At 31.5% G+C, this 72089-nt stretch overlaps 5 protein-coding genes across 7 annotated transcripts in view; 1 reads left to right on the top strand and 4 right to left on the bottom strand.

The window, feature by feature from the left end:
• Window positions 1-4806: 4806 nt before the first annotated feature.
• Window positions 4807-9176, bottom strand: LOC25491341 (acyl-protein thioesterase 2). Its single transcript, XM_013599233.3, has 9 exons — window positions 9058-9176; window positions 8597-8714; window positions 7992-8028; window positions 7704-7773; window positions 7475-7579; window positions 6908-7058; window positions 6597-6679; window positions 5632-5725; window positions 4807-5297 (listed from the first exon to the last, which is right to left on the bottom strand). Exons 1-9 carry the CDS (start codon window positions 9086-9088, stop codon window positions 5135-5137), a joined length of 852 nt encoding a protein of 283 aa, XP_013454687.1. The 5' UTR covers window positions 9089-9176; the 3' UTR covers window positions 4807-5134.
• A 5178-nt stretch (window positions 9177-14354) lies between these two features.
• Window positions 14355-17718, top strand: LOC25491342 (probable inactive nicotinamidase At3g16190). 3 transcript variants are annotated; one of them, XR_005645944.1, is made up of 6 exons: window positions 14355-14516; window positions 14610-14723; window positions 15984-16218; window positions 16525-16641; window positions 17143-17307; window positions 17390-17529. XR_005645944.1 is itself a non-coding variant. In XM_013599236.3 (5 exons), exons 1-5 carry the CDS (start codon window positions 14469-14471, stop codon window positions 17461-17463), a joined length of 588 nt encoding a protein of 195 aa, XP_013454690.1. In that variant the 5' UTR covers window positions 14356-14468; the 3' UTR covers window positions 17464-17718. The 3 variants fall into 3 exon arrangements, 1 of the variants encoding a protein (XP_013454690.1); XR_005645945.1 differs by having other exon boundaries at window positions 14610-14717; XM_013599236.3 differs by lacking the exon at window positions 17143-17307 and having other exon boundaries at window positions 14356-14516; window positions 17390-17718.
• Window positions 17719-19009: 1291 nt separating this feature from the next.
• Window positions 19010-24133, bottom strand: LOC25491343 (cytochrome c oxidase subunit 5b-1, mitochondrial). The gene is made up of 6 exons (XM_013599237.3): window positions 23834-24133; window positions 23652-23746; window positions 22639-22689; window positions 20371-20437; window positions 20165-20244; window positions 19010-19389 (listed from the first exon to the last, which is right to left on the bottom strand). The coding sequence occupies exons 1-6, from the start codon at window positions 23946-23948 to the stop codon at window positions 19327-19329; spliced, it is 471 nt and encodes a 156-aa protein (XP_013454691.1). The 5' UTR covers window positions 23949-24133; the 3' UTR covers window positions 19010-19326.
• Window positions 24134-32368: 8235 nt separating this feature from the next.
• LOC25491344 ((6-4)DNA photolyase) lies at window positions 32369-37837 on the bottom strand. Its single transcript, XM_013599240.3, has 14 exons — window positions 37409-37837; window positions 36444-36515; window positions 36239-36319; window positions 35902-36072; window positions 35767-35835; window positions 35471-35557; window positions 35248-35346; window positions 35078-35161; window positions 34655-34741; window positions 34430-34501; window positions 34228-34341; window positions 34031-34118; window positions 33841-33936; window positions 32369-32848 (listed from the first exon to the last, which is right to left on the bottom strand). The coding sequence occupies exons 1-14, from the start codon at window positions 37733-37735 to the stop codon at window positions 32667-32669; spliced, it is 1629 nt and encodes a 542-aa protein (XP_013454694.1). The 5' UTR covers window positions 37736-37837; the 3' UTR covers window positions 32369-32666.
• A 31011-nt stretch (window positions 37838-68848) lies between these two features.
• LOC25491348 (uncharacterized) overlaps window positions 68849-72089 on the bottom strand; it is a 5431-nt gene continuing 2190 nt past the window's right edge. Inside the window, exons 3-7 of the mRNA XM_013599244.3 lie at window positions 71348-72067; window positions 70817-70945; window positions 70252-70455; window positions 69586-69786; window positions 68849-69239 (exon numbers count right to left, since the gene is read on the bottom strand). Of these exons, the coding sequence (XP_013454698.1) occupies window positions 69117-69239; window positions 69586-69786; window positions 70252-70455; window positions 70817-70945; window positions 71348-72067 (1377 nt within the window). The 3' untranslated portion in view covers window positions 68849-69116. The remainder of the gene's footprint in view (window positions 69240-69585; window positions 69787-70251; window positions 70456-70816; window positions 70946-71347; window positions 72068-72089) is intronic.

A 72089-nucleotide genomic window follows, 5' to 3' on the forward strand; every position in this document is an offset into this window, starting at 1 on the left:
AACTTCACCAGATAGTTTATTACTCCACAAGTTCACAATTTCCAAGTTCTTCCAACTATGTGGAATTGATCCTGAGAAGGAGTTGTAAGACAAATCAACTTCAAGTGCCATTGGTGATATGTTTGGGAGTCCTCCTGTAAAATTATTGTGGTCCATCCTTATTATGTCACCCATTAGAGTTAGATTTGATATGTCTTCGGTTATTGAATTGTATGATAAACAAACAAAAGGTATTCCTTCTATAAGTCTTGAGAACTTATTTCTATCTACGGAGGAAATTCCTGAGCTCGATAAGTCGAGAAATTGCAATGATTTTTGTGTACATATCCAAGATGGAAAGTTTGGACCTTGAGTTGTATTTTTCAATGAAAGTTCGGAGAGTTGAAAAGGAGGAACCCAATTCAAATCAAATTGGAATACACAAGTTGAACTACTCACGTCTAGTGAATCTAAACTAGAGAGTTTGGAAAAAGTTAAATTTGAAATTTCACCAGAAAAATGATTAGTGCCAATAAGTAAGGACTTTAAGGATGAGAGGTTTCCTAGAGTTGAAGGAATGAAACCGCTTAACATGTTCATGGAAAGATCAAGGTATTGAATATATGCTAGTTGGCCTATTTCATCTTGAATTGGTCCTTGTAGTTGGTTATTAGAAAGATAAAGTTGTCTCAAATTTCGAAGCTTTAACAAGCTAGAAGGTATCTCACCATGTATATTGCTATATGAAAGGTCAAGATAGTTGATGTGTTTGGTGAGATTAAAAAACCCATTTGGTAAAGGAGAGGTGAAGTTGTTCCAAGAAAGTTCAAGAGTTATAAGTGAAGACAAATTCAAATATGCAATAGACGGGTTGATCATGAAGTTGCTTAGTTTACAAAAAGACAATTGTACTTCTAATAGTGAAGGAAGTGTATTCACTATTTGAAGCCAATTGGTTTCTTTATGAAGATCAATACCGCTGAGGTTGAGATATTTCAAAGAAGAAAGTGGAGAAAGCCAATTAAGATTATCTATGTGAGGAGGACCATCACCCGAATATCCACTAGAAGATATATCAAGGTATATAAGGTTAGATGCATGTGTGATGTTGTGTTGAACGGGTGGAATAGTTATCACATGAAAATAATGCTGTCTTAAATCCAAGAGAAGAAGATTTAATTCATATGGGAGTATTAATTGTTAAGAGATTCCAGTTGGGGTCTGGTTGTTAGAGAAATGGAATAGTCCAAAACTGCAAGACTTTGAAAAGGCATAGAAGACTTGGAACTATAGAATAATTTTTTTATTTTTTTTTGATAAAACTATAGAATTTCTTTGAATCTATGTTTTAAGCTTCGTGCTAAATTATCTTGAACTTATTATAATTGGTAAAATGTTTAATTTATACTCCATTCATATTTTCCTTATATTATGTGACACAATTGACTCTATCACGTATGTTAGTGTACAATTTTGATCTTAAATATTTTTAAAAATCTATTAAAAAAATTGATATTTTAAAACTATTCACGAAACAAATCCAACATTTTATATATTACAATTTATCTTTGTATATTAATAGAAAAATATGGTCAAAATATATTATGTGAATAGTGCATTTTTTTATATTAGGTTATTTAAAATGAGAGAGGGGAGGGAGTAGTATTTTGTGGACAACAATTTTGTTATTTTGTGGAATTTAATAATTTCTTTGAACTTCGTGTTTTAAACTTGCTAAACTTGCTGTGAATATACGCTGCAGAAATTAAAATGAAGCAAAACATCTGCGTGTATGATGATAGATCAAAGATTTTTATGGGAAAAATTCAAATTAAAATGAAATAGAATTATTTATTGCACAGATTTGGAAAAGCTAAATTTACACTTTGTCATTCAAAATTAACTAACCAATACAAATTGAGTATGATAGAAGTTTTTGGACTAACCACGAGAAAATAAACAGCTTCTACATGAAATTTGTTCCAAAGAAAGAAAACAAAGTTGCAGAAACATGTTAACTTCACCACTGTAGTAACAAAATTAATTATTTTAAAGGTTAATATGTATTTATCCCTGTAATTTAGGCGAGTTCCGGTTTATTCCCCTGTAAAAAAAAAGTTTCGATTCCAACCCTGTAAAATAAGATTCTTTGATTTTAGCCCTGACCTATATGACTATGCAGAATTGCTGACGTGGCGAGCTGATGTGGCATGTTGACTGTGTATATATGATTATATGGCGTGATGACTGTATTATTTTTTATTTTTATTTTTTAAAGGGTACACGTGGCATTTGTATTTTTTTTAAAATAAAAATAAAAAAATAAATTCCGGAAAATTATTAAAAATAAAAAATAATTAAAATGAAAAAACAATTATGAAAAAATATAGAAAATTTAATAAAAAAAATCTAGAAAATTTAAGAAAAAAATCACGAAAATAAAAAAAAAATCTGGAAAAAGTTAAAAAAAATAAAAAATTCTGGATTAAATTAAAATTATAAAAAATCTAAAATATAATATTATATAGTTATTTTGATTATGAAAATTTATTTCTAGAATTTTATTTATTCGAAAATATAATGTAGATGAATAACAAGATACAATGAATTTTGATTGACAGCGGTATATAAGTCATGTTATACTATTGAATAACAAGCCCTTAATTCTATTTTTCATGATCTATTGTTATGTTTTTTTAATTATTGAAATATTTTCCAATATTTTTATTTTTGTATAAAAAATAAAAAAAAAAACAAACTTTTTAATTTCGAAAGAAAAATCTGAACTTTTTTTTTAAAAAAATAAAATGTATTTTCTTATTATATTCATGAATTTCGAAATATATTAAGTTCCTGAATTTTTCAGAAATATAAATTTTTTGAAATATATTTTTTTTCTCATATTTTTACTTTTTCCAGATTTTTTATTATTTTTTAAAATTTTCTAGAACTTTTTAAATTTTTATTAATTTTTCCAAAAAATTTTCATTATTTTTCATTTTACCAGATTCTTTTTCATTTTTATTAAAATTTTCCAGAATTTTTTTAATCATATTTTTTATTTTAATTAATTTTTTTTATTTTTCAGAATATTTTTCATTTGTATTAATTTTTCTATAATTTATTTAATTTTTTTATGTTTTTTTTCGTTTTTTTTAAAATCACAAATGCCACATGTAACCTTTAAAAAAATAAAAATTATACAGTCAGCGTCCATTACACATGTGTCAGGTTTTAAAAAAAATTAAAATTAAAATAATTACACAGTGGCGTGCCACATCAGCGTCTGGATGAGATCAGAGGTGTTTTGTGGAGAATCTTAATATTATAGGGGTGTTTTGTGAAGAATCTTCATATTATAGGGTTAGAATCTAAACTTTTATTTTTACAAAGGTGTAAACTGGAACTCGCCCAAATTACAGAGGTGTAAAGACATATTAACTCTTATTTTAATTAGTTTTAATTTTAAAAATAGTAGAATACCAAAAAGCTTAACCTTGGTGGCTTTACCTTTAACTTTAAGCAGCCTAGTCGCTAAAAACATTTGTTAGTAGTTGAGTCACATATGTTGCTCATTTTAGTGTTATTATTATATATTTCCTCCATCGTCCCTGTATTAAAATAGCTCCAAAAATTAGGACTTGAAAAAATGAGACGAAGACTTACTAAGACTTTTGAGGTAAGAGACTTGGACTTTTTGAAGTAAGTGATAAGAAATTTGTGGACACTAAAAAATTTAACAATTTCAGCTTCATACATAGAAGTTTCAAGGTGTGTGTTCACATGGACACTAATAAGGTTTTTGAAATAAAATTCTGAATTTTTTTCGATTTTTTTAATTTCTAAAAATTAATTTTTAGAATTTTTAAATTGTTGGAAGATAGTGTGAAGAAAAATCTAATGTTGAGAGAGCATGTTAAGAATATGTTCTTCACTTAATCTAATCATTGAATCCAACTTTTCCATGGTGGGAAAGGATTAACCTTTCCCATGTGAAATGCCACCAAGTTTCAATGCAAGAAGAGTTGTCCTTTTCATACAAATTTGATAGAGATTTATTATGACACATTTTAGAAAGTTAGGGCGATTCAAATAGAACGTTAGTTACATCCGACTGTAAATGGATATTACAAGTTTGTTCAACCAGTCCCCTAAAGAAAATTGGTTCAACTAGTAGTTAATTTTACATTAAAATCAAAATTTTGAACGTCATTATTCGGTATTTTGGTCGGTGGAATTGGTCCTCCAAATTTTTCGATTCTTTAGTCGGATGCCACCCACATCCATGCCACTTACATGGGTTGTATAAATGGATCTCACGTAATACTTTATATTATTTCATACTTTCCAATTATTTAAATCATTTAACTATATTTTTTAAATATCGATACCACTCTTACAATGATCCTAAATTCCATATTTATAAAAAATGGTTGTGATTATACAATGTCGTATGATTATACATTTTATATATTTTTGGATACTTTAACATAATTGTTGTGATTATGTTATAAAAATGGTTGTGATTGACATGACAACCCATGCCGATCCAAATGGTGTTGTGATCGTTAAAAATAATAGCTCGAAACAAAAAGACTTTGTAAAAGTAATAAAGACTTATATTTATAGAATTTCTCTGAACCTCAACATTTTAAAATTTTTGTCTTGAACCGGCCATGACTGATTGATTCAAGTGGGAGTATGATTGTTTAGTGACTTTCTTGCAAACTTGGCACATTGATAGAAAGAAGAAAAAATGGGAAATATCCAAATAAAGATATTGAAATTGAATTAGGGACAAATATATTTAGTTATGTTTGATATCATGGTGGATGTGTCAGCGATCCACCGTGATACCAAACCTACTCTTAAATATTTATTTTTCAATATGACAAAACTTCCATACAATCGATTTTCTTAATAGATCATACGACATAGATTCTCTACCTATGTGGTGGAAAATACACCCAACCATTTTATCTATCATTCTCATATGAGTATAACTCACTATATCTTTATTTTTCTGGATCACTTTCTCACTTTTCTCTCATGAAAAAAGTCTGAAGTCAACAAAATGCATGAGATTCAAAGTCACTATAAAATTCATTTTCACCATATTACATTATGTTTCTATGAACCATTCCATGATATCTAGCTACTTGTGTTGATGTCCTTCTCTACCTTCCTTGTTTTTGTTCCGCATGTCTTCTACAACATGACTTGATGCCATATTATTTGAGGGTCCCCCAAGCCCCAGGCATGAGCCAAGCCAATTGGAGACTTCAGCCATCTCTCTAGGAACTGTATAATGACCAAGCCTACACAAAATAACAAGCCAAAAAGTGAAACAATTGCTTTAACTAATGTTTTAAAAATTAGACCGAACTGATCAACAAATCAATTTGTCGGTCGGTTCAAATCTAATGGTTTAATGGTTGAACTACAGTTGTTTCAACCAATTTTTTTTTTAAGTTTCTATTTTGTTTTAGTTTTTTATTTATCATCTAGTTTAATCGTGGTTGAATCAATTGAACCATGATTCAGAGATTTCATTGATTTGATCTCAAGTATGATTTTTACAACACTACTTTATTATTTCATAGTTGAGTTAATTCTACTAAAAAATTATAATTTTTTTAAAAAACGGCTTACCCCTCATAGGATTTGAATGTTATATATTGAAACCCCGCTGAGCACAAGGATTGGGCTGACTTCTCTCCATATTTGTAGAGGACTACATCATCACCTGAAAAAAATGAATTTTAGATGTTAACTTAAATAAACTAGGCTAAACTGCACTTTTCGACTTTTCGCCATCTTAGTTTCAAAATGTTGCGATTTTGGTCCCCTATTAAAAAAATAAAAATTTAGCCGCTTTTGTTCCAAAATGGATGAGAAGACGCCACGTGTCCCAAAAAATGGGCCATAATCGCAACTTTTTGTAAAGATAAGGGGTCAAAAAGCATATTTCCCATATGTTAGGGGTCAAAAGATCATATTTCCCTATTCATGGAGTCATATTTTACATTTTTTTTTAATAGGGGACCAAAATCGCAACATTTTAAAATTTAAGAGATGAAAAGTGCAGTTTAGCCAATAAACTACTGCTATGCTTTCTGATCACATAAATAAATCACCATTTGAGCATTCAATGCAAATCATAGTAGTATGCACATAAGCTTATTAGGTTAATCAAGCAGAAGCTTATTGATAGAAGCAAAAGATATCTATATATGTAAATTCATTATGAAGTGGTAAAAAGAAATTTTAAACACCATTATCCTGTTGAAGAACTTTTGTGACTGATGGGAATTAAAATTTAATAAAATGTCAACAGAAATATTCAGAAATTCCTTAATCCATGCTTTGAGTCTAATGTAGTAAAAAAAAAACACAAACATGAACACAAAACTGAACTGACACGTAAACATCTATAATAATTTAAGAAAACATAAAGGAGTGAATATAAACATTTGTATCGATGTTATGTGTGTCTGACACACGTTGGACAACAAACATTCCTTCAATTTGAATTGTTAGTGCTATAATAATTTATAACCAAACTCCTACTCAAATAAAAAACTAAATGTCACATATTAAGATGTATAGTGACATACTAATTCCATGGCTCAGAAAAACTGGTAATGAAGCAGCTCTCCTTCTTGCTTCATGTGATAATTCTATCTTGCTCTTTAAGCTCCTACATTAACATCAATTGCAAACCATAGTGTCAATCATTAGAGTTTAGTATGTGACCACATGTTGACAACCAAAGATATAATAATGTGTACTAATGATCATTTTACAACTATACTCGAAGGTGTTTGAACAACGTCCTTAAATTACAAGATCAAACTCGTATCACCTGACGTATACTTCATGAACATAGATAACCAAACATCGCTTGAACAATAATATCGATATATACCTTGATCCCGGAAGCCATCCACTTAGTCCAATAACTGCTCTTAAGTTGAGAGTGTAGGGGAGGCCATTTCCATACCTTCCCATAGCAAAACAAGTTGCAGAATATAGAGCTGTTGCAGCACCCATACTGAAGCCTCCAATCCCAACTTTCACTATACCACAACAAAAATGATATTTTAGTGTCTAGAAAAATATCAATCACAAGTATCAAATTAATGTGCTTAAATGTAAACTTAGATAAATGAAATCTTTATATTATTGGGTTAATTAAGTAAATGGTCCTATAAATATTCAGAATTTTGTTTTTAATCCATACAGAATAAAATCATACTTTTTAATCCCTGTGACATTTTTCTTAAGCATTTTAGAAACCAAAAATGTTGACGGAAAATTTTTACATGGACTAAAAATGTTGGTAGAAAATTTTACGGTGACTAAAAATGCTGATGGAAAATTTTATAAGGACTAAAAAGTACGATATTATTTTATAGGAATTAAAAATGAAATTATAAATATTTATAGGGACTATTTACTTAATTAACCATATATTATTTAGCTTTGAAAGTACCATCAGCTGGCTCGGTTGACAACAAATTTGCAATATGTGCTGCTGAGGCATCTAAACCCTCCCAATCATCTGGACCATCATCTGATAGTTCTCCCATATCAAACCCTGATCATTGTTAAATAGCAAAATATAAGGCTATAATATACACTTAAATGTACATATTTAACAGTTACACAATTCTGATTTAATAAGGAAAAAAACTAAGAGAACAAGAGGGATTTAACATTACATGCAGTGCAAGAAAAGCGACCAAGTATAGCTACAGGGCGGGTAGGAGCAGTTGGACAAATCCATTTTATCTGCATCATATAACATCATAAGGTTATTATCGAAATACTATAGAGCTACGCACGGACACAGGCACACATGTAGATACTGGTAATAATTTGATAAAATTGAAACGATTGAATGTAATCACATGTGTTGATGTTGTTTCATATCGAACACTAACATGTGTCTTACACGACGATCCTTCAATTTCAAGTATGGATGCTAAAAGGTGAGAATGCAAACTTACATTTGGAAGTGGAAGTGATTCAAGGAGCTGATATGAGCTGCAAAAATAAAACCAAGCTTAAATTTTTTATTATGTGTGTTTCATAGATTAGAATATAAATGAAGATAACAAACATCAATTAGGAAAACACATATTTTCTTGATAAAAATCAATAGATTAAAATGACCTTACTCAATGGTAATTTTTGTGACTATTAATTTTTTTTCTATTCATATAATTATTCTTCTGTCAATTTAAAAGGCATGTCAAGTACTGTACTAAAAAAAAGTCATGTCAAGTTACTCAATTTAGTAGAAAAACTAAGTTATAATGTGGTCCCTTAGTCCAGAATCTTAGTAGATACTCTTCCAAATCAAGCTTTCCAAAAAAATAACAACTTTTTCCAACAGAATTTATCCCAAATAGAATCTCAATAGAAGGAAATAAGATAGACAAGGTGTAGGCCATGACCATATTAACCACATTTTACTGCAATATAAAAGTTTACAGCGTAACGGCCTTAAAAACAATCGTGACTGCAACGGCGTTTTAAAACTATGTCGACAGTGTTATAAAAAAAAAATGAGACATATGATATAACTGTATTGAAAAGATGGTATCCATACCTCAAACCATTATCACCAAGACCATGCAGCCAAACTATAGTTGCTTGATGTTTTCCTTTAGGCCTCACTACATGTGTCTTACCAAACTCCAAATTAGTTCTTCTAGCAGTTCCACTACCTTCAAAGGGCATATAAAGTATAAAAATAGTTGATATTACAAAACATAGTAAGAAAGGTAATGTAATCAAGGTTTGTGACTATGATTGTGGTCGCGACATCAATGATTTTAACGTCTCTATGACCGCATTTCGGCTGCATCAGTTGTATTTGAATATAATTTTTCACAATATCAAAGATTGTAACGGTGGTGCCACAATTTAAAATGTTGACGATAAAATCGATAATCCTCCAAATTGGCCAAGGAATTTATCATTGATGACACATAAAAATGATGCATGGATTATAAAATTGAATTTTCAAGAAAGGAAAATTTCTTGCACGTAATATGAAGAAAAACTAACCAGACCCCAATTGATAACATGCATGGTTCATTTTGCTGTTACAAATTAAACTTCTCAAAGCAACCTCAAACCTATTGAAGACAATCAGGTGACTATAGGAAGAGGTTTTGTAATGAAGAAAATGTAGAATGGTGAAGGCTATTTATACACAAATGAGTAAGGTGGAGTTGGAATAAAATAAATATTTGTTTGGTATGCCTCATTGTTGGAATAATATACAGTATACATCGATCGTAAACTGGATCGTAGTATTTACAAGTTGCATTATTTAAACCCTAAGTTTAAATAATGCAAAGTTATGGTAAATACTCTACTATCGAAGACATAAGCACAATTGACCGAAGTTCATAATCAAATTACTTTTGGACCGAAGTTACTATTTTAACGATATGTGTGCAATTTTATATACGTGTAGTGTTCACATCACACCAGCTATAAGGTGTGCTTAGAACCGCCTAAGAGAAAGAAAATCCATTAAAAGGAGATGCATAGATAAACAAAAGCATGAAACCTTTTTTTGGGGCAGAGAGAATCAAAGCAGATCAAAGCACATTCATCCATTCCTAAGGACTCACATATAGTAGAGAATCTATGCTTGTGGGCAGTGGCTATAAAATAAAGATAAATAGCAACAACAAATGAAGAATATTGCTCAAAACAATAAAGAGTATAAAATCATGCTTGTAACTATCACAGTTGTTTATCAAATCCTTCTTGATTGATAGATGGATACCCTCAAGCTATATAGTTTTTTCATTTATCTTTTTCTTTACTTTTTTTTTTACTTCAAAAAAATCAACAAATCAACCAGGGTTGGATCTAACGAAAGAGATCAGTCTCCACAATATCGTGAACAAATATATGAATCCTAGCATAGTAGAAAAAAGTGTCCGCATTTAGTATCTGATCGTGCGTTAAACACGATTACTTCCCATGGAGCATATGAGAAATCATAAAAGAAAAAGTAAATCATCAAAAAATATTTATATTGGAAAAGGAACATGAACTTTTAGGTACTATTTTCCTTCCCCTACTTTCTAGTTCTTATATATAATAACTAAAAGCTCAGTAACTTTGATCTTAAATTAGAAGTGACGAGAAAAAGCACCTAGGTCTTTTACTATAAGTAACCTTCCCTCTCACTTGCTTTCTTGTTTGCCACTTGAAGAAAAGTTTTGTTTTTTTTTCATTGTTTATAGTCATTCATGAGAAACAGCACAAGTTCAAAGCACACACAAAATTAAATAACTCTAAACATATTTAACTGCAAAATAACATCATAGATTCTTCATTTATTATAAACACAAACATAGTACCTTCTTAAAGAAGAAGGAACCTTAAGAAGCATCAGATAATATGCAAGGCCATTGTTTGCAAAATCTCAATTCTAAATTATTAGTAGATGTTTGCTTGTCTTTTTTATTGGTCTAGTAGAAAATAATTTAGGGCGCATTTGAAAGAGCTTACTTACTTACAACTTTTATGAGTTTATCTTATGATCTAAATAAGGAAAATGCTAACTTATGCCTCAAGATAAGGATCTAAAAATAGAATTAAAAATTAAATATTGCATTGAAGAGATAACTTTTTAAGCTTTAAGATTCTAAATGCACAATTTCCAAAATTTAATTTCTATATTTAATTTTTTTATCTTGTGCCTTTAGGGCATAAGTTAGCAAAACCCTATAAATAAATATAATTGTAACTTTTTGAAACAACTTATAAATATAGTAGTTTAATACATCAAACATTGAGTTAAGCTTCAAAATATTTGCAAGTACACTACCTCACCAACAAGCTCGCAATTGTACCACGCGGCTAGGGATGGCAATTGGACCCAGATCCAATGGATACCCACAAAAAATATCCACAATGGGTAGGGTAAAAACCCGCTTTTATGGATCTGGACACGGGTACGGGTAATACCCACAAAATTAAATGGGTACGGGCACGGGTAAGGGTACTATATTACCCAGACCCGCAACCCGCATATACATATTTATATAATATATCATAAATTATTATTATTATTTTTTTATGTATAATTAATTAATTTATTTAGCTATTTCAGCTTAAACCTAAACTTAAACCAAACAACTGCTTAATACAATAACAACTCCATTATGCCGGTGTATAATTTTTTAGGGATATTTTGGATGTTTTCTATTTGACTAAATACCACGATTCATATTATTTTATGAGTTAATTTTAAAAAATTGGGATCGTAGTTTTATTTCATTTGTGATATTTTTTTTTTCATAGTTAAAGTGCGGGTAATGGATGCGGGTATGGGCACTGAGGTACCCATAGGGTATGGGGAAGGGGACTAAAGTTGTTGCCCACGAGGGTACGGGCACGGGTACGGGTATTTTTTATAAATGCGGATATGGGGACGGGCACTGTAGTACCCTACCCATTGGGTACCCATTGCCATCCCTACACGCGGTGGTCCAATTGCTCCAAGCACATTCCGGCCACCTAAGTTAAAAAATAACTAATTCATAAACACTTTTATGATAAACACTTCATAAGTACTTTTTTTTTAACAATTAAACTTAATAAGTACTTAATTACAACGTTCACCCCAATGCACCTTGAGTTGACTCCAATTTCTCTTGACTCTTAAGTCTTAATCTTGTTCTTTTGCAAAACTCCAACTTGATATTTGGTTTAATTAAAACTAGCCAATTATATTTATATCAACGGTTAAACTATAACTGGGTCCGGGTCAACCAATCTAAGCTATGACTTTAACCTCAAAATGTCAAAAAAACATCTAAAGAATTCAATTTTTTTCAAGCAACAAGTGGTTAGAAATTCACTTTTAAGATTAATGATGAGTCTGAACCTTAATTCTTACATATATTATGCGAATTAAGATATACTCGTGGGGACAATTCAATCAGTGGCGGATCCAGAATTTTTGTATAGTGAGGGTCAAATTTAACCTAAATTACACTAGAAGTCATTTAAGTTTGAGGTTTATTACAAATAAGTTTTTTAAATTATTTTCTTCACACATAAGTTCTTTAACTCTTCAACTGTTTGCACCGTTACCTCTTCCATTAAAAAAAGTTGAGGTGGATCTTAAGTGTTGACGTGGCAGATCCACATCAACAGGAAAAAATAATATTTTTGGTTCATGTGATATTTGTAAAATGATACCTTCTTGTATGAAAACATTACAAGTAAAAAAATAGACAGGAAAAAATAATAGTAAAAAAATAAATAATAGTAATCTTGTATAAAAACATTACAAGTAATAAAACAACACACTTGTAAATATCGATCTAAAAGATATTTATTTTATACCTTTGTACCTAATTTTTTTATACCTTAAAAAGAAATCACTCCCTCCTTGTAACTTCAATTTGAAAGAAAGTGACTAGTCTCCTTTATCGTTATTCATTAGATTAGATGAAAGGTGATGTGTGAACCTTTGAACCTATTCTATTCTTATGCCAATTACTTAATTTGGGTTTTGATTATTACTTATGCTTAATTGCTTAGGGTTTATAAGGGAGCAGAAATGACTAAAGTCCAAAAGCACATATAATAAATCTTAAAAAGAATTTAGAATATTTAGTTGTCATTTCGATTATAATTCTCAGTGCTGAGCCTTTCTTTCATTTTGTTTTGTTCCTAAGTTATTCAGATTCAAGACACATGAAATCCAAATTTTAGATCATAGAGAGAGAGTCCCCTTATTTACAACTTTTATTGTCCAACTTTAATTAATAATAAAAGTATATTTTAAATCATTTCAATCTATTAAGTTACTTACAAACATAAGACTAAAGAACTTACACCTATTTATTTTTTAGAAGAAGTATTTTAGCAAAATGTATAGGATAACAATTTTTTAGTTATAACTTATTAAAAGACTTTAAAAAATAAGTCGATTTAGGTTAACAATCTCTAAATAATATAATTTTTCATAAATTTTTGTTATGTAAATATCTCTTATGTGTCCTGACTTTTTGTTTATCTTATATTTATTTTTTGATTTTATTTGATTGCAATATAGTAAATTAGGAAAGACATTTCATTATATATTTGGAGATATTTTGATGATATATATTATTTGATAAAATTACATAATTCGTCTATTAACTTAATTTTATGTAATATTTTCATCCTTTAATTATTATTTTTTCCGATTTAATCTTCTATGTTATTAAACGTCAACACCGTTATCCTTTTTTTTAAGAAAAAAGACCCATATCTTCATCATATAAACTTAGAAATCCAGATTTTATTTACATAAATTCAAAAACCCCAAAATTCATTTTTCTACGTAACTTTAATCATCTTTCTTCCACTCATAAAAAAAATCAAACATAACCAAAACTAAAAAACAACCATATTCAAATTCCAACTCGGTACTCAAATAAAAGAAACTGAAGAAGAAAAGGTGAAAATCATTTTATGTTGTTGGAGTGTTAGGTTGATTGATGAGAGAAAAACTAAAAAAGATGAAGTTTTGATGAAATTCTGTGTTTTTTTTTTTATTAAGTTGTGAGTTTTATGATGATTTTTGTGGGTTTTTGATGAGTTTTTTTTTTTTTTTGGCTTTTTAATGAAAAAATTAACGAAGTTGACACTTTATAACTATAACATAAAAGACTATACCAAGAAAAAAAATTGATAAATAACAAAAATATTATTTGGAATAAAGTTAAAAGATGAATCGTGTAATTTTGCATATATATATATATATATATATATATATATATATTAAACGATTAATGAATTATATTAAACGATAAATTGTTTGGAAAAAATTCGATTTTTAGGTGAAATAATTTTTAATAAGACTTAACAGTTAACTTAACTTAACTCTCAATCAATCCAGTTTACCACAAGCTCCTTCCCATGAGAATAGGAGAATTAAGGCCAAACTAATTTATGATTTTTATCTTGCATACAATCAAGTTATATTTATTTAAATATTTTTTGGATTATTCTTGTCGTCCCTTAACTTAATTTCAATTAACGATTTTTTATTTATCTCATTTTTTATGTCATTTTAATCAATTTACATATGAATTTTCAAAATTCTAATATATGATTTTATTTGGTTACGAGCTCTTAGTATTCAAATACATAATCCTTCGTTTATGTTTTGATATAAATTTTAAATTTGATGTTTGAAAATCAATATACAAACGTATATAAAAGACAAAATTGACGTGAAGAGAAAGAATAAAAAACACAAAATGTTGTCTGAAATTATGTTAAACAGGTATGTACGTTTTCCATAATTTGTCTATATATTCAAAAATATATATATTTCTGGTGTTTTAACTTTTTTTAGATAATAGATAATGAAAGAAAAATGAGCATTCATGAGAAACCTTAAATATAATATTTCTCTAATCTATCTCTTCTTGTGCCTTTAAGAATTAAGAATGACAGAGAATTGGAATCACACTGCTCTTCTTGTAATCGACATGCAGGTAGCTGTTTATTATGCTCTGTCTCTTTACTTATGATGTTTTATTTTTTATTTTTGTAGAAATTAAGGATTCTGTTTCTGGGTTTGTTTGCAGAAAGATTTTATAAAAGATGAGAGTCCTGTAAATGTAAAAGGAGGGAAAGATGTTGTCCCAAATGTGATCAAGGCTGTGGAAATTGCTAGACAGCGTGGAATTCTCATTGTTTGGGTAATTACTGTTAACTTCCTTCCTTTTTCTTTGTTTTGGGATTTACCTAAGTATGTTGTTTAGTTGTCGTGTGAGTGATTTAGTCTCACATCGACTACGGATGAATGAGTTCGATGTTGGATTTACCTATATTCCCAATGCTATAAGGTTTTGCGTGGATATGTGGTGTCAAAGTTCTTGGCGTGTTCAATCATTAGCCGTGTTGTTGCTCCCGACACTCCCCAAGACTTCGAAACATATGTACACATCACTATTAATGGATCTCACTTCTCCAAAGTGAACAATTCACTTTAGTGTATAAAATGAGTATAATCCAGGACAGGTCAGGACAGAACAATTCACGTTTGATTTGCTAAAAAATGAAGGACAGGACAGAACAACTCTAGTTGTCCAGTGTTTGATTTGTAAAACTCTTTTAGGTACAGGACAAACTGGAGGCAAGGGACAGGACAAAAACTCATATTTTTGTCCCTCACCAAACCACATCACAACTTTTTGTCCACGTACAAGTTGTCTAAAATACCAAAATAGCATTTTGTCCCTCAAAAATCGTATAAAACAAAAAATTACTCAATGTCATAAAAAATTTGTCCTGTGCTGTTCTGCCTTGTGCTATATTGTTCTGTCCAGTACTTGCTGTTTTGCAAACCAAACACACCCAATAGCACAAACACATCAGATTGAAGGCATGGCGGTGTCATGTGTATAAAATAGACTGTAAAGTGAGTATTATAAGCAATTGACTATGCACATGTATAACAAATCATTAAACGGTTGAAATATTAACCTCTCTACTCAATACTCAATTTAGAGGAGCGAAATTCAATATTAATGGTATTATAGTTGTGAGTAATCAAATTTTATGTAAATATTCTGCTAGCAAAGGTGTTTAAAAGTATATAAATTAAGCCTGATTCATTCACTTGTTTGTGTATTTTAGGTTTCATTAGATTTTTTCTAAGCATGTATTCAAACACATTTTTGTAAGGGTTTTAGTTATTAATAGGTGTCTTGTGTACCTAAAAATACCTATGTACTAGTGCATTCATAAATCAAGTCAATAAATCTAAGCAAGTGATATTTCTAAAGAAAGTTTGATTGTTCTCTACTTTATTTCATCCAAAAGGATGTAATTGTCGTTAACCACATCAATTTGATGCCACAACCACATTAGGACATGATTGAGGACTTCATCAGTTGCAGATATTCAACAAAGTAGTTCTGTAATTGCTGAATTGTGTTTCTTTCAAATTGTCTCAGGTAGTACGCGAACACGATCCCTTGGGAAGAGATGTTGAACTCTTTCGTCGGCATCTATATGCAGAAGGGAAAGTTGGTCCGACCTCAAAAGGAACTGAAGGTGCAGAATTAGTTAATGGACTCGTTATTAAAGAAGGGGATTATAAAGTTGTGAAGACAAGGTTTAGTGCATTCTTTTCTACACACCTTCATTCATTCCTTCAAGGAGCAGGAGTCAATAGTCTGGTGGTCACTGGTGAGTAAACAGTTCTAATGTATAATATGAGCTTACAGTTTTATGTTTATGTACGTATGGATCGACTTATTTGAGCTTATCTATTTACATAAACACTTATGCGACTCTTTGTGAAGGCTTATAAAAACATTTTATGACATATTCATAAACTCTCCATGACAACTTATTAAAATAGCTTATATAAAAACAATTTTATTTTATTTTTTTGTTATAGAAAAACTTATACATAAGCACGTACGATAAGCGCTTATGCTATAAGTTCTTAATTAAGTTGTTTATCTTAACAATATAGAACTTTGTTTGTAGGTGTTCAAACTCCAAACTGTATCCGGCAAACTGTCTTTGACGCTGTAGCATTGGATTATCAACCTGTTACTGTTCTTGTTGATGCTACAGCAGCAGCCACACCTGATATTCATCTTGGTATGTATTATCAACTTTAAGTGTTGCATTTGATGGAACTTTATTTGGATAATCATCTTAAAAAGACTCTGTCATACATGTTAATAGTAAGTAATGGTTAAATTTTTTGTGTTGTCTTTCGATAGAGTATCTGTTAGATCCAAATTCCAAATATGTCCAAGAAATTGTTTAGAGAGATATATAGGTCTCTGATCTATGTAAATTTGTGTTACCATTAGTTCGGCATATGATTACTAGAGTTTGTCCGTTTTATGAAATCGTACTAGTATTAGAAATTTGGAGATTAAAAAGTTCAAAGTCTCACATTGGACAGTGATACGACATAAGTAGTGATCCTCACTCTTTTTAGCTGGTTTTGCATGGTTAAGTCAGGTATAATCCAAATTCTAAGATGGTTCATTATTATGTATGAGAGGAGTGTAGTATAATGTCAGGTATAATCCAAATCTGGATAATGTAGTATAATGCCATACACATGTGTTGACATGTTTGCATGTTTAGGACAATATTGTTGTAAAGAGCAAAGACAAAATTTCTTGCCAAGTTTTAACCAAATCCTGAATTTACATGGTTACACTGGCGACTTAAGATGATGTGTACACTGCACTTCTTTAAATTCAATTATATTGTGGCTGTGTTCCGATACTCGAGCTTCCCTCAAGGCAGGTAGATTTTGCTGCTTTATAAACTAATTTCATGATCAAAGTTGATTACAGTCTAATGATGACTGATATTTGGGTGGTTTCAGCCAATGTGTTAGACATGAAAAATATAGGAGTTGCAACCCCTACATTACAAGAATGGAGCGAATCCAAAGCTTGATCTGTTAACTCTTTGCATCATGTGGTGTTCAATTTCAAGGTTCAAAGGCGTTGATATCTTTTGGATAGCTGCTAAATGGTAAATCGAAATAAATTATGTATACTAAGTTACTTGGTCGTCATGCCGTGAAATAATATATTCAAATATGCATTATTTGTATGTAACACTGTAAGTGTGTATCTCTATATTTATCTTATTTGTTACGCAAAAATCAAAGGGGAAATTGCACTCATCTCCCTTTGAGATTTCATTGAATTTCACAAAACATTCCCTCTAGTTTTAAACTCAACACTTTTCTCCCTTGAGGTTAACACTGTTAGTCAAATAACGTTAAATATGTTATTGTTTTGGGATTCCCTTTCTGCGAATTTCAACCACGTCCTTACTTCCTTCTTTTTCACGAAAGCAACAAACATGCACTGGAATTGGAGGGTGGGAGCGTGTGTTTTCTCATAGAGGACAAACGACATTAAACAAAAGAACAAAACCTCAAGGGAGATGAGTGTAATTTTCCTAAAATCAAATGCCACAGACACTATTTAACATCAAAATTTTGATATAAAAAATCGTTTCTCTACTTGGTAATGTACAAGAACTGTATACACATCCAACAACTTAATTTTGTCTCGTGTCTGAAATTACAAGTATACTTTGCTTTGCAAAAAAATCGAAGTCAAGTGTGAGCACCATGAATCATGATAAGCTTGTTATGAATGTCTTTGTTGACCTTGAGATTGCTCATGAGACGAGCAGTCCCCGTTATCAAATATTCACAAGTTACACAATGATTAGAAAAAAATATATGAATGGAACCTGCATTTTGTTGTCCAGCCCCATATTCTTTATGAGGAATGATATGTGAACAACTAAATTATACAACCAACAACTTACTTGCTATTTTTAATACTCCATCCGTTTCAAAATGAGTGTCGCTTTAGCCAATTGCACACATATTAAGGAATTGAATAAAGTAGTCAAATGTCATAACAATTTTACCAAATTATCCTAATCAACTATTGGTGTGTTTTTCATTAAAGAAAAAATAATACTTTGGAAGTAGTATAACATAGTATTAACTGAAGGGTACTGTTGAAAAGAAAAAGTTATTATTGCATTGGAAACTGAAAATGACATTCATTTTGAATTTTTTTTTTTTTGCTAAAACGACACTCATTTTGAAACAGAGGGAGTAATATTTTGCTTGATTTCGATTTATGTGCTCCTCACAAAGTTAAAGGTTGTTGCATTGGTTGTCCAATTTTAAATGTACAAATAACATAGCTCTTTTTGTATTTATATACGATATCTAATACATTGTCAACTTTTAGATGTTCAAATAACACCTCATAATTAGCCTTTCATATGTAAAAACTTTCAGATATGCTAAGGAGTTAAATGTGATTCATAATGAAACACATTTAACTACATAAAATGTGATTCATAAAAAAAGCAGAGGAAAAAATAAAACACCATTTAACTACATAAAATGAGGTAGCTAAGGATGGCAAGGAATCCTTCTTGCCATTTCACTTTTCCTTTTGAACAATTTCCAAACAATTTTAATAACTTTATTTTTCATTTCACTCCCAGATCATTTTTAAAAGTACAACCTTAGTAGTTTCGATCAATTATTTCATGACGCGTGAAACATAATTTGACAGAATCCATGGCTCAGGCAATTGAGCATCATATCGTACTTAAAAATAATCACAGAAACTATTGTCATAAGCTGCAAATTGTAACAGAAAGTAACATCAAAAACAAACATAGGCCTCATGATTTAGAAAGGCCAGAGGGTATGCTAAACAAAACAATGTCTCCATCCTCCAGAATTTATTCCGGAAGGACAATTGAAGGATGCAATTAGTGATGATGATCAGGATCGCCGTGCCCATAAGGTGATCCACCAGGTCCTACCACTTCGAGCTGTTCCGCAAATAAACAAATTGTTAGTTAGCATCATATTGTACATAGTTGTTTGACTATCCAAAAACGATCCAAATAATTAACCAGAATTTAATAAATGTTTGTCCTGACTGTCATGATTCATTCATGAAAAACAAGACACATACAACAGTTTAAACTAACCTATGCACTCTTACTATTTAAATGACCTGCAACCGATAAAATTTTGTTGCCTGTTTGACTTTTCATTTACTTTGATGAGGTTGAAATAAAAGTTCAAGAGAACTTAAGCCAATATATGGGCTCTGAATGGCGACCGATGTCAAACAATGTTTTTAAAAGATTGAAAGGCTCTTACAACCACATTAACTTAATTATCACACCACCTTATAAATATAGAAATTATCCTACAGGCTACAGAAAACAGCTAAGAACACCAGAACCATGCAACAACATGATACAATCATACTTAATAGTCAAGGCATCAAGATTACGAAATATTTAAAGCTAAAGGAGCTACATCTTGTAGGAGAAGCCTTATTATGTGCAATCAATAAAAAGCAAAAGCCCTATGTCAAAAAAAAAAAAAAAAAAACAAGCAATAGTCCTTGACAACTAATGTGTGGACGTGCAAGGACAAAGTACGGTAATTTTCAATTACGGGTGTGCATATCTTGGAATTCAACTCCACACTTGTCTACGTAACAGTACAAGATATACTAAATGATTCTACTAAACTTACCAAATAATACTGCAATAACAGTAAAAGGTTTACTAAACCCCACTACCAACTTACCACAAAATACTGTGCACACACGGGACATTCATGAGGTTTGTCTTTCTCCAGCCAAAACCAGACAACATCATGCTCATCCTCTGCAATCAAAACAATTTGTTCACCTCCTCAACGCTATAACCAAATTCTAGCATTTTTCATCACCTCCAGAAGAAGTTTGCATGCAAGAATACATTAAGAGAAACAAAGAATACTCTGGAACTCACCGCCTTCACCACCTGGGCATCCAACTATCCTTTTATCGTAGTAAGATTTAACAACAGCAGGTGCTTCCTATGAACCAAAACAAACGATTAAAGTAGATAGATGAAACATATTCAAAACCATTATCTACTAATAATACAGCAATGTAAATCGGAATCAATCGTTTGTAGAGAGAGAAAGAAACATAAATACTAAGATAAGGTCAAATGAAAAACAAAAATGGAAATGTTTAGAAGCTAAGTATGCCATTTTGGTAGGGTAAAGGATAATAAAGGTTTAGACAATCTCAGAACCAATGATATGACTCAAAGGCATTGGATCCTTGTTATGAGAGGTGAGTCCCCTTGATTGGTTTTCTAGCCTAATGCTTATTTTTTATATTTCACAACTAAACATGAACGTTTACCACCGTGACAGCAATTGACTGACAATTTACCACCATTACCATATAAAAGTTGTCAATCTTTTTTACATTTTACAGGGATAACTTTAGGTTGACTGGCAATGCTTCTAAGGAGGATCATAATCTTATCCCTAAATTCAAAATTTATGCACATATATATTCATTGATCACAACATCCTTTCCCTTAATTATTTCCATTTTGTTGGACACTTAGTTTCTATCAATTCAAGAAAACAAATCAGTAACTGTTGTAGTGACTTAACAGGTAGCAGTTGTTCAAAAGTTACTAACTGAATTTAGGAAGAATCATTGGACCAAGTATAAATGATGAAATATATCCATTGTTGTTTTCAGGCTTCCTAGCTGCTATTTAGTACACTAAAGCGTATAAATATAATGAAGCATAAATAAATATACCAACATTATAAATAAATATGTTACAGGTTTTTGAAATTTCAGTCAAGGGTGCATCAAAATAGAAAAATATATGAACATCTTGACAAACAATTAAAAACTACAGCTAATAAAATTACATTCATTTGGGTTTTGGTTGCTGAGGGACCAATATCTTAATAAGTGAAAAGTGGAAACTAAAAGGACTAATTCTTAATTAAAAATATGGACCAGTACCTCAATATGTGAAAATTACAGAAACCAATTCTTATTGGAAAATAGGGACCAATATTACCTTAATGAACAGAAATGATAGGGAACTAAAATCCAAATAATTGAAAAAACTACCAAGGACCAACACCTCAATATGCGAAAACTACAGGGGGGCCAGCTTTTAAGGGACAATTGCGACCAAAACCTTACCAAATAGAAACTACAGGGACTACTACAATCCAAATAAGTGAAAAATATAGGAACCAATAATTTCATGGTAGGAACTAAGAGTCAAAACCCAACTGAGTGAATGAAAATACAGGGACACATATTGCAATAAAAATAATGGAGACCGATTTAATGGGTTAATAGAGACTAAAATCTTATGAAAACCGAGGATTATAATCTAGTGAACCATATGGTTAATACCAATAGCTTTTGAAGCTACTGGCCTCCAATATGTAATTTTCACTTTAAGCAACATAAACACTATCTGTATCAAGACTTCCATACGCCAGTTTCACATTAAAATGCTTGGTCATACTAACATCAAAACAACAAAATACCAGCAGCAATTACAACAGGTTCGCTCTAGATATTAAGAGAACCATGAAACAACGGATTACATGTTTTCCTTACTTTCAATATATAAAAAAAAATATTAACTTTTGCACAAGGACAAAACCAGAACAGGAGATGCAATAAAGATAAAAGAGGAGTCTCCTCCTCAAAGTCTCAGGTTCGATTCTCTCCGGTGCCAATTTGGGTGGGCTAGTTTAGCTTCTTCCAAAAAAAGACAAAAGAGGAGTGGTACCAACACTTTCGTCACAGTTGACTAAAATTCACGATGGCTCCATGAACTTATGTTGGACACAAAAATTTAAACCAATAACAGGAGTGTTGGTAGTGCTTCTCATTGTTCTCAAAATAAAATAAAGAACATCATTCTATTCAACATAGACTACATTAAAAGAAAAAGATTTCTACACACAATGCTATGTAATTCTTTTAATTTCCTCTCACAGAACATAAATTAGCTCCATAGCACCAACATTTCAGATTGAACTGAAGTCATGTCTGGTATAAAAAACGTGTCGGTGCCAACACATGTAGTTACATTCAATCAGTTCCATTTCACAAATTCTCACTAGTGTGTTCATCATGTCAGTGTTGTATTTGGTGTCTATGCTTCATAGGAAATTAAGCATGATCATAAATACTAAATACAACTAGAAAAGATAAACAATAAAGTAACACTAACCTTAGTGCCGAAAGGACCTTCAGGATGGTCAATTTCAAGAATATCCCTACCCTAACAAAAATAAACACACATGTGAAAATAAAAAACATAACCGCCCTTCAAATGCAAAAAAAAAAGCCAACTATACATCAAAATTTCAGCCTATATACAAAGAATGACACTCAATCAAGAGCTTTTTCTTCGGTATTTTGATTATAAGTTTTATATGAACACAAAGTAAGCTAACTTTAAAAAAGAAAAGAGAATTCCTACTTTTTACCCCAATAAAAATTAAATACATGTTTTTTTAATTTAAAAATTAAAGTGATTCTAAAAACTTAGAATTGATATGTTTCGAAATTCTTTATTAGAATTGGTTTTGCCTTTAGGATTTATTCTAACTTGAAGGCTAAGCCATTGTTTGGAATTACGAATGACAGGACACCTAACACACATTCAGACTGAAGCAAGAATATCTAGCTTCCTAAAAGTCCAATTGAAGTGGCATCAGGATGCGAGAACTCAATTCCAAATGCCAAACCAAACGAGTTCTAAGATTTGTAGCTCTTGACTCTAAACATAATTTTTACACTCAAACTTATTGCTCAACTAACTTTTGTCATAAACATAGGTCCCATTTGTAAAAAAAGAACTTAATATGCAGCTTATAGCATAAGCACTTGTCATGATATGCACTTATGTATAAGCAATTTTTATGAAAAAAGATAAAATAAAGTTAAACTATATTTTGCATAAGTTATTAGTTGTTTTCATAAGATATCATAGAGAGCTTATGAACATGTCATAAGCTCTTTGACTCTTTCCACAAATTAAATTATAAGTTACTTGAATTAGCTTATCAAAAACTGATTAAGCTCATTAAAATAAGTTATAAGCTGGTGTAAAAATGACAATTACCAAACAAACAGGTCTTTCTTAATCATCTTAATAAGCTAATTTTTACGTCTAATCAAACAGACACAAAATGAATGGAATGAAAAGAATTATAGCTAAGATAGATAGAATGAAGAGACCTCAAGTTGAGCCTGAATCTCCTCACGCTCATGACCAGTAGCAATTGGAACTACATCCTCAACCTTCTTTTTAATTCCAGTAGTACTGTCATCACCTGAAACAAGAAAGAATTAATCAAAAACACGAAACAGTAAATTCGAAACGAGAAATGCGATTAGAGAGAGAGAGAGAGAGTAATAACTGGATTGAGTAGAGAAGTGGTGGCGGGAGAGTAAGGAAACAGCAACGGCGGAGGAAGGAGATCGGCGAGAAGTTAGGGTTTTGAGTTGTGAAGAGATGAGTAATCTTCGTAACATGATTGATGTGTTTTTATATGATCTCAGGTCACGCCCCTTTCGTTTTCTCTTTCTTTCTCTCAATTTCGAAAATGAAATGATGACAGAAAACTGAGTGAACTCTCTGTGTGTGTGAGAAGAGAGAGTATGGAAATGCTTCTTTGATTTTTTTTTCGGTGGTGGCTGGCGACAACGGTATTGACTTTCACACGTGCGTCAGACACACACTCAGTTACGACATTTCTCGTATCAATTAATGAACAACATTTCATTTTTTTATAAATTTATCTATTGATGTACTCCTTCCGTCCCAAAATATAAGTAAAAATTAGTCAACAAAAGTTAATGTATTTGGTGACCATTTTTATTTATATTTTGAAACGGAGTAGTATTTAGTCTATATTATAGATTAAATATATTAATTACTTAATAAAATTAAAAAGTGATTTTTTACTTATTATTAAGATTATAATGAGTAATGAATTTCGTTATTATACAAATACAAGTTTTTCTCCCATTTATCAAGAGTTTGATTTTATATCGTGTGCAAAAATCTTACATATGCATTCAATATTTTGACGTAATTCATTAATTGATTTAGAAACAAATCATTAGACAAATGTGTAAAACTTTTATACATTAATTAACATGCATTGAATATAAATTAAACTCGTTCATTAAACCTTTTGATATTTTTTAATCGTATTAGAAAAAAAATATATAGTTAATTTTCCTTTTAAAAAAATATAGTTAATTTTGTATGGGAAAGAAAAATTATAAATGATTTTATAAAATAATTCATCACTGATGGCATATGAAAGAAAAATTAAATGAACCGAAAGATGACATAATTAAATAGTAGTAAATGGTACAACAAAAACGACATTAATATTTTATTGATATTATAAAGTGAAATATAATTTAGGTTTAAATGTTCTTTTGGTCCCTTAAGTATTTATTTTGTATCGTTTTGGTCCCTTAACTAAAAAAAAGATTGTTTGAGTACTTTATCTTCATCTCCGTTACCTGTTTTGGTCTCTTCTGTTAAAAAAAATCAAAAAAACGTTAGGGTTTGTACTATTCCTCTTCTTCCTTCTCCTTTGATCCTCTTCTTCATGATCTTCATCATCAACAACACACCAACCCAGGAAAAAAAAAATTCATTAATCTTTACCAATTTAGAACCCAAAATCCATCATTTCTTCAATCTTATTCTTCATAGTTTCCTAAAACCATTTCCATTTTTCTCTCTCACCAAAACCTTCAATCTAGAAAAACGACATTGGATAGCAGATCCTCCCATAAACGGCGACGATGACTGTTGATGATGAGTTATTGAACTCGAAAATGAATCAATGTCCTGCAAGATGAATTTGGGCATGGTTAAATAAAAGAGGGGTTATGGATTTGGGTTGAAGATGAATCAATGTCCTGCAAGATGAATCAGTGGATATTTTTTTTTTTAGTTTTTTTCGATTATTTCCTTTTTTTTCTGGATTTAATTGATGAATATGATGAAGGTTTTGATGAAGATGAAGAAGATATTCTCTTTTCGTCCCTTAAGTATTTATTTGGTATCACTTTGGTCCCTTAATGTTTCCAGAGCCAATGTCAAAACGACACGTGTACCACACTTAACGTTTTTTATTAAACCTAACAGAAACCTAGCGGAAGGGACCAAAAAATGTAACGAAAATTAAATTAAAGTGCTAAAAAATCTTTTTTTTAGTTAAAGGACCAAAGCGATACCAAATAAATATTTAAGGGACCAAAAGAGCATTTAAGCCTATAATTTATCAATGTTTTCTTCCAAAGTCATAGTAATATTTATAAAGTTTAATTTCTATAAATAATAGTTTGTTTAATTTCTATAAATACATCTACATCCTCCCAACTTCAGATGTCTCTCAATGTCCTTTAGCAGCAAAATTCTTTTTGTGCTTTTTGATCCAAAACATGTTTATCATTTATCGTAAGTTAGACCATATACTCCCTTTCCAAAATCATATACATAATATTGGACTCACGAAGAACGATCCTAACATAAATTGGTTGTTCATTTTGTGAAATCTGCATAAAACAAATCCCTTAACCCATCCTAATCACCACTATTGTGAGCACAGAGAAGTAGCATAAAAGTTAAAACGGAACAAAAAAACATGAAACAATCTAAACCTCCAAGAGTTTCTTAAGCTACAAGAAAAACATACAAAAATCCCCAGACAAGCTTTGAACTTCAAAAACATGAATATGCCACTGTGCCCCTTCTTAATAATATTAGAACTAGATGAAAACCTACGCGTTGCAAGGATGAATTTAATATATTGGAATGAGTTGAAAGGAATTTTTTAATAATATAGCTTATTGTTTTGGTTTTTCATAGGTTTTCTTTGGTGGAGATGATCTTATTCAAGACATGTCAAACAGTAAATGTACGTAACTTTTTCAGTTAGAATTCGATCATTAGTTCTAGACATTTCTCCTAGACCCAATCTCGTTGACCTATAGATAATATAATCTATTTGTTGGGTATATGAATTTAAAGAATGATATATCTAATAACAACAATAGTTGAATATTTGCGCGACTCATTATATAAGTAAACTTTGTTGTAGACCATTTAAATTAAAAGAGAAATTTAAGTACCAACAAAATAGAATAGAATGCGTAGAAACTAACATCCTTGCAGTAATGTAGATTAATGCTACATTTTTTCTTTCTAATGAAGAATGTAGAAAAGATATAATATTAATTTGTAGGGGTGGGCATGGTTCGGTTAACCATATTAACTGAACCAAACCGAACCGAAGTGTTGAAATGATTTGGAATAACCGAACCGAACCGAACCGTTTAAGATTTGGAACTAACCGAACTGAACCAAAGTTATGGTTCGGTTAACTGTTTGTTTGCCTATTAACCGAACCAAAACCAAAATTTTGAACTCAGTCACCTTAAACTATAGTGCATATTCCAATGATAGGTAACCTAAATTTTCAGAAAATAATGGTTCCTATGTTGCATTAATAAATTCCAAATATGAGCCAGAAGAGTTCCAACTAAATGCAAGAAATCAATAAGTTATTTAGGTCCATGTAGAATGAACAAGGAGGAGTAAGGATGCATAGTTCGGCAATAATTTAGATAGCTTAGATTTTACAATTAAATTGATATTCAACCAATGGACTTGAACTGAACGAACATTGTTAAATTTATTGATATTCAGAATGTAACAAATTTTACCTACGGTAACAAACTCTCAAACACTACAGCAGATGTATAACATCTATATGCTACAATATTCGCTTCTATCGGATTTTGACGAATATCAACAAATCTTCACCTTGTCTCCAATTTAGAACAATCTTGTCATACATGTTTTACTCCCCTATTCTAATTTTTAATTATCACAAAAGTTAATCTAGTCAAGGAAATATTTGAACTTTGATTGTGTTAGTGACTTGGTAAATGCATCTCAATGATTGTCTTCCATGACTGCTTTGATTTTTCATAGTATACTTGATGTTTAGATAGAAACAGACACTTTGCCTATCACAATGTACACACTAACACAAGCCATTATCCACACAACCTCAATGAAACAAGCCTTAAAACAAGAATAATATAATTCAAGCATGCAATTCTGGACTGTTTTATTAATTGCATAATGTGTTAATTCTTCAAATGTGTTCTACACTCGCATCCCAAACTCAAAGTATAGCCACACCATGTCTCCTTGAAACAAGCCATCCATGCTGGGGTAAGTTATTTTCAGAAATTTAGGTTCCTATGCTAGGGTCAGAAAATAATGGTTCAGTTCAGTTGATTGAGTTTGGTTCGGTTCGGTTAACCGTTCGGTTCAGTTAATGATTTGTTTTTAAAATAACGGTTCGGTTCAATAACCAATGTAATGGTTCAGTTAATTTTAATTTGGTTCGGTTCGGTTCAGTTTTTAGATATTTTTACCCACCCCTAAATCTACATTGACTCTATTATCTTTAATTTGAGGGTAATAAATTATCACCATCGATATGTATTTCTTTGTCTATCCAAACCAAATTAATTCTGAAGTAAATAAACAGAAAAAAAGTAATATCATTAGACTGAGCTAAAAGGCCATGATACTTTGACAAAAAAGTAAACTCCATAACAAAAATTGTGAGAGAAGCAATATTTGTCTTGCTTCCACCAAACAAAATATTTCCCTTTGTCGGGTAGCCATAGTTTGTGGATCAACTGGTATCTCTATATTCTTCCTATATAATGTTTACCCATTTGGTGAATGAAGTTCTGTTATTTAAACAATCATTTCTTGTGACAACCTTTTGGACAATTAAATTATACAAAGAATTTTAGGTTGTGGCACAACAATCAAAGAAATAGAGAGAGAAAGTAGAAAGATAATGTGAATATGAGAGAGAAAGTTATCACAAAAATTGTCAAAAAATGATTGTTCAAATATCATTTCTCGTTTTTTAATGAATGACTCTTGCGATGACATATGATGTCTAGAGACTTACCACACTGGGATTTTTAAATACTTTTAAACTTATAAGTAGAAGAAGAATTATGAGCAAAACCAAAGCAGGAATTATTGGCAATTGCTTTGATAGGCTCATATTGATCATCTTTTCTTTTTGTAGATTTTCATATCAATCTCGTTGTGGATATGAAGAGTTAGATGATCAAAATATAAAAATTATTATAGAATGTTGTTGACAATATTATTATTCATTCATTCTTAATAACTATTAAAGAAACAAAAATATATTTTTGGGAAGATTATATAGACAACAAAAATGTATGGATAATAAAAGTTTATATAACTTTTTGCAATTAATAGAAGGCCATTGACTAATTGTTGCAAGCCTTTTCTACCTCTTCCGTGGGTATTTTGGATATGCAGCTTTTGGTAGTACTACCTCCGTTCCTAATTATAAGATTCTTTTAAGAATTTTTGTTGTCCCTTTTTATAATACCCCTTTGCTATTTCCAACTACATTAATTATTGGTTAAATTGCATTTTTGATCCCTTAACTATTTAAGTAGTATCGCTTTGGTCCTTTAATTAAAATTCGATTTATTTTGGTCCCTTAACTTCTCTCTATTACACATTTTGGTCCTTTTCGTTAGTTTTAATTCAAAAATATTAGGTTTTCTTCATATCATCTCCTATTTGTGTGAAAGTTTTAGGTGGTGTTGTTTTTTCACTATGTCTACATACCTAAAAGTATAATACAAAGTGTTTGCAAATTTTAATTCATGTTACATTTACATATTATGTATCTATTATCTTTTAAATAACTATTTTTTTCTTCTAAATAATCACATAAAATTTTGTAACGTTATATTATTTTATGAAAAACTATAAACTGCATCAATTACCACTTTGAAATTAGACTAAGAACACCAACAATATTTATATATTTATTAATTATATGATCTCTCATTTTCCTTTGTCCATTCTTTTGTATTTTTCTATTTTCTTTTCTTTCTTATTTTTGCACGCATGTATGAAATAAAAGACACTTTTGCAAACACAAAATATCAAAATTGTTATTCTCAAACTATTAATGTATACTATTATATAAAATTTAGTGTCGCTCTAAATATTAATATTTATATATTTAGTTTTACATTCCTTGTATTTAATAATTTTTTTTTTCATTCTTAATAAATCTTATTAATATTTCTTTCATTATGTATACTCAATATTATATTTTATACTTATTACGTATACTCAATATTTAATAGATATATTACTACATCTTTTTTTTTTTGACAAATATTATATCTATATTTATACATTCATGTCTATTTATTTATTTTTAAACAAATGAGGTGCAGATAGATTTGCAACACCTAATTAGATTAAATAAAAAAAAAAAGAGTATAATCGATTTGGGAGGCATAAAGCTTGACCTAGTCAAACAAAAAAAACAATTCAAAGTTATATGTCACACACCCACACATGAAATGACATATTTTGACAGCGACAAACAAACCATGTCACCAAACATGAAAACAGATTCACACGCCAACAACTCATTACATAGAACACATAGAACACGACAACAACAAGCGTTAAATACCATTTTAACTATATAGTTCATGTTTCGACAACAACGACACACACCCATGTTTAGCATGACCAGAAACTTTAAAACAACGACGAACTCATAAGCAGAAACAAATGTGGATAAAAAAGCGACAGAAAGAGTCGCATGGTTGAAGTTAATGGTACAACAAAGGCTACTGCTCCCAGTAGTACTACCGTCGCCGTGAGGCTACATCCTACAAATTAGTAATTCAAACTTAATCGCGTAAATAACAATCAACTTGATTTAGCTGCAACTAATTTTAGTTGAAAAAAAATTAGGTTTAGAAAGTTGACACTACATGTTATCTGTTTCACTTACTCACACTTTTGTGAATAATCAACAATATTTTTTTCTTTTGTATTTCTTCTCTCATAATTCTCTCTTTCTTTAATTCTCAATTGTTTTGAAAAAAAAAAAAAAAAACTACTTGTTCACCAACGTTTTGGTATCAAGAACTTGTTCGATTCAACAAGAGAAGAGAATATTAACCATGAAGAGAAATGATAATATCTCTGCACATTTACGAGTTCTTGATGGAAGAACCGGGGAAAATGGGTGAAACAAATGAAGGTGATTTTTGAATTTCAAGACATGCTTGAAGTTGTTAACAATGGAGTTGAAAATCTTCCTGCAAATCTTATCGAGGTTCAAAGAACTACACACAAGGAAGCAAAGAAGAAAGACCACAAATCACTCTTATATATTCATCAATACGTGGATAATGTTGTGTGCAAGTGTGAGTTATATGTCCCACATCGGATAGAACAGTAAAGGTTGAACACCTTATAAGTAAGAGGACCTATAAACCCAGAGCCTTAAGGTTTTACGTAAGAGTGTGGCGTCTCTCTCACTTGTGGTTGTTCTAGCCTCGATATGGATGGTCCCCCGAGCTCCCCTCAACAGTGGTATCAGAGCCCCGTTCGACGAAGGGTACGACCGAGGCAGCCGATCCGTTTGCGCAGAAAGCAGCAACAGCGGTACAATCGTGTCGGTCCGTTTGCAGAGAAACCAGCAACGGCGATACGAGCAAAGTAAGAGCTTCCGCTTGAAGGGGAGAGCATGATGAATTGATGGACTCACACTTGAAGGGGAGTGTTATGTGCAAGTGTGAGTTATATGTCCCACATCAGATAGAATAGTAAAGGTTGAATACCTTATAAGTAAGAGGACCCATAACTCCATTGCCTTAAGGTTTTGGGTAAGAGTGTGGCGTCAAAGGAAGCTTCATACACGCTTGTGAAATACTTCAAACGTTATGATAAAGCGAAGAAGATACGACAGTAAGCATTGAGAATGCAATATGAGCTATGAAAAGATTGAAGATTATTTCTCAACGATCACCAACCTGAAACCTGATGAAGCTATGTAGTGAAATTCTAACACCGAAGAAGATATGAAAAACAAGACGAACAAACTAACACCGAATTATTATAAAATACTAAAACCACTAAAGATGGAGGTATAGTTGTCTTGAAATTCTAAAACACGTTATTTTGAAACAAAAATAAAACACAAAAACCACTAAAGATTTGGAATGAAAGAAGAATTTAATTACTATATTTTGTCAGTGTACAATTATTTTACACATAACCATCACCAACTTGAACCTACTGAAGCTATGCGGTGAAATTCTAACAAAGAAGGTAATCATGGAAAAGATTCTTAAAATCTTACCATCTCAGTTTGATAGCTTGGTGATAAAAAGAGAAGAAACAAAGGAACACAGTGATATGAAGATTGAAGATCTTCAAAGGACACTTGAATCTCACGAGAGGAGGTTACCGGAAGAAGAGATGAAAGACAAGACGAACAAACTAACATCGAATTATTATAAAATACTAAAACCATTAAAGATGGAGGGTATAGTTGTCTTAAAATTCTAAAACACGTTATTTTGAAACAAAAATAAAACACAAAAACCACTAAAGATTTGGAATGAAAGAAGAATTTAATTAGTATATTTTGTCGGTGTACAATTATTTTACACATAACCATGAAAGACAAGACGAACAAACTAACACCGAATTATTATAAAATACTAAAACCACTAAAGATGGAGGGTATAATTGTTTTGAAATTCTAAAACACGTTATTTTGAAACAAAAATAAAACACAAAAACCACTAAAGATTTGGAATGAAAGATGAATTTAATCAGTATATTCTGTCAGTGTACAATTATTTTACACATACATCCAATGATGTGTTGCCATGTGTATACAATTATTTTAAACATACATCCAATAATATGTTGTCACGTCAATTTCATTTTCATCATTCACATGGCAACACATCATGAAAAAATTAGTATGAAAGAAATACATAACAAACATTATTAAAAATAATAAATAAAAACAAAATCTGTGTGATATATCTAATTTGCCGTATGTGACATTAACATGAGTTATGGAATAATTAATTCAATTCCCTAAGAATTGCACTACATTACAAGAGTGAGGAGAATAATTTTTCATGATATAAGACCTTACATGACAACAGGTGCTAGTATTGGTCTCAAGTTACTCCTACAAGTCTAGGATACTGGTAATATTAATATGCACTACATTATATACATATATGCAAAATGTCATGAAAATGCTAAGCAATGTTCCAAGCTTGCATAATAAACCAATAAAAAATTCCTCAGCCAATTAGTAGCTGCCTAGATCTTTTAGATTTAGTTCCTTGTTCTTCACCCTTGTCTAATTTCCTCCTCAAGTTTTTCAGATCATCTTCACTAACTAAACCATTCAGTGCTTTACTTAATGCATAGGCCTCACCCATTTTTCTTTTGCACTCTTTACTTGCAGAGTCGTGAGAAACAACTGAAACACAGTTTATACAGCATAAACATGGATAATATATATCAAATCCTATACAGTCAGAACAAGACATGTCAATTTGATCAGGAAAATATGTGATAGAATAGCAAAACCGGCTGTAAAAAAAAAAAAAAAAGATATATAAACACACAAAGAACACAGATGATTGATTACGTAGTTCGGCTAACTATGCCTACGTCTCTGATAGCAGAGGGCAAATGCCGTAGTTTATTGATTATGCAATACTTATGATTACAGAGTATCATGAATCGCATGCTCGAGCGTCTTCCACTTATCAGTTAATACAAGTCTTACTCAACAATATGTTCGTAAGGTTATTAAAGCTATCCATTTTTGGCTATTAATATGCATATATTTATGAAATATATGTAAATTTAAAAATGATAACTACCGTCACATATCATGGTCATAAGAAACTAGCAAGAAAGAAATGTTAGCAATAATATATAAATCAAAGAAATACAACTTCCTCTCAAGCGAATCTAATACTCCTCCCTTACAACACCTCATCCGAACCAAAGAAAACTTCCAATATACGAAGTTGCACATCATAACAAACTTTCCACCAGAAATACAAACCAGATGTTGAATATGGCTCATATTCGCTGATAAGTTGGCAGATGCTCGAGCGTGGTATAGCAGAGTGAGTGGAGTTGAAAGAGTAATGAAAGCTCCTGCCCTTTGGGCTTGGCCCATTTGTTTGTTGGGTTACAACTAGGACAGTTAGGGGGTGCGGGAAATGAAGCCTCCGCGGTATGGTTCAGAAGTTAAGTTGTAAACTGGACTGTAGTATTAAACAAAGCTTTGTACTTAGTAAACCTAATTCATTGCATAATAGAAAAGTGCAACAACAACTCTACTGTCGGATACATAGACACAATTGGCCAAACTCCCTGATCAATCCTTGTATTCTTTTGTGATTATCTTACTTTAGAACCGGATTCATTATTCTAACACTAAATGACAGCACTGACCTGGCATTGGATAGTCTTTTCCAATTATGCAATTTGCTTTGGTCTGGATGCTTGGAGGAGCAGTCCATGGTTCATAGATGTACGCCTTGGGCATATCTGCTCAACCACATTCAATTCTAAGTTTTAACATCTTATCAATGAGAATTTACTAGATACTAGAGATGGTGAAAATGAGGGAACTTAAAATTACCTTTTAAGACTGGGAGAAAATGCCTAATATAGTCACCATCAGGGTCATACTTCTTACCAAATGTGGTTGGCGAATAAATACGATTATACTGATCATCAGAGACAATAAATGTACAAAATGACAGTGAAACATTCAGGATTCAACCTCTGAAACAAAATTTAATCACTTTGTACTGAAAATTCAGAATTAGTTCATACCTGATAAAAGAAAGATGAACATGAGAGCCACATCCAGTTTCCATTATTAATTGCCCAATCTGAATCAATCAGAAGCCTCTCAAAGACATCACGTCCCTTTTCCCAATGAACAAACTGTCATAAACCCAAAAAATAAAAAATTGGTATATAATAATGGAATATGAAAAAAGTTGGCAAGCTTGAGAGTATCAATGTCATATACCAGATCACCTCGAGTTAGAAAACATGCAACAGAATGTCGTGCTAAATGATGCATCCAACCCCATTGGCGTAGCTACAACAGAAAAATATGGTTTTAAATGCATTTTCTGAATGAGAAGGCTGATAATAGTGTCATAGTACACATGATTTGAAGCATGAAATGTCAAAGTAAAACCCCCATTTATAATTTTGCTTTATTTGGAAAAAAGGATGTCAAAACCCAAACCTGGACCATGATAGCGTCAATCCAAGGAAATCCTGTCTTAGCATCTCTCCAGGCCTCCAAAAGTTTATCATCGTCCTTCCAAGGAATCTACAAATTACAACAAATAAATTTCAAAACAACATATATAATGATTAAGAAGTATATGTTTGCTTTTAACAAAGGATTATCAATAAAGAACAACCAAATAGTAATTGTCAATAATTATTACAAGGATATAAGTATGTAAGTGTACAATAGAAATAAGGACTCTTGAAGCATAAACATAACAAGCTAGCTAGTGATATTTTATGTTTTGATGCAGAAGTATTTCATGTGCTAATGTAGTATTCAAAATTTCTAGTCATAAGTTGTGTAAGCTGAATGCACCTAAAGATAACATCTATTTCTTTCTTAAACTTTAGTAACCATTGATTGTTGTCTCACCTGCTTGCATATCCTATTGTCTTTCATGCTATCGAAATTTGGAGTCCCAAAAGCTGCAGTGTAAAAGAAATCTCGCCACAACAACTGCACATGTCAACAAGATAACCTTTTTAGTTTCCGAAGTGGAGCTCGACAAACAATACTGTACTATCTTCTGGAGATAATGTTACCTGTCCTAGCAGAGAAACAGGTGGTGAAGTATGCTTTGGCAAACTTTTATATACATCTTGAATGCATTGGTAGAAATATCTGGAAGAGAGACAACCAAACTGCCAGAAGATCAACAACAAGCAAGAAATATATAAGAGAAACTTAAGGTTCAATTTAGGTTAATAGTTCAATCAAGCTAAAGAGACATGTTAAGCAATACAACTTTTACTGTTTTTGACTTACTTTCAAGTAAGGTGATAAAATAGTTGTTGCTGGCTTAAGAAATGCAGATGGATTACCCTTGGGTTTCTCAAAGTTTGCTACCCACGTCTGAAATCATAAAAAAATAAAAGAAATTAAGGCATTTACAAATTACACAAAAGAAGAAAAAAAGAAGCTAAAACAGTGTAGTATGTTATATTACAAGCAGTTGATCTTTCAGCAAGAAACATCAATTTTATATGTAAACACTGATGAATTGGATTCGTGAAATGGACCTTACAGATTTTAATCTTTTAATACTAGAATGTTCAAAGTACCTTGTCTTTCATGCATTCTTCCAATCTCCTCAATGCTTCTGATTCACCGCCTTTGAACGGAGAGAACTCCTGAAATTTACTTCTCTAATTAGGTGTTCCTAAAGGATTATTAATCTTGAAACATAAGATGCATACCAGTTGATCATCTTCATATCCAAGGTCTTTGATTGTTGGAACTTCAGAAATATCACAACTTCCAAGAGGGCCAACTGGAGGAAGTGAAGAATACTTGGTTGCGAGAGGAGATGGCGGTTCTCCTGCAAGGTTGACAAACGATTGATAACTAAGTGGCGGCTTCCCTCCATTCTGATTTGGCATTAGCACAAGACCATGGACAAATTGATCATGAATTAATGGAATAAGAACAACAATAATAATAACAGAAAACCTATAAAATTAAGTGGTACATGATTAATTGGTAAAAAAAAAAGTAGTTAAATCGGAGATAAATCTTTTCAAGCTTCAAACTCACCTTCTGTATAATATCTGTTGGATTGAAAAGTGTGTGGCTGACAGGAGAGAAAACCTCAATTCCTGCCTTAAGAGCATAGTCCTGTAATAACCAAAACAAAAATTAAATATGCCTTTAAATCATTATTAAATCTCATGTCCACATCATATAGTGTATTTACATTAACTTTCTACAACATCTAAAGCAAAATAACAATGCTCATTACCTTAACTTTAATATCCAAAGCCTGATAATATGGATCAGTGTCATACTCAAAGCATAACTTTCCAATGTTCCACTGCATCAACCAAAATAACCAACAGAGTTAACTACCATAACTTTTGTCTATATACCAAAAAAAGTAACAGAATCAATAGCTGTTTAGGAGAGCAATTTTCCCAAACTTGTGATCAATGGGCTAAAAGTGATTTTGTCGTGTTTGTTAGTAAAACGTAAAATGGATTTTACCTCCAAATCTCAGCTTGACTAGACGCGATAATTTTTTTTTCGCAATTCTACCAAGTTTCATGTCAAAATACTAGCAACAAAATGAATTCATCTTTATAACAACTTCATTCAAAATCACGTTTGAGAAAGTGAATTTACCTAACAAGTTATTACGTGGGGTAAAAGTTAAATTTTTTATATATGTTTGTAACATGTCAAAATTGATTTTACCTCTAAACATCAGCCAAACTAAGAGTGATAAAATATACAATTTTTGCACTAAGTTGATAAATCTATACTAACTTATATGTCAAATTAGATTCAGAGAGTATATATAATCAAACACATAACTTCACTACAAACCAAAAGCTGATTTGTGTTTGTCTATACTAATAAAAATCACTACCCAAGAGCACTTGGATGACATGGTAAGGGATCCTTCCAATTTAACCAGAGGTCATAGATTCCAATCCAGCCCCGAGAATGCAACGATATTAAATCTCTTAGAAAGAGAGTTTTGTCATTCATTGTGGTCCAATCTGACTGGAAGGATTAACCTCTACACGTTCACACCCAAAAAATACCAATAAAAAGTGATTTTTCACAAAAATAATCTCTAAGAAAGGGTCTCTTATTTAATTCAAAAAATCTCATCCAAACAAACACTTAAAACAATTAATTAACTTCCACAATGCAACAACAACAATACTTAACAAAAACAACATTCAAATTTATTTTCGATACCTGTTTCAAGCACCGAATAAGAACTTCACTGGGATCACCCTTAAGCACCAACAATCTCGAACCAATCTTCTTAAGATTAACATCAAGATCACCCAAACTCTCAAGCAAGAAACTTATCCGGTTCAGACCCGCACGAGATGAACCAGGCGAGAACGCATTTGGGTCGGGTTTCATGTAATGCGGATCAATAACAAAAAGAGGGTACAGATTAGAACACCCTCGTGTGGCGTATTCTAGTGCTGGGTTATCGTGGATCCGAATGCCCTTTCGAAACCATATCATAGAACCCGACCCGAGTGTCATTGAAGAAGAAGAAGTTAATCGCATTTGATTTTGGTTTTTCAATTTTGAAGAAAAAGTGTTACGCGCGAGTTATGAAATGAAATGTATTAAGAGGTGTGGTTGTGTCTAACGTGCACTAGGGGGTGTAGGTTGTTGAATTAGGGTGGGAAGTTGATTTTGTGATTTGGTTTGTGCACACGGCGTATGATAGAAGTGGTTGGAATGGAGGGAAATGTAACGGTTCTAATATTGCCACGTAGAAGAGTATTTTACGCCACATTGAACTTGAAGAAAATGATGCAGAGTTACTTGAGTTTCAACTTACTTTATTTAGCCTTAGTTTGGTAGAGGTGAAAAAGAAGAGAGAGATAGGAGGGAAGTCCAACACTTCTCTTGTTTGGTTGAGGTGAGAAAGAAGGAAGAAAGAGTTAAAAGTTGTGGGTTCCACTAATTTTTGGGTAGAAAAATAGGAGAGAGAGAGAGAGAGTTGCATTTTTAATTGGTTTTCCAATCCTATCCTTCTATTGCTTCACAAAAGACAAAAACGTGAATACTACTACTTATGCTATTGCTGAGGATATGTATTTTTCTTCTTCATTGATATGTGAGAATAAATATTTGTTATTGCATTTTTTTTTTGTACAATAGGGGATGAAACCCCAAAAGTTATTATGTTTTAGTTAAATTAAAAATGAAAAATATTACGAACTACAGCTGAGAAAAATATGAACCACTTTTCTTCTACATATTGATTTTAAGTTAATCAATATTTAACTAATAACTTAAATTAATTTGTAAAAAATAAAATAAAATAATTTATATTTGACCACATCAATATAAGCCTAAAGATCTTCATCCTTTTTCAATGTTCTCTAAATATTTCAAAAGTTGCGATCAAGCTATCTTGAGGGCAGCGGTAGAAGAGGTTTACTTAAAAAGTTTTACTGATTTATCAGTCTTTCTTGAAACTGTGTTGTTTTTTAAATGGGCTGGATGGAGATTGAGATGCAACAAACCTTCCTCCCTTCTAACATTGTGCGATTTAGAGAACATACAACCTACAAAAAATGATAATGAGAAACAAGAAACAAATCTGGAAAATTTTGATAAAGGTTTTCGGTTTTATTTAGAGCTTACAGGGATTATTCAGAAGGGTGATAAATATTCAAGAATCAAGGTATTTGGAAATTCTGAACACACTAATGAAAAAGTAAAGAAATTCTGTTTTGGAGTTTGGCCCATAAATGGGAGGCGTTTTGGATTTCTGGTATACCGAAAAACAATCCCCGGATAGTTTTGCTATCCGGTGATCATTGTTTTAAGTACCTTTTACTGTTTTTTAAACAAGATCCATATATAAATTGTAATACCCTTCTCATTGCTCGAGAAAATCAGTTGGCTGAAGTACCAAAATACTTTGTGGAATGGTGTAAGTTATGTAAAAACAATCACTCGGATACACTAGACTCAATCAAGAACACAAGAGCACAGTTGAAGGAGGAAAGGAAGAAAACACCATATCTAACAAGAGTGTGGAAAAGGTACATTTTAAACTTAGTTTAATTATAGTTTATTGTGAGGACAAGAAGTAGGATTAATGACGTGTTAAGGAATATAAACTAAGAAAAATTTGACAAGTTCTGAAAATTGTGTTGATTTTTCAGTTTTATTTGACTTTTTGTTTCACTGTGATAATTGCGGTTGTGATTATGCTATGGAGATCCCGGATATTGTCAAATGTCAATGTTTTTACAAATAGAGTCAAAATAACAGTTCATGGATTTCTGAGTTTGTACTGTTTAACACAATTAACTTACTCTTAGGATTGATTAACTTTAATTATTAAAGAAATGAAAAAAGGGAGGGATAAGAATAACTGACTTTAGTGCTGCTCGATATCTCATGTCTGCATTGTTGTTTTTTCAGATCTTTTGGTTCTAACATTATACCTGCGATCGTTTCTTTAGCAGTTGTAATAGTTGATTTCATTGGGTTATTCTCTTTAGTAGAATATACAATTATAGGATTTTGAATCTGCATATAGGAAAATAGATTAGGGTTAGCTCAGGGACTTTGTATCTATACTTGATCTAAATATATAAATATGACATATGAGATATTTGTGTTCATTAAGTTTCTGTCTTTAAAAATTTATGTAGGGTTTTGATCAACAATGTAACTCAAAGCAGAACATCAAGCCGTGAAGGAGCAGAATATAGCTCAAGTACTTACAAGGAAAATAGCTCAAATACGAAGTTCGGATTAACACAATTGCGACTTTGTATTAACTATTTTGAATATAGCTTACTTATATCTTTACCAGTATTCACTCTTCAATTGATAAAACAGAGAATTAAGAAAGTTGCATACCATATATAATTAAACTAAGAGTTTAAAATGTACCTTGATGGTCATTAAGAAGGCAGGTAGATTTATCTTTTGTTTGTCTAGGGTAAACACTGATTTAGGAATGTACATTTCATGTAATCTTAATGTATAGCCACAAACAACTCTTCTTGGATGGGATTCACAAAGTGAAATCCACATGCAATCATCCTCATTTTCTTTCTCTCTTTCTTCTCATCACTAACCCTCTTATCTCTCACTAGGTAGCATTCTTCTTCTTTAACTAGATGAAATCCCCAATTATATGGTAGTCTGAGTTCATAACTGCAATTGAAATTGAACAATGTTAATAACAACACTTAATTTTTTTCAGACAGATTTATCTTTTGAAATTGAACACTTAATAACAACACTTAAGTTACCTTGGCCTAGGCTTTGTTATGTTTGGTCCAATTGATTTGAAGAGTATCCGTAAAGAAGATGCCATACTCACCTGAGACAGTGTAAAATGGAACGCATAAATAGTGTAAAATGGGTAAAAATGGGTACAAATCTGATGAAGCAGTTGGGAATATTGAAACCCTGATGCTCTAGTCCTGAATCAGCCAGATGGGTCAATATGTGTCAAGGTGTACCCAATTGATGTACTTGCAACTAATAACAAACTCGTGCATCCGCACGGGTACTGGTTAGTCGAGAGTGAATTTGTTAGTTTGAATTTTATGATTAATAATATTTTTGTATTAAGTAATAAAGTTAAAATCAATCATTTAAATTAAATAATGAAGTACATTTAGTGGAAAGAAAAAAGTAAATTGAAAAATCGAAGAAGGTGGAAATAGAAAAAAACAGGTGTTATATTATTAAACGAATTTTTGGTTAGTAATATATGTTGGTTGGCCCATCGAAAGTGTTTTTATAACTTGGTTTGAAAGTTATTTACAAATTTAAATTATGTTAGAGGTTCCATATAGTATTAATTTTTCAGTATTTGGTAATAAGTAGAAAATGGAAATAAGTCAAATTTGAATAATCTTGAATTGAAGTGTTGAACATGGAAATAATAATAATCCATTAATGTTGTACAAAAAGATTACATAACATAATATTAAACATTGTAATCACATAATTAGATATACGTATATTATTACATGGTGCAGTACATTTAAAGCATAAAAACGTTACATGTACCACAATTATGTAATAAAAATTTGAATATGATATAACGTCTTGGAATAAAACGGTTTCTTTTACAAAATAATTTCCATCGATATACTAATTGTATGATTTTTGTGTCAGTTGGTTGTAATTATATCAAACATTTAGTTATGTCCATAATCTCCACATAAAATTATTTGATTGCATACGTTGTAGCTGAGATAGTTTCCAAAATCTTCTGATAATTCCTGGATGAAAAAGGTAATATAAAAATTAATCATTGATTTAGTTATTACGGAAAATAATATAATTTAAACTTAAGGAAGAGCTAACCATATTTGATTTGTCTAAGTCAGATCCCATGAGTTGGATATCAAAGGGTTAATAAGCTTTTATCCCCCTGCCATTTGGGGGACTTTTGGTATACCCCCCTGTCAAAAAAAAACTTGTAGATTCCCCCTCGAAATTTAAAGATTCTTTGGTTTTGGACCCTGAGCTCATCTGACTGTACGGATAAGCTGATGTGGCGGTGCTGACTAGATAAAATTGCATTTTTGGCTTGCTGAGTTGGAATTTTATAAAAAAAAAAATTGATTTTTGTTTATTCAATTTCGATCTTTTAATAAAAAAACTTAATTTAAATAACTAAAACATAAAAAAAATAAAAACTCAATCCTTCCCTTTTCTTTTCTCTTCCACCGTACCTTTCTCTTCCTCCTTCATCTTTTCTTCCTCCATTTCTTATTCTACAACAACTTTATCCTTTTCTTCTTCTTCAACAATTGCGCTCTTCTTCTTATGCCTTCTCCAATTCCAAATTTCTCATAATCAACAATTTTAAAAAACCCTAAAATTTTCAAATCTCTAAATTTCCCAGATTCAACAAAATCATCAATTTCCTTAAATATTGTCTTTCCAATCTCTAAAGGGAATTTTAAATTCCCCAAATTTTTTAGATTGAACAAATGTAGAGTTTTAGGGTTTGAAAGAAAGGGCTTATGAGGGATTGAGGTTATGGTTGTGAGATTGAGGTATTTGTTGTTACTGTCTGTTGTTGTGTTGTTGCTTATGTGTTGTTGTTGTTGATCTGTTGTTACTGCCTCTTCTTCTTTTTCGAATTACTCTTTTTTGGGTATGAATTTCTGGAATTTGATTTCAATTTCTGGGTTGAGTTTATGGGTTCTGTTGTTGTGTTGTGTTGTGTTGTATTTTTGTATTTTTTTTTCGATTAATGGAGAAGAAGTTGATTTAATTTTTTTTTTTGTTGTTGAGAGTTTGAAAAAACTATGGTGAGAGAGGGAATCGATGGAGAAAAGAGGGAATTATAAAGTTGTTGTTAGAGAGTTTGAAAAATGAACTTTTGTTGTTACTGGGCTATTATTTTGTTTCCAGATTTTTTTTCTTCTTCTTAAGATGATGTGTTTGTGTTGTTGATAGAAGGAAGATGAATGACTTTGTTAAATAATTGTGTTGTTGTTGATTAGAAGATTATATGTTAAAGAATTGTGTTATTGTTGGATTTTTTTCATGAATGTTTTGGATTATGCCATGAAGATTTGAATGTTTAGGTTTGTTGATGATGTTTATTGAATGAATTTGGATGAAGATTTAATTTGGGATGATGAAGATGTACAATATCTTTGATGAAGTTTTATGTTGGGAAGAAGAAGAGTGTTCTGGAAAAGAGAAGGGAGAGGTGAAGAAGAAGAGAATTTTTTTTTTTTTAAATGTTTTTAATAAAGAAATTTAAATGGAATTAAAAAATTGGAAAAAAAAAATTAAAAATGCCAAGTCAACAAGCCAAAGATGCAATTTTATCCAGTCAGCACCGCCACATCAGCTTATCCGTACAGTCAGATGGGCTCAGGGTCCAAAACCAAAGAATCTTTAAATTTCGAGGGGGAATCTACAAGTTTTTTTTTGACAGGCGGGTCTACCAAAAGTCCCCCAAATGGCAGGGGGGTAAAAGCCTATTAACCCAAATATTTGGTTTGGTTTGGTATTAAACTTCTACTTTGAAATAAAGTTATTTTAGTAACACAATTGATGAAATTGTAACCTGCATATTTAAAAAAATTGGAACCAAAATATGCAAACACAACTTTAACATTATCTGGTAAATTGAAGGTTCTCTGAAAATATTGTCAACCGTCAGTTATGATAGGATTAAAAATGTTGTTTTGTATGTTCATTCTCATATAAGATTGATCTTCTGTTAAAATATCCCAACAACGTTCAAACCGATTTCCAATTTTATTCCACAAATGCAGGATATACTTCAACATTTTTCTCTAAGTAAATAACATGATTTGTATCAGTTTAATGTAAATTTTAATAAATTAATGTAAATAAATGAAGTATAAAAAGAAAATATCGTAGTTATGTATAAATAAACCAGGTCAAATTAACTGACTGTGGAAACGTAAGCAATTGGACCACTTAGAAGTATATCTTCTTTGGATGTCATTGAAGTTTTATAGTAGCAAACAGTTTAATTTGATGTATTTGTAAATTAAAACTTATGTAAGAAATGGATTTCTTGCACATCCATTTATATGTAATTTGTTAGCTCACATATTAGTCTTATATATAGTGAAGGGAGAGATTAAAGAAAAATTATTTAATGAATTATGGTATAAATGTAGGGATTAAAAGTGGTTGGAAGGGATCAATTTAATTAAATGATATGGTTGAGTAAGATAACATGTGTTAAATTGATGTGAGGTATGATAAGAGCTAACAGTAAGTTATAACAATTGGCAGTGTGTATATTAAAGAGTAGTGTTTTTTTTGAAAAAAATTATGTGTATTATTGAATGGTAGCATTGATTTTGTTGTGATATTAAGTACTGTGTTCTACTATATGTACTTGAATGAACAATGAATATGATATCTCCATAGTAATTTATTGAAATGTACATTATTTAGATTCCTGTAAATTTTGTGTATGTTATGTCTACCATCACTGTCAAAAGTAAAAGGAGATTCCTTACATATACTGATAAGACTTGTTAATAATAATTGAATAAAAAAAAGAATTGTTTAATAAATTATGAATTTAAATGTTATATTAATTTGTGTTAATTAATTTTTTAGTTTTTGTAAATAGTAACGAATTTGTGTTTACTCCGTACAAAATGAAATATTATTTTTGAGTTCGTGTGACATTTTTCTTTATGATTTTGAAAAACTAAAACTGTTGTTGGAAATTTTTGATAGTGATTAAAATTGATGATGGATAATTTTTATAAGGACTAAAAATTATGATTATGTAAAATTTAATAGGGAGTAATGTAACATCCCGTTTTCCCAACATAAAAATTTCATAAATTAATCAGAGTAAAACACCTTAAACGGAATGTTACACTTCTTTTCTTAAAAATCACAAGTGGAATAATTAAATAATTATTCTTCAATTTTCAACAACGTAATAATTAAAACTTTGCAGCGGAATTAATTCAACGACAATAAAAGCTTCAACAACATGTTCCAAAATATAAAGGAATGATAAACATAGCAACAATTTTTCATCCCGTTACGTATCAGAGCCCTATGACACTTGAGCCACCACTCCTACTAATCTTTATTACCTACAAGTTACCCATACGAAGGACAATATTTTCAAGCAGAAGGGGTGAGATTCACAATCAATAATAATAATATATAGTTCATCAAATGCATCTAACAACTTAAACTCCATCAATTAGTAATAATAATTCTTTTAACGACTCCTAAACCATATCATGTACTCATCATATCAACAGTCATAACTCGATATCATAAACAACATCATAACAGCATCATTTAACATCATAATCAACATCTTAATCATAATCATATAACATCATACTCATAATTCGTATACAACATGATAACTTCATAATCAATGACATAAACAACGTAACAACATCATATTCATTGTTCATATACAACATAACTACATCATTAATTCGTATTAACATTCTTCACCAAGCACCTTATTAACAACTCATGAATAGAGGACAACTTAGCAACTATACGTAACATCATCATTCCATAATAATAATTATTCATCAAACATTCCATTAGCAATTCATGAATAAAAGACAACTTATCAACTTAACATAACCATCATCAAGTACATTTAACAACTCATCGATAACATCACATAATCATCATCACAACATTCATAATCATCATCATGTAACATCATATCAACTTCATATTCAACACCATAAACAGTCATCGTGACATCTTCTCATAATAATATAAACGACACAACATAATCATCACATCATAACAATATAAACAATTACATATATTTAACAATAATGTTCTTACTTCTTTAACTTTAGTAACACTTACTAATTCAACCAACAACGACGATAACTACAATTATCCAATATATGTATATATTTATCAACAACATCATCATCATCAATGTGGCAACTACAACCAACAACTAAGACTCATGCATGACATGACAACATCACTAAGACTCCTCAAAATATGCAATTATGCATGTGGTACCAAACAGGACCGAAGCCCTCACCGCTTTTGAATGGTTAAAGCATTCATCAGGACCGAAGCCCTCACCGCTCTGAACAACTAGTGCTCCAGGACATGAGTCCTCTCCGCTGTTTATGCATATGCAATGGACCTACTTGTGTATATCTACATACAACTTGACCATGCATACATACTCCACAACTCCACTAAGACTCCTCTACAATGCATATGGTACCATATCAGGGCCAGAGCCCTCCCTGCTATAGAATGGTTAAAGCATTCTTTTATCAAGACATGCGTCCTCACCACTAACACCGCTTTGAACAACATAGTGTTCCACCGCTTTGAACGACAAGGCGTTCCAGGACCGAGGCTCTCACCGCTTTTATGCTTATGCAACTGACCCACTTGTGTATATCTACATACAACTCAACTAATGCATATATGTACATATGACTTACGACTTCAGAATTCAACAACATGTATGGTTTTTAATTAAATGAAAGCATACATCACCGTCAACAGCAAAATCATCACAAACCAGTCCAACCATTCCAGAAAAATGTACAATTAATAATAATCAAACTAATGCATCAAGTTCATTCAACATAGTATATGTTCACTTGGTTTCATACTCAATCATCTCCAAATTCACTAAACTCAACAACAGCAACGACAACAAACAATGTACATAATTAATTATGACATACTCCACCTCATAGTCAACTATGACACAACGACTCTTAATAGCAAAATTCATCAACACATTCACAACAACATATATATTCACCCACCATATCATAATAAACAATGTATATCGATACACCAATATCATCACCCTTACATAATTTCACATCAGATATATGATTTGTCCACTTTAATCAAATATTAACCAACATTTCCCACAACATTAACCAACAGATGCATCTTAATCAATAATAACCAGTAACACGGCAGCACACAAACAATCTCAAGATATAACAACATCAAATGGTAATCATCATCTTAAAAAATCATATATACATATAACACTTCATCAATCATTGACAATATCGTATTCACAAATATATAGATACATATATTAATTCATCAATCATAAACAATTCTTCACTGTGACCTACGTGCAGTAATTTGACCATAACTCAAGTTCTATAAATCCTTTTGAAGTCAAACCAACGGCATTAGAAAGCTAACATCCATACCTACAACTTTCGTGTTTACACCTAAGACCAATTCTGTACCAATCAATACCAATTTTCATTTCAAATTCTGACAAAGTTGTGCTGAAATTCATAAAAATTCACTAAGACCTCCTTGGAGTATTTTCATCATATCTCATAAACCAAAAATCATTTTCGAGTCAAATTAAAGCCATTGGAAAGCTAACAAAATTATCTACAACTTTCATGTTTACACCAAAGACCAATTCGAAACAGAAACATGTGAAAAAGACGCAAGAACGCGAAACAGGTGATGCTGTCACTGTGCAGATCGCGAGGCGAGTTGCGACGAACAACTCTACGGGAACATACCAGTTTTCATCCAAAAACCCAATTTTTCATCCACCCAAACCCCAAATTTGATAGGAAACTCAACCTATGTTTATTCTACAATCTGAACATCGATTCTTAACACAATTGCCATGGTTTCTACACTTTTCAATCCAAGAATCATACTCCAAAAATCTAACCCCCAATTCCCAATTTCAACTAGAACTATGCTAAACCAAAATCAGAATTATATAACCATTATCATTGAGAGATAGTCTCACCCTTACCTGAATTCAATTGCACAAACAAAGCTACAGCAAAATCGATCCCCTCTCGCTCTAGTTCTCCCCTTGGCTTGGTTTTCTCTCCCAAAACTTGTTTCACGTAAAACTGCTTCTGACCTTTTCTTTTCCTAACTCCCAAAACTATAACTCCCCCTTTATTTCATTAAACTCCCTTAATTTTTATTAAATCCTAATTAACTCCCACACTCCAAAATGATTCTATTTCTCCACTTATTCTATTAAATAATGAAAATAACCATTTAATAAAATACACCACACCACAAAATCAACATAAATCATATAAAAGACTTAAAATCAACTAAAAATAATTAAATAACAATTAGGGCGTTACAAGTAAAATGCTAGATTTTATTTTCAACGGACTAAAAACAAAAGTATGAATATGTATAGGGAGTAAAAAGGTAATTAACCCTATTTATTATATATTCATAGCCCTGATCTATTAATTGTTTTGAACTATATATTAAAAATTAGAATATGTGAAGAGAATTGAGCATTTTAATTAACGTAGAATAGATAAATAAAAAAGATTAGACAAATGAAAATGTACTTATGTTACAGACAGTTAATTATAGATAATGACGGTAATTGCATGCAAGCTTTAGATTCGGATTTCAAGAGAGCTTGAAGATTGGATCTAGTGTGATTGCCTAGCATAGAAGATTAGGAATCGAAAGAATCTTTGTAATCATACTTTTGTAAAGAAAAATCATCATAGTGGAAGTATGTAGAATTGATGTTTTCTTCTACGAAGAGAGGACGTACCTCTAGTGAGGTCGAAAAAGGGAAACCTCTATAAACCTCGGTGTTCTTCTTCCCTTATCCTTTTACTTTCACCACTTTATCTGGATACATGAAATTATTGAATGTTTTAGTAATCATATGATAGTGATTGATTACTTTGTATAAATCTAATCTTAGTTGCTACTTGATTGAGATCCATAAACACTCTATTCAATCACAATTCATCTTGGTAATTAAATTGTTTAATCCATCCATATATCAAGTTGTTAATATTTCTAGTTGTGTGTTTATCAATAGGTTTGGTTTGAGATAGTTATAATTTTGTAAGTTGATTAGTGTATTGACTCTTGATTAATCATAATACAATTCATAGTTGAATTTCTTGTTCATATTGAATTGGTATTATTGCATTGTTTAGCTTTTATCATTTTAACGGTGGGCATAAATTCAACAGTCAAATAATCTTCCAAAAGATTTTAGAAAATCACACTTTCGCAAACCTTTTAATCGAATATTGTTCTCTCAACTAAATTTTTTTCCAATAAACAGTTGTACTATAAAAAAAGTAATTTCTTAATTTATATAGTGGTAGTAAAATATGTAATTTATTTTTTGAAAGTGTCAACCTAAATATTTTAGTCAAACTTCATCACTTCAATTTCGTGTTTAACGCTTATTACAACCTTAATTTTATATTTTTATATTATAATTTAGTTTAGTAGTCCACATAAATATTTTTTTTTCCGACTCCGTCACTACTTCTTGATATCCACAAAATATGAATTCCCCCATCTTTTGTTATTTTGGATTACCCTCTAAACCCCTCTCTCTCTCTCTCTCTCTCTCTCTCTCTCTCTCTCTCTCTCTCTCTCACTTAAATTTTGCCCTCCATCTCTCAATTGTGGTCAAATGCATGTTATCTGCCTCGTTCGCATCTCTCAATTGTAACCCTTTTCTCGCAGAGCTCCGTTTATTAGCTCCCATCTCACCACACATAAATATGATTTCCACCTTACAAATGCCATCTCCCATGTTGCATTTTCCGTTCATGTTTAGCTCATTCTCCACTTTCTCTCTAAGCTTCACCATATTTACCACCTCTACAAAGCCACCTATCACACTTATATAGGATTAAAACATCTTCCAATTCAATTTTTCTTATAGGTATTATTCTTAATAGATTTTAAAACTTTCTTGTACCAAAAAACTAATTCTAAACATTACCATCGACACCTTTTAAATAGAAAATGAGAACAGTTTTAAATAGAAAGACTATATTGGGAAAAGGCCAAACATAAATATAAATAAAAAACATAATGATATTCCTTAAAAAAAACATAATGATATATTTTTAATAACTAAATCCACCAACGAATTATTATTTAATAGTGATGATATATTTTTAAAATACCAAAATTAAAAACGAAAATACTCTCCTAGGCTATAACATCCATAGTTAATCAGTCGATCTAAGTAGATTTATATTATCCATCCTAAATTGTTACTAATCAATCAAATGCAAAAAAAAAGTAAACATGCATGCTTTTTATTTCCTAGTAAGCTATCTAGTGGCATGTTAAACCATGCAATAAAACCCAATTAGATGTTCCATTTAAATGACCTTTAGAGGTTATAAAGCTAAGAGGCTCACAAACAACCTTCAAATGACGAACCCTTCGAAAATGGTCGTACCTGCCCTTATACTTGAAAGAAGTTGACAACACAATCCCAAAATCAACAGCTCCGCGAGAGCAACTATCGGCAATGTTCATTGCTATATCATTATTCACATCCATGTTGAATTGGACTCTTTTATTGTCTTTGTGATTGTTTATTTGAGAGAAAGGGTTTAAGAGTGTGGTAGCAAGAAGGCTTTGGTTATTCTTGTTGCTGTAATGAACACCAATAGAAACAGTGTTGTAAGATACACGATGATAGTCGTAGTTGGGGTTTGACACGAAGAGGGTAATATCCCATTCGGCAGTGAGTTTAGAACAGTTTATATTAAGTGACTTGATGGAAGCTAAGTCGACTCCAAACATTGGAGTACTAGGGCCCAAGCTTACAATTAAATCTACCAAGAAAATAACAGAAGTGCAATTAAAAATGAAAAGGAAGAGTAACCCGATGCAGTCGACGCATGTGTTATCTGATAGAAAAAGAAAAAAAGCTATGTCAATGAAAAGGAATGTAATGTATAACAAGAACTTTCTACATTATTGACAACGAGAGCATCTGGCACCCTCTCATTGCCAAATTCTCATAAGTGGAGATCTTTCCATGCATCAATCTCCAAAAAATAATATTTCATTCAACTGCAAGTCATCGGAATTTGAATGTTTCCATAAAAGCTAATCAAGTTTATCCTCCAAAGAATAATGACAAGATTCAAAATTTTAGGTAAAGAAGTAAAAAGCTAAATTAGTTGTGGAGGAAAGTTCCAATGATTGCAGATAGTCATCTACAGTGGAAACCAATCTCTTACTAAGAGCATTATGCAAGTTAATTATCGTATGTCATAGATATAGAAAAACGGTTTATTTTCATCTCTTTTGATCTCATTAATTAACATATAAATTAAAAAATTACTCCCTCCGTTTCAAAATACATGTCCAAGTCAACCACTTCACATATGTCAATGCATAATTTTGACTGTTAATATCTTTAATTTTCTAAAGTAAAAAATTATAAAAATTTAATATTTCGAAAATATTTGTCGAGACAAATCAAACATCTTACATGCTAATATTTGTATTTATATATTAGTTAAAAAATATGGTCAAAGTAAGTCAAGTGAATAGTGCACATTGTAAAAATTGGACATGTATTTTGAAACGGAGGGAGTAATAGAAACACCGCATTAATGTTGATATATTGAAAATTACGAGTTTTCAAAATTTTATCATATCAGTACACAAAAATATTCTTCCGCATTTGTAAGCACATAAAATCCTGGTATGTAAGAACATAAAATGTTTAACAGTTTTTGACATATTAAGTAAACAAAAAAAGTTTTAAATAGAAACTCTACATTAATGTTGATATTTGTACATAGTCATGAGTTTTAAAAAAATTTGTAACGCTTCGAATTTTGATCAAGACATTACGTCTAATTCATTTTCATTTTTCTAAAAAAAACGCTACTATTTTATTTTATCATCAATAATAAATTCTTAGCAAAATCTATACAAAATTATTACATAATTTAATTAAAAATTCTTAAACTACTATCCTTCAAAATTACTTCTAATATTAAAATTCAATAAAAACCCAATTTCGTCCTCGTACGCGCTTCAAGCAAAAACACCAAAGCATACACCATGTCTTCTTTGATACCTAAAATATTAGTGTGTAAGGGTCAATTTCCTTATCCAAATTGGTTCATACTCAAAGCACAAGAATGCCATAAAATAGATAGTATCTAAACTTCTCAATCAAAAAGAAATAAGAAAAATACATTCAAATCATATGCTTTTAAGTAAAGTTCATACACATTTCTTTTGCATCATAATAGTTTAATCACTTATCAACACATATGTATAACACACCGATGTATAACAGACACAATGCAATGCAATCATGTGTAAAATGCATGCTCTTAAATACTAAATGATTCGGATATAACCCGCCACTAAGGCACCACACAGGAATAACCCTCCACTAAGGCACCACACAAATGCATATGCCATGCATGATCATGAAAATGAATCCTAAATCCCACCACTTAAGCACCACAAAATAATATGATATCAACCCACCACTAAGGCAACCGCAAAATAAAATAATAACACATTATCATGCACATGACAATATAATCTTTTAGGAGATCTTATTCCTCTTATTATTATACCAGTTCCATATAATCTCACATATATGTTCATCAACTTAATTCTTTCTGACTCTAGTAGAAAACATTAAGCTATAGTCCGTTTGCTACAAGAACTTATTAGTTATACATATACTACAAAATTAGATTTTTCATTCATCTATTTAACCGTAAAGGGAAAATGAAATAAAACTTCAAGCATTTTGCTCCAAGAAAGAGTATAGTCATAACAAGGTAATTGCATGCTAGCTTGATATTCGAAGACCTTGTGGCTGTCCGATTTCAAGAGAGCTTCTTGATTGAGATCTATAAACACACAATTCCTCTTGGCAATTAACTTGTCAATAATCCATTCATATATCAAGTTGTTAATATTTTTAGTTGTGTGCTTTTGTGTTTATCAGGTTTGGTTTGAGATAGTTATAGTTTTGTAAGTTGATTAGCGTATTGGCTCTTGATTAATCATAATACAATTCATAGTTGAATTTCTTGTTCATATTGAATTGGTATTGTTGCATATTGTTTAGCTTTTATCATTCGATTTCAAGAAACTACACTTTTGCAGACCTTTTAATCGAAAAAGCTTTCACCTGCCCACCCAAACACCCCCCCTCCCCCGCGTCATAACTCATACAAGCCAACAAACTCCACTACTTCATCAAGATGATTTCAAGTGGTAACTGAGATTTGGATCCATGTCATATCCAACCTCTCTTGGATTTGATCATCTAGCTTGAGGAGTGTACCAAAGCTCCATTTTTATTTCTTGAAGCATTTAATTTCCTACCCCGCACGTGAAATGGAGTTCCTAATACATGTACACCCAGATTCGCCTTCCCCACAGTTTTTCTCATGTTGTCTACTTCTTGACAACGGCGAAGCCCTTCATGGGTTGGGGTGGGATACGACCCACCCAAATATATTTTTTTTTAAAATCAACAACCATATCTCCATTTTGTGGGATTTTAAACATTTTTGCAACAATTTTAGTTTTCGGTAGATCAAAGTCCTTGCAAAATGGTATAGTGGCCCAACTAGAAAAATTTTAAAATAAAAATAAAAATTATATGTCTATTTTGAGAGATTTTATACAATTTTTCAACGATTTTAGTTTTCGACGGTTTCAAAAGTGACATGTAAATTTCAAACATCTCTTTAACTTTTCTCGTAGTTTAGCTCATTCTCCTCTTTCAGACATATGGAAGATTAACTCGGAGTTTATAGCTGTCGTACCAAGTTATATCCAATTTCTCCTTAAGCTTCACCATATTTTCCACCTCTATAAACTGACAAACCCAAATTTGTTCCTCCACCTATCTCACTTATATAGGATAAAATCATCTTCCAATTCAAATTTTCTTATAGGTATTATTCTTAATAGATTTGAAAACTTTCTCGTACCAAAATAGCAATTCTAAACATTACCATCGACACCTTTCAAACTAGAACCGACCAATGAGAACAGTTTTAGATAGATTGCATATATGAAATTGTTAGATTTGTATGTGTCAGCTATTGAAATTATAAGCAACCAGAAAATTACGTTTTTTTTTTGTTAGGGAGAAAATTGCTTTTATTTTTGTGTATTTATTTATTGACGTTTTATTTAAAATATTATTATCAATTTTCTTAGGAATTTATATAAATTGTATAAATCAAAGGAAATATGTGTGTGTGTGTGTGGGGTTACCCATTGCTCATCTGAATTAGCCTAAATGGGTAGCGAGTTATTTAGAGCCGGGCTAAGAAGCTTTGAAAAATTACTTCAAACTAAAAATATATGTATATGTCAAGCACTGTAATTTACTAAATTTGACAGATTAGGGTTTTGCATAATGATACTTAAATAAAACATAATGATAAATTGTGTTTTTACAAGAAAGACTATTAGGGAAAAGGCAAAACATAAAAATAATATAAATTAACAACATAATGATATGTTTTTAATAATTAAATCCATAATCAAATTATTATTTAATAGTGTTGATATATTCTTAAAATACTAAAATTAAAAACGAAAATAGTACTCTCCTAGACTATAACATCAATAGTTACTAAATCAAAGGTAAACATGCATATGCTTCTATTTCCTAGTAGGGTTAACTAGTGGCATCTTACACCGCGTAGTAAAGCCCAATTAGATGTTCCATTTAAATGACCTTTAGAGGTTATAAAGCTAAGAGGCTCACAAACAACCTTCAAATGACGAATCCTTCGGAAATGGTCGTATATGCCCTTGTACTTAAAAGGAGTTGACAACACAATCCCAAAATTAACAGCTCCACGAGAGCAACTATCAGCAATGTTCTTTGCTACATCATTATTCACATCCATGTTGAATTGGACTCTTTTATCGACTTTGTGATAGTTTCCTTGAGAGAAAGGATTTAAAAGTGTGGTAGCAAGAAGGCTTTGGTTATTCTTGTTGTTGTAATTAACACCAATTGAAGCAGTGTCGTAAGATACAGGATGAAAATTTTCGTTAGGGTTTGACACAATGAGAGTAATATCCCATTCGGCAGTGAGTTTAGAACCGTTTATATTAAGTGAGTTGATCGTAGCCAAGTCGACTCGAAACCTTGGTGTTCTAGGGCCCAGGCTTGCGATGAAAGTTATCAAGACAGACAAAGAAAATAAAAAAAGTATGAAGCCGATGCAGCCGCATGTCCCTTTGTTGCCTGATATTGCAAATTGAAAAAAAGCTATGTCGATTAAAAATATTGTATAACATATTTTTAACAGGCTTTTCTTTTTAGAAAAAAAAATATATATTTATGATGACTAAATTGGCTAGTCCAAACTTATAAAAGACCAAAGTAATATACTATAGGTATATCTCAGGGGGAGGATAAAATTTGAATCAGATATAAAAATTAAAAAGAGATGAGTGGCCAGTGGGTACTGATGAGATCGACTGCAAAATATTCTCTCCCAAGTTAACCTACATATGCATAGAGGCATAATAGTTTATAACCCTAAACCTAGCATCTGGTTGCATTTGTACATAATATATGAATTAAATCAATATTAACATATAAGACTTGCATGTTTTCATATAAGCATATAATCAAGAACATTGACAACAAAATCAAAATCAAAATCAAGAACAAACATCATATCATATGTTGATAGCCCTTAGAATTTACAACATCAAAATTTATCGAATATATAAGAAATACCTTCAGCCATATTCCGTAATGAGCAACTTGAAATCACAAAGAAAGAGAGAATGAAAGTGGGAAAGAGGTGATAGCCACTAAGCAGAGATAAACCCTAATTCTCCAGAAAGGCATAAAATGCAGTCCTCAATCGTTGTTAAGTGGAAATCAGGGAGAACTGAGAAGATCTCTTATATAAGGGAAATGCTTGATATAGTGACAAAATGTATCAAAAATTCAAGACACTGTATTTTTTTAACACCTTTCATTAATTACACATCATTATCTCCCATGATTTTTGGCCAATAACAAATTTAATTGGCTTAGACCTTTTCTTGATCAACTCTTAATAAAAACTCTCATAAATAGCAATGCTCCATATATAATGAGGAAACGGTTTTACTCCTAATAATAAGGACTCGTACGCGGAAAAGAGTATGAGCGAAAATAGAAACATGAGATAATTGCTCCATTTTCACGTGAATTAATAAACCAACAGTTAATTAATTATTAAGTGTTAATAAAACCACAAATAATTAATCAATTATTAATCATGAAAAAGACGAGAAGGTCCCTAACACATTTCCTGGAGTTAGTTGGAGCAATTTTTTTTTTAAGATATTGTTATCCTCATCCTTGAGTACATGGTTTTACGATGACTTTTTCACTTTAAATTATACATAAACGACTTTGTCTATAAAAATATTAAATTGAATAGCATTTAGTCGGGCACTTTGTGCTTGTTTCTCCCGTTTTCTTATTGCATTAATACGTATAAATTACGAACAATAATTTTTATGAAGTTTTGATTAAATTATGGACTCTAATGCGTGTAAATTATAAACAATATTTTATATGAAAAATAACTTTACTTAAAATTAGAATTGAAGATATTTATGACTTTTTAATTTTAACAAACTCAATAAATCAAGATTTTCTTTTTCAATGTCACCAATAATATAACAAATATAATATAAATTCTTTTTTTAAGAGAAATATAATATAAATATTCTTATCTTTTTTAATAATACCAACAATATGATGGATAGACAAGTGATATCACCACCCAAATGTATTAAACCAACAAAAATAACATATGAAGTTTTGATTAAATTATGGACTCTAACGTGTGTAAATTATGAACAATATTTTATATGAAAATTAAATTTTACTTAAAATTAGAATTGTAGATATTTATGACTTTTAAATTTTAACAAACTCAATAAATCAAGATTTTCTTTTTCAATGTCACTAATAATATAAAAAATATAATATAAATTCTTTTTTTGAGGGAAATATAATATAAATATTCTTATCTTTTTTAATAACACCAACAATATGATGGATAGACAAATGATATCACCTCCCAAATGTATTAAACCAACAAAAATAACATATGAAGTTTTGATTAAATTATGGACTCTAACGTGTGTAAATTATGAACAATATTTTATATGAAAATTAAATTTTACTTAAAATTAGAATTGTAGATATTTATGACTTTTAAATTTTAACAAACTCAATAAATCAAGATTTTCTTTTTCAATGTCACTAATAATGTAAAAAATATAATATAAATTTTGAGGGAAATATAATATAAATATTCTTATCTTTTTTAATAACACCAACAATATGACGGATAGACAAGTGATATCACCTCCCAAATGTATTAAACCAACAAAAATAACATCATTAATATACTATGCTACAGGGATTAACATGTCAGTCTATCTGCTTTCTACTATGCTACGTAATTGAAATGAAGTTTTTTTTTTATAGTGTATAATATTTTACTTATTGTGGTGGGATAGTTCATATTTTAATGGGATTTAACTATTTTATTTAATTAATAATTTAAATAATATTATAAAATGATCAAATAATAAATGAATTTTTTTTTTTTTTGTCAAGTAGCCTAGCGGCTGGAGAAATTCACCTTAAAGGTGAAATAGTGAGGTGCCTGGGGTTCGAATCCCGGCCCCTGCATACATAATGCATTATCCCTTACCAAGGGACTAATAAATGAAATATAATATGGTTCGAAATGGGAATACTAACATGCTGCAAATGGTGTGGAGCCTCTTCACGCATATCCATCATATGCTAAAAGGAAAATACTCACAAGGATGCAAAGAAGAAAGACAATAAGGCGTTGTTTCTCATCCATCAATATGTTGATGCAAATGTGTTTGAAAAGACGACTAAATAGCTATGGAGGTGATGAAAAGGTCAAGAAAGTAAAACATAAAGCTTTTCATGAATTGATGGAGATAATGAATGAAGAGAAATTTGTTGATTACTTCGCAAGATTGGTGACGCTCACCAATCAAATGAAGAATTGTGGGGAGGAAATGACATAAGTAGTAATAATGAAGAAAGTGTTATGTACTTTGAATTTTCAATTTGATCACATAAATTGTGACAATTGAGGAAACAAAATAATTAAGAGAAGTCAAATTGAAGATCTTCAAAGCACATTTGAAGCTCATGAATTGAAGTTTGTTGAAAGAAAACATGCAAAAGAAGGTGATTAAGCACTTCTTTATAGGATGAACACTTTTTCTAAGAACTCTTGTAAAGTTTCAGATCAGGATTGTTAGGGTGTTGTGGGACGTGTAAGTTTGGTTTCTTTTAAGAATTTTGGTGGTGGATCAAGGATCTAAAGCAAAAGGAGGTACTTTTCACCTCAAAAGGTAATTGTGGGGGTAGTTTCTCAAGCGTTCAAGGTTCAAGGGGGATCAAAGCGGAGGTATATCAAAGGTAATTGCATGCAAGCTTGAAATTCGAAGACCTTGTGGCTGTTAGATTTCAAGAGAGCTTGAAGATTAGATCTAGTGTTATTGCCTAGCATAGAAGATTAGAAATATAAAGAATCTTTGTAATCATAATCTTGTAAAAAAAATCATCATAGTGGAATTCTGTAGAATAGAAGTTTTCTTCTACGAAGAGATGACGTACCCTTAGCGAGGACAAAAAGGGGGAACCTCTATATCTCGGTGTTCATCTTTCCTATATGCTTTGTATAAATCTAATCTCATTTGCTTCTTCATTGAGATCTATAAACACTCAATCCATTCATGTATCAAATTGTTAATATTTCTAGTTGTGTGTTTGTGTTTATCAATAGGTTTGCTTTGAGATAGTTATAGTTTGTAAGTTGATTCTTGATTAATCATAATACAATTCGTAATTGAATTTCTTGTTATATTGAATTGGTATTTATTGCATTGTTTATCTTTTATCATTTAAATCATGGCATAAATTCAATAGTCATATCATTTTCCAAGAGATTTTAGAAAACCACACTTCCACAAACCTTTTTAATCGAAAAAGCTATTCACCCCCTAGCTCCCCCGTTACCGTCATAACTCATATAGGCCAACAAACTCCACTACTTCATCAAGATTATTTCAAGTGGTGACCAACATTTGGATTCCAGTTATATCCAACCTCTCTTGGATTTGATCATCCAGCTTAAGGAGTGTACCAAAACTCCTTTTTAATTTCCTGAAGCATTTCCACCCCCACGCATGAAATGGAGTTCCTAATACCTGTACCCAGATTCACCTTCCCAACAATTTTCCTCTTGATGTCTACTTCTTGACAGCGGTAAAGCCCTTCATGGGATGGGGTGGGACACGACACGACCCACCCAAATATTTTTTTTAAAAAAAATCAACAACCATAGATCCATTTGGGATTTTAAATAATTTTGCAACAAATTTTAGTTTTCGGTAGATCAAAATCATCGCAAAATGGTTTAGTGGCTCAACCAGAAAAATTTAAAATAAAAATCATATGTCCATTTTGAGAGATTTTATATAATTTTTCAACAATTTTAGTTTTCGATAGTTTCAAAGGTGACATACGTATTTTTTGTCATGCTTATACTTTTTGAGAAATTTTATATGCTTTTTTAAGAAATTTTGATTTTGAATAAACGTAAAAATATAAATTTTTTTACATTCAACTTATAACAAATCAAACTAACCCTGATTATCTATTTCAAAGAAAATAACAATATAACAAAAAAATATAATCTAAATTTTCTTCAAATAAAAATATAATCTAAATTCTTATTTGTTGTTAATAGATCAATCCTATACATCATGTTTATATTTCCTAGTAAGATAACTAGTGGCATGTTAAACCATGCACTAAAACCCAATTAGATGTTCCATTTAAATGACCTTCAGAGGTTATAAAGCTAAGAGGCTCACAAACAACCTTCAAATGACGAACCCTTCGGAAATGGTCGTACCTGCCCTTGTACTTGAAAGAAGTTGACACCACAATCCCAAAGTTAACAGCTCCGCGAGAGCAACTATCGGCAATGTTTGCTACCACATCATTATTCACATCCATGTTGAATTGGACTCTTTTATTCGCATCCATGTTTCCTTGAGAGAAAGGGTTTAAGAGTGTGGTAGCAAGAAGGCTATGGTTATTCTTGTTGATGTAACTAACACCAATAGAAACAGTGTCGTAAGATACAGGATGATAGTCGTAGTTGGGGTTTGACACGTAGAGGGTAACATCCCATTCGGCAGCGATTTTATAAGGAATTTATGAAAAAAGTGTGTGACTCACATAAATGACTTCACTCAATAAAAAAGTGACTATTAGAAGGGGAAACAAAGAGTTTCGAGCGCTCCTCATCAAATCAATCATTTAGAACTAGTTGCATGTTAAACCATTCAATAAAACCCAATTAGATGTTCCATTTAAATGACCTTCAGAGGTTATAAAGCTAAGAGGCTCACAAACAACCTTGAAAGGACGAACCCTTCGGAAATGTAAGCTACCTTCGAACTTGACAGAAGTGGACACCGCAATTCCAAAGTTAACCACTCCACAAGAACAACTACCATTGACGTCGGTCGCCACATCATTATCCGCATCCATGTTGAGTTGTACTCTCTTGTTGTCTATTTCGTGGCTTCCTTGATGAAATGGGTTTATGAGAGTGGTGGCAAGAAGGCTTTCAGAATCGTTGCGATGGTTCAGTGGTTGAAAGATGTGTGTGTGGGCTTCTGATTCTTGGTTTGACTCCCACGAATTACTTTTTTATTATTATGTTTTAATAATAATGTTTATTAAAAAGCAAATTCTTGATCAAAAATTCACGGAAGCATAATTTTTATTTTTTTGATGTTATTGATTAAAACATAACTCTATTATTTACATGGAATGGTCTTTTTGATATTATTTATGTTATTTACAATTTTATAATGTTATTTGCAATTAAAATAAATGATAATGTTTTTGAATTTTTGGTGTGTTTTTTTTATTAGAGAAGCCAATTTTTAAGATTGCATCGGAGCCTCCGGATTGTTTAAGACGGCTCTAAATATGATCGGGTTATAACCCTCGATCGACTTTTTTCAACAAGGTGGACAATGAAGGATCTATTAAGTAACCATCAAATTAGCATCAAATAGTAGTGATGAGACTGCAAAACTCAATTATCTAATAATATAAAAGAAAAATTAACATCAAATATTTTATATTTCTAAGACACGTGAGGCACAGTAGTTTACAAGATATAACATAACATCTAATATTGTTGCTTTAATGCATAATTGAATGAAATTAATATTAACATATCAAGACATCGTATTTATATTATTTTTTTGACAAAAACATCGTATGTTGATAGTTAGACATATTGGTTAATCAAATAAATTAAAAATACTTGGACGATTCATCGTTAATGATCACAATATAGCAACTTGAAATCACAACGAGAGAGAGGAGTAGATAGAAGATGAAGAACACTCGTCTGCTTTTTATAAGTTCTTCCACAGTTTAGATTACTTATGCCACTGAAATATATTTTGGGTACAATAAAATACATTCATATATATTTGGCCTATATCAATTAAATATTCATCAAATATAATTCTTCCATGGTTTAGAATTTTTATTTTTTTGAAGAATCTTCCACAGTTTAGATTATTTATTCCTTTTTTTTTTACGAATTAGATTATTTATGCAATTGAAATATATATTTGTGTACAATATAAAATGCATTCATATATTTGGCCCATATCAATTAAATATTCATCAAATATAATAATTTCTCGACGCAATATTTAGTATAATTCTTCCACAGTTTAGATTACTTATGCCATTGAAATATATAGTTGGGTACAATAAAATCCATTCATATATTTGTCCCGTATCAATAAAATCCATTCACTTATGTCCGTGAGCTTAGCTCAGCTGATATGGATATTGCATATTATATGCAGGGACCGGAGTTCGAACCCCGAACACCCTACTTCTCCACGGTTAAATTGTATGAAGCTCTAGTCATTAGATTACTTGACCAAAAAATAATAATAATAATAATTCTTAACGCAATATTTAATATAATTTTTCCATAGAGTCAGGACCGTTGAACGTCAAACTAAACTTTGATACTAAATCTTAAACATTCATTTCTCTTAATTCAATGGTCATCAATTATTCATTAAAATCTTAGCGTGGGCATTCAATATTTCATATTTACATTCCTAAAATTTCTCTTGTTTCCTAAACGAGACTCATCTTCTTCTCAATGATACATCTTGCACCAACACCATATTATCTTACAAAAGAATTGTTTCATGATTGTTAAATTGCTTTATATTTATCCTTCACATGAATCAATCATTAGCTAGCATGTAAACTTTATTAACATAAATCTTGAATCTGAGTTTGACACATCGAGTGCCAAAATTTAGCATCCAATCTATTTTAATGATAAAAAGAAAAATTTAGAAACTAAAAATTTGAGAATAATGAAATCTCTACCTCCAACCATGGCAAATAATAGAAACATCATGGATGACATACGAAAGAAACGGGAAAGAAAAAAAAACAATAAGAGGTTGGAAATATGAGGTTTTAGAGAAGAATATGAATGAAAGATTTTGATGAATAATTAATGACCTTTAGATTATGATAAATGAACGCTTAAGATTTTATGTCAAAATTTAGTTTGACCCTGATGTCAAGTGTCAACAGATCCTGACTACACACGGATCTAAAGGCTTCATTGGTCTTATACTGGTTATAACAAGGCATGTTTAACTCTTCTAAGTTATGCACTTCATGGTAAAACGAGACACAAACATCTCTACCAGCTGTTTTCAAGTTTTGACATATCTTCTTGGCAGATGGGAGAACTACAGTCAAGAAGCTTGTTTCATAGTTCAAAGAATGATGATGCAATTGAGAGCATTTGAGACTAATTTTATCTTCATCTTAGCATTAAAGGAGGTCAAATGCTCATGTGAGCCAGTTTTGGGCAGGGAACTTACATGTTATGAGGTTTATGAGCGACTTTACAAACCTAAGGGGAAGCCAAATGAATGGTTCAATGAGACAAAAGCAAAAATCGTTGTATGCAAATTCTAACCTTCCAGCTCTCAAAATGGTTAGAAAATTGCTTTTTTATAATGAATACTTCCTATTGACAGAAGTAAATGACACTTTTACCTCCAACGGCAGTTAACAACCGTTAGGTTATGCGCAGGCAGTTAACTGCCGTTAGCTTCCAGCGGCTGTTAACTGCCGTTATGTTCGTGATAAATTCAAGTCAGTAGCCATGATTCCAGACACTTACTCCATCATCACCATCACCATCTTTCTCTTAAATTTTCACTCTCTCTCTCTCTAAAAAAACACTACCAAATCATCCAAAAAAAATTCCACTAAATCACAAGTAAGTTATCACTTATGCTATTATCATACATTTTAGTTAGTATATGTGTTTATATGTTTAAAATTTTAGTTGTTGTTTAATTATTAAATTTTGAATTTTTATTTTTAATATAGTTATGTTGTAGATCTGAAATGCTATTAACATATATTATGAATACCTGTTATAATGAAGTTATATTGCTTAAATTTATATTTTTTTTTCAAATTTTATAAATTTTTTAGAGTTTGAATTTTTGTTTTTAATATAGTTATGTTGTAGATCTGAAATGCTATTAACATATATTATGAATACCTGTTATAATGAAGTTATATTGCTTAAATTTATATATATTTTTTTCAAATTTTTATAAATTTTTTAGGGTTTGTTTATGATTTTTAGGGTTTATGTCAAATTTTCACTGCAAGTGTTTGAATGAGTTTTTCATTGATTATTTTTAATTTCTAATTGTGTAGATTTGAAACAATAGTCGGGTGGATCGACGTTCATGCACAATTCAACGGCGGAGAACCTTAGAGGTTGAAGGTTCGGTGCCTTGGTGTAACGTTAAGAGATCTCAAGGATGAACTGACTGAATTCAACCAAGGAGTCAACCCGAGAGACACAAGGATGGTGGAACACGTTCGATATAAACGTCCAACGCTCGACGAGGGGAGAGTATCATTCACTTGGGTGGAATTAACGAACGACGAAAACGTGACGAACATGTTTTGGGAGCACAACATGTTCCAGTGGATCGATATGCGGGTAACGTTATTGAGATCAACTGAAGATACCATCAACAACTTGATTCCGCCAGAAGATCGTCATCAGGTACGGAATGAATGCACCTTTTAGCTACAACAATTGTCTTCCTTTGAATGGGGTAATTCAAACTTGTCAAACGGCAGTTCTCCAATATTCGACCGGCATTCCCATTATTCCTGTCAAAAGATTAAATTCTTGTTAGGTTGGTTTAAATGAAGGTATTGAAGTGTCAACGAATGGACCTCATTCTTTTGACATTTGAATACCGCCATTTAATCCCAGCCTAACAAGAATTTAATCTTTTGAATGGAACATTGGGAGTGCTGGTCGAATATTGGAGTCATGATGCTTGGCAAGTTTAAATTTACCTCATTCAAAGGTAAGACAATTGTTGTAGTTGGGAGGTACAAACGTCCAACTGCAACAATTGTCTTCCTCTGAATGGGGTAATTCAAACTTGTTAAACGGCAAGAATCCAGCATGCGATGTGCATCTTGAACAATGGTATTCAAGTGTCAAGGAATGCACCTCATTCTTTTTACAGTTGAATACCAACATTCAAAATGTTCATCGGATGTTGGAGTCCTGCTGTTTAGCAAGTTTGAATTTGCTCCATTCAGTGGTAAGATAATTGTTGCAGTTGGAAGGTATATTCCAGAATGTAATGTAATGCAATGTGATAACATATATAGTTGAATATGCATAATACATGTTGTTTTGAATAGAACAATAATTATCTTATTTATTCACTTTTCGAATTTATTTATTCATTACGCAATTTTAATTAGTTGAATTCACGTTAAATTTAATTAGTTTTTATTCGAATACGCAATTATTCAAAACGCGACTTTAATCGAAATTATTCAAAACGTGATTTTAATTGAAATTATTTAAAACGCAAATTTATTCAAAGTACCAATATGTCAAGCAAAATGTACCATAAAAAAAGATCCAAAACAATTAGATATTACAACCCATTACATTCAATCATCTTCCTCATCACACAAGTCAATTGGGTTGTCCTCGACAGTCCCGGGGCACCTGCTTTTGGTTGAAGACCAAAATAGCATGTCCTCCCGCTCCTCCTCAACCTCGAATAATTATACACAAGCACCTTCTTATCCTTCTTTTTGACGGATCCATCACATGTGATTCTGTGCCATTTCATCGGCGATTTTTCTTTCTTCTTGTCGTCACCCTCCTTCTTCTTGTTCAACTCAACGTTTCCCTGATTCTGAGACATATCTAAATAAACAAATCGGCTATCAAAACCTACATCATGTCGTAACAATCCTATAATAATTCATCAAAACCTAAACTAATCCTAAAAATTATACCGTAACTAATCGTAACAATTCTATCACAAATTCATAACTACAAAATTTCATAACAAACCGAAACTAATTGCAACGATTATACAACAATTCATCTAATTCTAAAAATTCTACCATAATTTCATAACAATTCTACAATCTAAACAATTCTAACCTAAACCTAACCATTCAAACAACTTAAACTATCATAACATCATAAAATCAATAAACCTCTATAATCACAATTTAACCAAAAAAACCTATCAAATCAATCACAAAATAGCAACGCAATAGGATTCAAAAAAACTTACTTGATTTTGTGCTTGAAATTGGCTTGGAATGGCTTATGGTTTGTGAAATTCGCACCTATGGAAGCAAAAAACGTAACAGTAGAGTTTTAGTTTTGGAAACTCCTATGTTGTTTTGTTCATATGACAAACACAACGGCAGTTAACTGCCGGCTTCCAGCGGTTGTTAACTTCCGTCGCATTGTCTAATGCCAGTTAACTGCTGCTGGAGGTAAAAGCGTCATTTACTTGTGTCAATAGAGAATATTCTATGTCAGAAAAGCAATTTTCAAATGGTTAACCTAATGTTATTGTTGTGGCCAAGAACAAATTTATGTTTTGATGTTATCTAGTTATTATTGTGATCGAGAACAAACTTATTACGGTAGTCATTAACTGTAATACAAAATATTTGTGTATTTGGTACTTTTTATATAAATTGAATAGTATGCAATTCTAGATGATTGAGTTTTCAGTGTTATTTAAAATGTTATTGATTTGAAAATATTTAGAGAAATTATGGGGAAAAAATAACATTGCAACTTCAGTCTACTTATTATTATATTATAAAATTAAATGCCTATGATTTTACCATTTTGTCCTTAAGAAGGGCATTTTTGTAATTTCCTATTGATGGGGTGTGGTTAGTGCCACCTCATCATTTTAGGGTGGATTTCCCATTTTGCCCCTCACCATTTTTTTTAATTATTTTATAATTTTTATATTTTTAATAACTTTTAACTATTTTTCAATTTTTTCACCCAAATTCAGTTGCTTCTACATTGTCGTTGTGGGAGATTAATGTATCGTTTGACCCGGCATTTTTTCCAACTTCTCTACATTTTTAAGGAGAAGTTAGATCAAATACACTATCAATTATTTTAATTTCAATATTGTTTAATCATCACAACCTCACAAATATTTTTATTCACGCTGTCATTTAATGATACCAAATACTTCTATTTCCTTTCTTAAACCTCGCGAATATACACACACACACATTGACTTTAGAGTAATATTTTATGTCCGTCTGTTTGTGTTTTTGTTACGCTGATGCATATAATTTTTTTTAGTGTTGCTTGGTCGAGTGCTACCTCACCGATTCTTTTTAACTATTTTCCAATTTTTATATTTTTAAAAACTTTTAACTATTTTCCAATTTTTTTATTTTTAACTATTTTTCAATTTTTCTCCCAATTCAGTTGCTTCTACACTACCGTTGTGGGAGATTAAGATACCGTTTTAAGGAGAAGTTAGGCCAAGTACAATATCAATTAACTATTACTAGAAAGGAACTTTTTTAATGCATAAAATTGAATGGAATGAGCTTTGGCCAAAAGTTGTTGAATGCTACTTCAAAAAACTACTTCTCGATAATTTATTTCACAAGCATCTCTCTTCAAATAACGAGTGATGGAAGAAGGTGGTAAGCTCATATTTGATCTCGAAAAGTCACAGAAGAAATTGCAAATTCGAGTTGTTCCAAAGTAGATCTTTGTTGTTGAACTATTTGAACTTCTACTATTTTGACGTACCGCTTTGGACTGTAGTCACAAACTATCTTGACTTTGGGATGTCATTTGTTCTTTTCATTTTGTCTAATGTAAATATTGGCAAAAATCCCTTTTTGATTAGTCAATGAAACTTGCAATCTCTTTTATAAACCTAACTATTTTGTAACGTTAATCTGCACGTTGGTTCCAATTAGTATCATGTTAATTGTAATGTTGTTGTCCTAATCTCTTGAACAAAATAAAACATGCTCTTTTCCTACAGTAAATCTTTATAATGCTTTGGTAATTGTTTTAGAAATGTACATATATATAACTTCTAATTGACACTGCAATTTATTTTGTACCTAGCACTTCTCAAATGAGATATCAATGACATTTCTAAAAGGAATACGGAAAACAATCACACTCATTGACAAACAAGCTCAAAAAAGGTATAAGTTTCACTTGATAACGGCAAAGAGAGCAAGTTACAAAAAATACTTAAGGCGGCCAATGGTACAAATTTTGTCGTGAACATATGTTAGAGGTAGGTGATAAGTTAATTTTTGATCTAGAGAAGCCACCTAAAAATATGCACGTTCAAGTCGTTTCCAAATAAAGATTTGGTGTTCATGATTCGCACTTTCAACAGATCACCTTAACTCTAATCCCAGACTAGATTATCTTCACTCACCGATGTTATTTCTTTGTTTGATTTCATTTGATGTGAATATGGGTATCAATCATTTTTTAGTAACTCTATAACAACAACACTCTTTTTTATAATTTTGGATAATATGTAAATTCACATATCATTGGTTCCTTTATTGGTTCCAATTGTTTTCATCCTAAATATTATGTTAATTTCTAATCTCATAAACTAATTATATGCTCTCTTAATCAGCACATACATATTTTATGATGAATCACAATGTTCCGTCGTTTTAACATCTCTTCTTTCAAAGAATTTTTTTATCGAATACGTTATTGAACCCGTGCGAAGCACGGGTTTGTAACTAGTTTAAGATGAAAATTGGAGACAGAACCCAGTTTTCGTGACTAATTAGAGACAGAAATTAAAACCGGAAACAAGTTTGTGTCTGTTAGAGGCAGATCATAGTTATGAGATTTCCAAATGTATTTCCAGATATAGAGACAAGATATTTGTGTTGGAGAAGACTTATTTTTGTCTCTAATAGAGAAGCACAACAGTATGAGCTCTTCATTTATTTCCTCTGAAAAGGGGAGATGAGTTGTATCCTCTTTTTGTCCATTTCGACTGGGAAGGCCTCGAGACGAGGCACCTCTCTTTGCTTATGAGATAGTGGCATTGTAGCTGCCACAACTGTTCTGACTTGGAGGAGAATAAGATTGTTTCCTCTTATGCTTCTCAACTTCAACTATTCTTTCTAAGTATCCAGACTTGTGTATGCATCTTGTCAATGTAAGGTGGTGTAGGGGATCAGACTCTTACGCCTTCGAGGGGTGAACGTCTTCGCGAACGAGGACTTCATTGTGATCCATGTGAAGGGGAATCTATAGGGTTCACATTCCTACCTCTTTCATTTCCATTGTTGTTCTTGTTGTTTCCAATCCTTTTGTTGCTGGACAAATCATTTGATTTCTACTCTTCTCCCAGCACATTTTGCTCGCGCCCAACATAATTTCCAGTTATACCCTTACGTGAGTTAAGTCACGCAGCGTGACTTAACTCACGCACCTTATAAGTTCTGCGTAACTTAAGTCACACGCCACTGGCCTGTGCGCGAGTTAACTCACGCAAGTTGGCCGGTGGTCTGTCCTCAATAACAAACGTTTTTGTGGATGGTGGTAACCTTTTCAACCTTCAATCTACGCGTTTTTTTGACCACATTTATGGTAGTTATAACCTATACTACCATTCCCACCTACAAATACCCCTTCATACTTCCCTATTTCCTCACACCATATCATTTTCTCTCCCTCCTCACTCTCTCCCTCTATTTCTCTTCTTTTTTTGTTTCAATAGTCTCTTAGCTTAGCATGTACTGTTGTTCTTTGGTGGGGCTTTGACCCTTCAATCCACCAAAAAAAAAAAAAGGAACGGAAGCAGCCAGAAACAAACTATGCTAAATTATATTTGTTCTCAATCTGATGATGAATTTACAAATGTAAGCTGTCTCCCTATGCATAATATTGACAACAACTAAGGAAGGCAGAAAAGGAGAAAATACACAAGATCAAAACCCCTAAAACTAACACGTCAAAAAAACTCCCAGAGAAAAGATGACCATTTAGTCTCATTTCTCTTGAAGTTGAAGAAAAAAAAGGAAAAGGAAAATCTCTTATAAAAACCCTATGTAAAATCATTAAAAGAAATAAACTTATTGTCTTTGAGAGTCAGATGCAGTCTGGAGTCTACTAATGAAGGGTGATATAGCTGCCAGCAATGCCTTTGGACACTCTTCATGGGGTAAATGGCCACATCCTGATATTGCAAGAAGTCTCTGCATGTGAAATGGTTAAGAGAAACATTAGAAACTTCATGAGGCAAAACGCAAAACCATATGACAAGAGTGTGTCAAATGACAGGGAAATTCATAATGGAGAACAGGTAATTGAATAAAGGTATTTGTGGATGCATTTAGATGAAAAATGATCCTCTCGAGCAGAAAAAGATAAGAGAAAGAGGAAGAGGAAGAGACGTAGGAGAGATGAGGCGAATGAGGAGAGCGACAGAGAGGAACTGGAGGAGGAGTTGTTGTAGAGGATCCAGATTGGTATTTAGATATCGCAGAATTTACAAGTTCTGTGAAAAATGTACGAAAGTATGGTGAAAAGAAGGATACTTACAGAATTTTCTAGTTTTGAGGCCATAGCTTGACAAGATTTTAAGGAGACAAGGGAATCTTCAGCACCGGCAATAACTAAGACTGGAATGTCTTCTACAGCTTGTAGCAATGATTCGGCATTTTTTGCTGCAAGGATGGTTTCAGATGACAACTTACCAATCTCATGAACAGCTTCATCCCATCCTTCAACAGATAGTGGAGCCTTAGCACAAAAAAGAACAGTCACATATAACACAAGTCAGTAAATTTGTGATTTCAGAAATGATGTAAAAATGTAGCATCCTAATTTGCAAGGTTTGAACAGAGAATATTGATTTAAAAACTCAAATCATACTCCCTCAGTAAAAAAGTACAAGGTATTAGACATATGCGGAAAAACTAATAAAAAACTGTACTTATTCACCATGCCTAACTATCTAAGAAAAGCAGAAACAAAAGCATGTGTTGTTAGGCGCTACAAATTTCTGATACCTCATTATTCGGCCTCTATCTCTAGGTTAGGCAAGGATAGGGCGTTAGGCTGTGACAACCAATTAACATTTTTTGCTGAGTTCGTTGCAATTACATACAATTTCTTATCTTCTGTTCACATATTGAAACATGCAAAGGACAGAGCAGTTCCTAATTAAATCATGTACACATGGTTTAAGTTAAGAAACAAACATACCTTATAGAGATTCAAAACTTCTGTAGTCAATTTGGTAGCATCATACCAAGCACGCCGATTCACCACTTGAGTGATTTCCATCCTTAGTAGAGGTCGAACCATATGCTTCTTTCCAAGTGAGGTATGCAGGAGGATTCTTGCAAAGGAAGGAACCACTTCCCTTGACAAGCTAACATTTAGCAATACAACCCCTTTTATAGTAACCTAAATTGACCCAGAAAAAACGTTTTAGTAAACACTAAATCAAATATGACGCATGCACATCAATTGTCGCATATTATCAATGATCAACTAAAACATGCATTTATGGGGATTTAGCTATCTATGTGATCACACTCATTCACACCCTGGAAAAAATAAAATAAAAACAGTAGAGCTACAAAACCAAACTCATAGGAATTAAACCAAAACAAAACTGCAAAACCACATTAGGCTGTGACTGAATTTGCAAGCATGCATTGTTGTTTACATTTAGATAAGAAAAAAAAACCTCAGCAGCATGATTAGGTATATCAAATACACAAGTTGCCTATTTACCAAATAACAAAAAGGAATAAATACTCACATTACAACAATTCATTGATGTTTTAATTCTTTGTGCAGCCATAAGAGCAAGCAATCCTCCATCATCATGACCAATTAACACCACCGACGAAAATCCAATCTCAGAACAGAATGATAAAAGCAAGTCAATCTGAAGAAAAGAATAGAAAAATCTATCAGATAATTGATTTCAGATAAACTTTAGGTTGAAAAAAAGTTAGAAGAATGATAGCAATACACTCTTCCCATCCAACTCTATCATTAGATGTAGATCATGTGTCAAATAGTGTGTCGCTAGCATTTTTCTTAAAATATATGGCATTGAATAAGAACACCAAAAAGAAAAGGAGAACCAGAAACGGGCAACCAGATTGAAATTTGAAAGCCAGTGGTTGACCCTCTAGTGATAAGGACAGCATTTTAATCATAACACAGATAACTGTGTTTGACCTTTGCATTCATTACTTATTTAATATTTAACCAAGAGTTCAAAACTAAGAAAATAACAAAACGTCTTCTAATACATCTTGCACCAATGGTAAATTATAATTACCTGACTTTCAAGCTTATAAGGATTGGGCAATTCCTTTTCTTCCCAGTCCTCCGGACGTGGTCTTGAACTTAATCCCCAACCAGGCCGATCGAATGCAGCAACTGTGCAATTAATCTCCCTAGCAAGAGACCCCATCACATGCCTCCAAGAGAAAACTCCTCCACCAAACCCATGTATTAAAACAGCACCTAATTGACCAATATTTTGCTCCAGAGTTAAAGAATCCAATTTACTAGTTTCATTTTCTTCACAAATACCATCTAGATGAAAAATAGGGATATCTTCAGAAAAAACAGTAGTTGCAGTACTATCTAATAGAGGTGTGTATAGAGATGATCCATTGAGTTGATTGCTATAGCTCCTGTATAAATGCCGCTCTATCTTCGGAGACATATCTAGCTGATGTCTATCAAATTTCTCCAATCCTCCAGCCATTGATGAAGTGCTGCACCTAGAATTTGATTCAACACAGGCTGTTGAGGACAAAGTATGCGGAGGTGATCCAGGTAAGCTGAGCTTGTAATGAAGAGTAAGTCCTTGGCAGGTAATGAAACAACTGTCTGAGTCTGCAAGTAATCTGGCCTGCAATGCTTCGTCACGAGCTGTGCCAAAAGGTCTCCGCCTCATTTCACTGTCACTTTTTGGGGTTCTTCCCCCACAAGGAGTAGGAGAACGTGGGACCTTTGGATAGACACTGAAAGCACTTTTGCACGATAGGACCTGTTTATGTAAAGCATAAATA

Source organism: Medicago truncatula, chromosome 4, assembly GCF_003473485.1.
Source record: "Medicago truncatula cultivar Jemalong A17 chromosome 4, MtrunA17r5.0-ANR, whole genome shotgun sequence".
Taxonomy (NCBI): domain Eukaryota; kingdom Viridiplantae; phylum Streptophyta; class Magnoliopsida; order Fabales; family Fabaceae; genus Medicago; species Medicago truncatula.

Bases quoted from the DNA above. Each gene is read 5' to 3' on its own strand.
- LOC25491342 (XM_013599236.3), top strand. From the start codon at position 14,469: ATGACAGAGAATTGGAATCACACTGCTCTTCTTGTAATCGACATGCAG. The intron at 14,517-14,609 runs GTAGCTGTTTAT...GTTTGTTTGCAG, and splicing joins TTCTTGTAATCGACATGCAG to AAAGATTTTATAAAAGATGA. The intron at 16,642-17,389 runs GTATGTATTATC...GGGTGGTTTCAG, and splicing joins CACACCTGATATTCATCTTG to CCAATGTGTTAGACATGAAA.
- LOC25491341 (XM_013599233.3), bottom strand. From the start codon at position 9,088: ATGAACCATGCATGTTATCAATTGGGGTCTG. The intron at 8,029-8,596 runs GTATGGATACCA...TTATTTTTGCAG, and splicing joins CTTGGTGATAATGGTTTGAG to CTCATATCAGCTCCTTGAAT. The intron at 6,680-6,907 runs GTATATATCGAT...ATGTTAATGTAG, and splicing joins GGATGGCTTCCGGGATCAAG to GAGCTTAAAGAGCAAGATAG.
- LOC25491343 (XM_013599237.3), bottom strand. From the start codon at position 23,948: ATGTTACGAAGATTACTCATCTCTTCACAACTCAAAACCCTAACTTCT. The intron at 20,245-20,370 runs GTGAGTTCCAGA...TTTTGATTGCAG, and splicing joins ATGCCCAGGTGGTGAAGGCG to AGGATGAGCATGATGTTGTC. The intron at 19,390-20,164 runs GTAAGTTGGTAG...TTTGCGGAACAG, and splicing joins TGTGTGCACAGTATTTTGTG to CTCGAAGTGGTAGGACCTGG.
- LOC25491344 (XM_013599240.3), bottom strand. From the start codon at position 37,735: ATGCGATTAACTTCTTCTTCTTCAATGACACTCGGGTCGGGTTCTATG. The intron at 36,073-36,238 runs GTGAGTTTGAAG...ATGCCAAATCAG, and splicing joins CAACAGATATTATACAGAAG to AATGGAGGGAAGCCGCCACT. The intron at 35,836-35,901 runs GTATGCATCTTA...AGTAAATTTCAG, and splicing joins GATATGAAGATGATCAACTG to GAGTTCTCTCCGTTCAAAGG.